This window comes from Chiloscyllium plagiosum, chromosome 20, assembly GCF_004010195.1.
Source record: "Chiloscyllium plagiosum isolate BGI_BamShark_2017 chromosome 20, ASM401019v2, whole genome shotgun sequence".
Classification (NCBI taxonomy): domain Eukaryota; kingdom Metazoa; phylum Chordata; class Chondrichthyes; order Orectolobiformes; family Hemiscylliidae; genus Chiloscyllium; species Chiloscyllium plagiosum.
Window position 1 is genome coordinate 12,968,615 of NC_057729.1, and position 72,089 is coordinate 13,040,703.

Genomic DNA, 72,089 nt, shown 5'->3' on the forward strand with positions numbered 1-72,089 from the left:
CAAACCTGAACATTGTCACCTGGACATGGACTGCTACAGTATCTGTGAACTTATGAATAGTGCTGAAACTTTTACCTCATTTTAAGCTTGAAATTTTAGAATACAGATCACATCTATGTTTATACTTTTTGCATGTTTGTTTCAGTAAGCTTTATTTGTAATAAACTACCTACTCTTTTTTGATTAAAGAAATCTGAGTGAATTATTTCTGACACAAAATCAGATATAATGTAAGATCTATGAATTTAGTCAAGTTATTATATTTGTTAAATTTATAATTTGTTATGATAAGTGGAAGAGATAAAATTTGATAATCTGACAGTGTTTGGATGGCTAGGTGGCTTCAATCTCAAACATAATAAATCCTTTGGGGTGGCATGTTGGCTTAGTGGTGAGCACTGCTGCTTCACAGCACTAGGATCCCAGGTTCAATCCCAGCCTTGGGTGAATGCCTGTGTGGAGTTTGCATGTCCTCCCTGTGTCTGCATGGGTTTCCTCCCACAGTCCAAAGATGTGTAGCTCAGGTGAATTGGCTATGCTAAATTGTCCATAGTGTTACGTGTATCAGTCAGAGGGAAATGGGCCTGGGTGGGTGACTCTTCAGAGGATTGGTGTGAACTTGTTGGGGCAAAGGGCCTGTTTCCACACTGTAGGGAATCTAATCTAATCTTAGCTATACCCAAAAGCAGATTTACTGCATAGATGATGTTGGTGACCAGCACTTCACTGAAGCAAAAACTATTCCATTTTTCTTAGAATTCAGTTTTTTACATTTTTATTGGAACTTCATTTCAAACTCTATTCACTGACTACATAATGCATTGCTCCAAAACAGTCAATTTCCTTACAAAGGAACCTCAATTATCCAAAAAAGATGGGTGGGCACTATTTCATTTGGTTAATTGATTACTCTGTTAATTGATTCAATGCCTTTCCTCTGGGGCTCGGAGTTTTCTGTTAAGTCCGCTCCCCTTTAAGGAGACGAGGCAGCAGCACACAGCGCACAAGCCCCGCCCCCCCCCCGCCCCACACCGTCCAAAGCTCTGCACCCCCCACCCCGGTGCACCACCACCTCTCTCTGGGGCAGCCAGACTGGACACCAACAACAGGACTGCTGCTGTTGCCTTTTGGGGGGGCGGGGTGAGTCTCCAAATAGCGCACACGCACGCACATAAATACAAACCTTTTTACTGCAACTTTTTGACAAGTTCCACCTTTGCCCTGTAACAAGACGATGTTGGAGAGATTATCTGGGTAAGGGGGGTTTAAGAGTACACGCCTGTGTAGAACTCCAGGGAATGTGTGAGGGGAGAGAGGGAGGGCGGGAAGTCAGTCATTTGGAGACAGTACCTGGACTCCCATCAGTCCAGGTCTGTTCTTGGCAGCATTTCAGTAAGCTGAGTTCACTTTTAATCACTGTAAACAAAAGACACGATCAGTGTTGGAAACACGTCTGTGATGTAATGTTTCTAACGAGACCCCGAGATCTCCTTCGGATAATCCGATATTCGGATAATTGGTATTCAGGTATAAAAAGGTTCCTCTGTATTTCAATTGAAACCAGTTGAATGTCAAAGGGCTGTCATAATGTGCCACCCAATGCAAATAAAAATTTTCTAAATTTTAATTAATTGTCATTTTGTTATCAATTATTGTACCTTAGTTAGAAAATATCCAGTAATTTCTTTATCTTCAACATACGTAACAGCTACTAAAGTTTTGCTCGGCCTTACTTTAACTTACCAGTTTGCATTGATATCAATAGCTCAATGTCCATTCCATTACCTCTCCTATTATGCTTCTGACAACTGTACTTAGAGTCTGCGACCTTCTTAAGCAAAGTTTAAAACATGCTATTGCAAGTTATAGAAGAAATATAGCTCTATGTCAAAAGTTGAAGAAAATTCCATTACACGCTCTCTACTTATTATTTCTCAACTTAATCACATTTATTTTTCATAAATACAAACACACTAAAGGCAAGATGTTCTGTAGTGCTCCTAGTACAAGCATCATTCTTCATTCTCTTTTGCAAACCATTTCATGAATATATGTAATTTAAAGATTAGGGTTTCTAAAATCACAATGTAGTTTACTAATTGTCAAATAATTGGAATAATTTCTTTCCACTTTTAGGCAAAGTCGTTAAAGGCAGATCGTAGGATTTCATCATAGCGAAATATATTTACATTGATAAATTCTCATGTGCATTTTTTTTTAATACAGTGTTCACTTCACCAAGTATTATTATTAACAATTTTTTGTCTTAATGCATATTTCAAATGAGGTGTATAATTAGTTAGAGCCCAATCTGGTTTTCATCTATATGGCTGAATTATTAGCACATACCCTACTTCTATAAAAACTGTTGTATTTCTGTTTGGTATTTTAAAAATGTAAATATTCCACATGTGCTTTATTTTATGAATAAAATGCTTGCCTTTCATATAGGGTTTCATACAATGCAAAATGAATGCTTGGGAGGAGCACAATTAATGGAAGACAAACGATATACTATTTTGGGATCACAACATTTGACACACAACTTTCCCCATTTAGGTGAGAAACAGAAATCAAGATTGTTTACAGATCTTAAACTGCCTGCAGTGGGAAATAGACTGAAGTTAATATTTCCACATGGGTGAGCCATTAATTGACATGGAGATGGGTATTCATTCCAATTAAGGGTAGCAACAGGCTCTCCATCACCATTTCTGCTTCAGAGACGATCCCTTTGGCAGTACACAATAAATAACTTAGAGTGACTCAACATATCGTGCACTCATTTATTTTTAGTAAAGTTTTTAAAAAGTGATGAAAAGAGCACAGCAGGTCAGGCAGCATCCAAGGAGCAGGAAAATCAACGTTTCAGGCAGGATCCCTTCAACAAGAACTTCGATTTTCCTGCTCCTCGGATGCTGCCTGACCTGCTGTGCATTTCCAGCACCACTCTAATCTTAACTCTAATCTCCAGCAGCCGCAGTCCTCACTTTCGCCTAATGAAAAGAGCAGCCGGCCTTCACTGGGACGGTGGCAACAAGCCTTCTAAAGGTTGGCCTTTCTCAGTCATCTCATGTTCAGATCATCTTCGCAGCAGTTCCTCAGTCTAGCGTCACAAGCTCAAATGTCTTCAGATTCTTCATCAATGACTTACACTTCAACATAAGATCAGAGGTGGAGACATTTGCTAATGATTAGCACCATTCATAACCTCCCTGACACTGAAGCAGTCCTTTCAAGTCTATGGACAATCAGATTAGAATAGTTAGGCATTTGTTCTTGAACATCGCAGATTTAATCTGCTAAAGAGCCTTTTTCTGTGCTGGAGCTCTCTCTCACATCATGTCCTAATGTAGGAAAACCTGGATGATATTCAGGCCTGGACTGACAAATAGCAAGTAACATACGCCACACAAGTGAGACACAATATACATCTCCAAATAGAGCATATCCAACCATCACCATTGTGTTATCATCACTATCTTCCACTTCAACATTCTGGAGGCCACCATTGATCTGAAACCAAACTGGACTAGTCATATAAATACTGTGGGTACCAAAACAGATCAGAACTAAGAATGTTTCAGTGAATAACTGACCTCCTGATTCCCCAAAGCCTGTCCACGCGGCACAAGTTAGGAGTGTGATGGAATACTCCTCACTTGCCAGGATAAGTGCAGTTCTGAAGAACACTCAAGACACTTGACACCATCCAGGACAAAGCACACTGATTGATTGACATCACAAACAATTGTGCCTTTCACCAGCAATGTTCAGTAGCAATATTGTGCATCATTCACAGAATGCACTGCAGACATTCCCCAAGACTCCTTAAACAGCACTTTCCAAACCTACGATCACTTCCATCTAGAAGGGCAAAGGCAGTGGTTACATGGGAACACCAACACGGTTAAGTTCCTTGACAAGCCAGTCCTTACTTGGAAATAGGTTGCTGCTTCTTCAGCGTCGTTAAGTCAAAATCCTAGAACTCAGTCCCTAAGAGAATTGTGTATTTACTTGCTACAAACTGCAGTGGTTCAAGAATGCAGCTATCACCAATATTCCCTCTAATAATTTTTTTTTCTGTTGAATCTGAGGTCTGTGCATGGCAATGCTTCCTACAAGAGGAAACCAGTATGTCAGCACACCAATCGACATCTGCAGAGGTTGCGTGGCCATGTGATCATTCAGTTTAAGGGGATATTGGCTACCATCCTCTCAAGGGCAACTCGGGACATGCAATAAATGTGCACCTATCAATGCCTACATCCCATGAATAAATTTTTTTAAAATCTTCATTGTTGGATTATGCTACCATCATGCTAAAAATTTAAAATAGGTGACACATGATTTGTTGTTAAAACTTAGCTTGATATAAGTAACTTTGAAAGTTGAATTCTGAAGGATTTGGTAAAAGAGCTAACTGCCAACAATCATCTGCCACATTCTTCAGACACTTATTTGATGTTGCGGCATGATATACTAAAATGAAACTTCAAATTATCTGCCGGTTGTTGACATTCCAGTCCACAACATAATAAGAAGATAGCTTGTTCTTCATGGGAGTGGTTGAGAGTTTATTCCCAGGTGAAGTAATTATCTACAAATATTTGCATAGCATACAGAAAGGCATCTTTACAAAGGAAAAGACATTCGGGTTACCAGTCTCGACAAGTCCCCGAGAGTTTGTATTCATTTTGTTCATTGTCACGCGAGATTGTGCAATGCAAAAGGCTTGTGTCTTGCATGACATATAAAAAAAAATTCCAGGTCTTCAGATCAAATCAGTAAAAATCTGCATTTGAAATATAGGGACTGAATCATACCATATTTGGGAAAAATATCATTTTTGTCCAGTTTCACAGAAGGTTTCGTTCTATGAGGCTAGCAAGTTTGCTCACGTTATCATGTCAAACTTGTATTATTAACTACTTACCTGGCTCCTATTGTACTCCATTGGTCTAATGGAGGGCGGCACGGTGGCTTGCACTGCAGCCTCACAGCACCAGGGACCTGGGTTCAATTCCCACCTTGGGCGACTGTCTGTGTGGAGTTTGCATATTCTCCCCGTGTCTGCGTGGGTTTCCTCTGGATGCTCCGGTTTCCTCCCATAATCCAAAGATATGCAGGTCAGGTGATTTGGCTATGCTAAATTGCCCAAAGTGTTAGGTGCATTCGTAAATTTAGGGTGGGGGAGTGGGTCTCAGTGGGTTGCTCTTCAGAGGGTCGGCGTGGACTTGTTGCGCCGAAGGGCCTGTTTCCATACTGTAGGGAATCTAATGCGAGCCCAGTTCTCCTACTCACTGTAACTTGTTGTGCTTGGCACCACTGGAATATCCCAGGATCTCTGGTGCTGGCAACATCTTTGAAAGGTTATTGTGCATACAGTCAAACACTGTCAGTCCAGAACTGTACTGCACATTTGCCCCAGATATGGAAGATAAGGGAAAACTAGTGGTTTGTTTTGCAGACAGGGACCTGGACCAGGCTGATGCAGAGAAGGCTTACTCATTCCCTTCCATAAGATAGGTGTAGGAGACCACAACACGTCCAGATCAGTACAGTCTACCTGTCAATCTTTAGAACTTCCAAAGATCCAGGTTGATTGACTTGGTGTAGCATTGCCTGATAAAGCTAAGAAAATTGAGATAATTGATAATACTAGCAAGGCACTTGGATTTAAAGAAGATATGAGAGGTCAGTAACTCTGGATGGTGAACCATTGGAATCAGATGTTATTCAGTTATGGTTAAAATAGCTAGAAGCATAAGAGAAAATGAAGGAACTAGAGATAGCAGAAAAAGACAAAGGAAATGCAGAGAAAGATAAGGAAAGGGAAATGGAATTAAGAAGACAAGAAATGGATTTGAAAAAGCAGGAAATAGAAATGAGAAACTAGAATTAAAATTGCCAAAAGAAGAGAAAGCCAGGGAAAACTAATACAGGCTTAAATTATGCTGATGAAACAGCAGACATCAGATGCTGGTGTTTGCTTTGGTGTGGAGAATATAAATCATAATGTGAAGTTCAGAAATGTTTAAGGCTGCACAGGACCTATCACAATTTGAGGAAAAGAATGTGGCAATCTTCATGTTTGCCAAGAAATGACAAATGGTGTTTAATGTAGATAAGTATGAGATGTTGCATTTTGAAAAGTCAAATCAAGGTACGAGTTTCATGGTGAATAGAAGGGCCTTAAGGAGTGTAGTGGAACAGCGGGACCTTGGAGTTCAGGTTTACGGTTCTCTGAAAGTGGAGTCACATGTAGACAGGGCAGTGAAGGCAGCTTTTGGCACACTGGCCTTCAGTCAGGGCATTGAGTATAGAAGTTGAGAAGTTATGTTGCAGTTATACAGGACATTGGTAAGGCCACACTTGGAGTATTGTGTTCAGTTTTGGTCACCTTGTTATAGGAAGGATGTTATTACACTGGAAAGAGTACAGAAAACATTTACAAGGATGTTGCCTGGAGGTCAATGGTCTGAGTTATAGCAAGGGATTGGACAAGCTAGGTAAGCATTGTGTTCAATTTTGGTCACCTGGCTTTCGGAAGGATGTTATTAAACATTAAAGAGTGCAGAAGAAATTTACAAGGATGCTGCCAGGACTCAATGGTCTGAGTTATAGGAAAAGATCGGACAAGCTAAGACTTTTTTCTTTACAGCGTAAAAGACTGAGGGGAGATCTTACAGAAGTGGATAAGATCATGCGAGGTTTGGATAAGGTGAATGCACTGAGTTGTTTTCCCAGGGTTGGGGAATCAAAGACAAGAGGGCATCAGTTTAAGGTTAGAGGGGCAAGAATAAAAGGGAACCTGAGGGGCAACTTTTTTTTTTTTTTACACAGAGGGTGGTATATATATGGAATGAGCTGCCACGGGAGTGGTTGAGGTAGGTACATTACCAATGTTTAAAAGGCATTTAAACAAATACATGGAATGGCAAGGTTTAGAAGGATATGGGCCAAGTGCAGGGAAATGGGGTTAGTGTGGATTAACATTTTGGTCAGCATGGACCAGTTTGGGCAAAAGGGCCTGTTTCCATGCTGTAGGACTCTATGACTCATGTCATTTGAAAAATTAGCAAGACAAAGGAATTGGGAAAAGATGACTGGACATTGCTCATGCAGAATAAGTTGACAAGTAAAGCACAGGAGTTCCATTCTTCACAGTCAGAAAAAGTTTCACAGGATTGTGACTCTGTAAAGACAAGTTAGTGGCTAAGGCATATAGGCAAAGCTTCCTGAATTTAAGAAAAAAGCTGGAGTAAATCTATATTAAATTCAAAGGGGTTAAGCAAAGTAATTTTAGCATTAGAAGCTGAAACCATGTATGGAGAACTTAGACAGGTTGCTCTCTGAGAAGAATTTACAAAATGCACTGCATTTCATAATAAGAACCTACATCAAGAACTAACTGGTTGCAACTAATGAACAGGCAGCAAGAATGACAATTAAAAGCTATTTCATAAAACTACCTTTTTCTGTTGATCAAATTCAAAAGGGATAGAAATTGGGCGAGTGAAAAGAAGTAAAGCAGCCAAAGTAAAGTATGGGTAGCTGGGAATTCCCTAACCCTTCCTCAGATCAGAAAGGTATGTTCGGAGGGTCGAGGAGAAAGTCAGAAGTTGAGGTGTTTCCATTTCAATAAGGTGGGACATGCTTGTTCAGTATACTGGAAGTTACAAGGAAAACTCTTCAGAGTTAGAGCTGATAAAAAAAATGCCCACAAAGTAAACTCAAAAGGAAAATGCATACCTAAGAGGTAAACACTGCTGAGTGCAGAGGAAATACATAGGATAGTTGAGAAATATGAAGTGTTTTTGACGAAAGGGAATACAACCCATATGTCTTCAAAGGAAGCATCCAAACCATAGGTATAATCAAGAGATACATCAGTACGCAAACTCTCTTACTGGAGACAGATTAGGTTTCCATTTACCAGCACTTTGGTTTTGACAATGAAAGCCAAAGTGCTGGAAAATGGGATAGATGGAAAGTACATCCTGATTCTATTATACAAAGTTGAGTGACTTTTAATTGGACTAATGCTAGAAAGGATAATTAAGATAGAGTTGATTTACTTCTGGTGAATGATATACCAATAGTCAACGTTATAGCTTCATCTATAATCACAAAGTCCAATTGAGGCTGAAAACATGCAACAGTTGCGCGTACGGGCTCCAGCTATTTTGCCATCATGTGCAGTAACCAGAGCAGCAAAATCCTTCATCACAGATTGCAATAATACAGCACTTCACCTGATGAAGGAGCAGCATTCGGAAAGCTTGCGATTTCAAATAAACCTAGTGTCGTGTGACCTCTGAATAATATAAAAGCAAATGTTAGGAGAGCTGAAACTCTGTTTACGAATGAGGATAGTTCAAACAAAAATGTTTGGCATAACTTTGGTAATTGAGACTCAGGAATCAGATTCAGAGTTAAGTAAATTAGCACAGAGAGTTCACACTGAAACTGAGTATTATTATATTAGAAACAGTTCTGATAAAGAAGTGGAGACATCCTCACAGACCTGTGAGTGAAGAATGGATAGTTGCTCATCAGATAATGGTGCTGCCTGGATATTGTGAGGAAATATTGCAAATAGCACAGGAAATTCCTATGGCAAGATATATACAAATAAGGAAAATGCAGGCATCAATAAACAAATATTTTACTTGGCCAGGACTTCATAAAGGTGTAAAGTGGTTCTGTAAAACGTGTCATATATGTCAGATCGTACAAAAAACATCAATTAAACCAACAACTTTGGTATTTTTAGCAACTTTGAAGAACCTTTCAGATAAGTGTTAGTGGATTGTGTAGGACATAATTGAAAACTGCAATGTCCTTACAATTATGAATATTCCAATCTTATTTTCAGAAGCCATTCCTTTAAGGACAACTAGAGTTAGGATATTGGCAGAAAGTTTAACTGTTTCTCTTTATTCATTATGGGCCATTAGTTGAGGTACAATCTGATCTGGGTTCAAACTTTAAGTCCAAAGTTTGAGGACATCATTAGCATTTTGGGCCTAAAACGATTACATTAACTTTATCAATCAGGAAATACAGGGAGCTGTGGACAGGTACCATAAGAATCTCAAAACCACGATTAAGAAATAGTCACAAATACACAAGAATTGGAAAAAGGAATAGTTTTTTTTGCTATATTCTACCAGAGTTTCTCCAAATACATCTACTAGGTTTAGCCCATTTGAATTCGATTATCAGATTGTAGAAAGTATCAGTTATGTCACATTAACATATTGAAAAGGTTTCATCATAGGGAAGAGAATAAGGAGACATAAGACTGTCAAGTGGTAAGAGCACTTGAAGACGACAGAGAAGAGTTAGTGGTCATGAGACTAGAGGTCCATTAAGATTTATTAAGGAGAAGTTCTTGAACCAAAAAGATGAATCCTCAATGTTGGACGACGTGCTCATGTTTCTAGAAAGACCCACAGGAGCACGTAGGGTAGCACTGGAACATTTGAAAATTCCACAGGACAGAATAAAAGAATAGGCAGATATGCATTCAGCAACTAGAATGTTTCAAGTGGGAGATGAACCACTAGTATTGTTGCCTTTGCAAGGTATTAGTCATTTCTTCTAGAACGCAATAGTTATATTCCTGTACGATGCCATGCGATACAAAAATCGCACAATACAAACACTTAAAGTATTGATGATGTAATTGCATTATAGCCAACACATGCTTTAAATGTTCGTGTTTTAGAAACAGCATTCCCTATTTACCCAATCACATTACAGCTCATTCGTGTTAATAAAAGGCACGTCATAGCAGAACTGACTGTACTGCTGAACTTTGCTTTCAGAAATCTACATAAAGCCGTTAAGAGGGTTTGTAATATAATTTATCTGGTAAATACACCAGATTGTAGGAAGAATCAGTTATGTCACGTTAACATGTTGAAAAGGTTTCATCGTAGAGGAGAGAAGAAGGAGACATAAGACTGTCAAGTGGTAAGCATACTTGAAGATGACAGAGATAAGCGTTGTGGTAGGACGACAATTAGGTAGTTCTCAAAACAAACCTCCTACATTTTGACTAGCTAACATATAAACATTGAGTCAATTAGACTCTATGTTCTCATATTTATGGAAAGAAAAATGGGAGGATCTTGTAAGACTGAGGTGGTAAAAGATGATAGAACATAGAGCACAGAACAGTACAGCACACAAACAGATGCTAAATGCAAACGTAAACTTTGCTGATATATCTACTCCTACCACTTCCCCTTACAGCACATTGCACCTGACCAACCTATGTGTAAAAAAGTTTCCTCATACATCTCCCTTAAACTTTTCCCTTCTCAAATTAAACCAATGCCTCTAACATGTCATTTCCAGCCTGTGAAAAAAAGACTTTAACTACGGGTGGGATTAATGACCTGATTCCAGTTGTTTTAAATTTCTTTGCTCAAGTACCTTATTCACACCTCATCGTGCCACTTGATCATGTCTTCAATTCATTGAAATGATTCATCTGCATAAGATCATAAAATCACAGAATGAAACAGGTCAGGAAACTAATTAGCTTAATTTGTGTCCGGCTCCATGAAAGATAGCCATTTAGTTTCACTCACTCATTCACCAGAGTCCTTGCAGAGAAATTATTTTAGGCCTCTGACAAATGACTATGAGAGTGGAATTAAATGGCTATCTTACTGTAGAGATACATGTGTGTTTATTAGCTAAACATGATGTAGATGTAGGCGAGTCAGGACCAATAAAACGGTATCCTTATTAATTGGGTCTTTTGGCTAAGGTCAGTTCAAGGTAACAATAGTACCACTCGGCAGCAGGTTTGATGAAAACCTTAGGGTGACACATGGGAGAACAGCGCAAGTTCCAAAGGAAATAAAATCAAGTGAACAGTGGGCACAAACGAGGGCCCTTAACCAGTCATTCCATTTCCTTCTTACTCCTTCCTCTCCCTTCAGTGTTGTTTCACTTCATTCTCATCTTCCACTTCACCAGCCTTTATATGCAACACATTATCCATCATCATCTCTCCTTTCAGTACTCTGGAGGGACCATTCCCTCACTGATATGGTAGTCGTCTCCTTAGTCACCCTCAACAGAGCCTCCTTTTCTGGCAGAACCTTTCCACAATTGCAGGAAGTTGCAACACCTGCTCTTTTATGACCTTCCTTCTCGTTATCCAAGGCTCCATTCTTCAGGCAAAGCAGCAAATTCCTTATACTTGTTTTACTTTAACTGTGGTGACTGGTCACATGCTGTCTTCTCTACATTAGCAGGATAAACACAGAATGAGTGATCACTCAAAGGCATTGCCATTCTGTTTATCAGTATGATTCCTAGCTTTTAGTTGCTTATCATTTTCATTCTTCACCTCACTCTCATTGGAACACGATAGTCCAAGGTCAGAAATGCAATGAAGCCCAATGTAGGTTGGGGGGGGGGGGGGGGAGCATTTTTTTTTCTCATTAGGTGCTGTACAGATGTCAGTTGTTCACAATTCTGCTATTCACACCTCTAAATATTTTGTTTCTTCTTCCAGTATCACTCCTCGAGCAATACATTATCCATTCTTTTGCCACTTATGCTCACCAGTCTTCCAAACATATCACAGTCCATTTTTCTTCTTACTCTTCTCCATTTCACCAGCTTAAAACCAAATACATTTCTAACTTTATCCAATTCTGATAAAATGGTAAAATGATCTGAACATCATTTCTCTCTCCAGGATGTTGTGTGACTAGTTAAATATTAAGCATTTGGCTTGACTTCCAGATTTCCAATATTTGCAGTACTTTTACTTTTGTAATGTCATTTATCTGATTTTGCTGACAATAATTAAGATAAGTCATTGCTGATATGCCTGGCTTGACTTTGTAAAGGTAAAATGGGATTCGACTAAGGGAATGAGTGTTCTCCAGATAGATTTATGATCTGTTTTACCATACTTTAACAGGGAAATCTTATGGCAATTTCTGGTCTGAATTACCTAGAGTTGGACTAGATTGGAGATGTTTAACATCATGCTCATAAAACAAATAGTTTTCTGTACAGATGAAAGTTACAACTCATTTCATCATAAGTAAAATTGCTACTGATTATAGCAGTAAGACAAAGGTTATAAAGTCATCAGATTCATTGGCCGGTTGTACAAATGGGAAAAGTGAGGCAACAGTTTACTGTTCAGTGAGGTCTACTAGAACAGGATTGGGAGGGTTTGGGAGCAAGGGGGAAGGAGAGGAGTGTGTTAGTACAGAGCAAAGGCTAGGGATCAAAGATGCCTGCCAGCAAAGCACAGAAATACAGGAGTGTCAACCAGCCTGTTAAAGCATACAAATGATGGGATGCTTCCAACGTGACACCTGAAAGAACAGCATTAGGGCCCAACTTCAAACTTACAATGACCTGATTGATCGATGAATTGCTCGTAACCAACCAAATAATAGACCTGAACCAGAATTCAAGGTTAAAGAAGCCAACTTGCACATATTTCATATCAGATGCCAGTTATTTTACGAAAGACACCAGAACAAATTATTAATAAAGAGCAGAATTACTTTATTAAATTCAAAACAAGCAAAAAAAATTGCCTTTGACACTAACATCATTTCACTTGAAGAACTTTTTAGGTATCTCAAATGCTGCCCTTCAGCCAGATGAAAGATTAAGTGCCATAATTTACTTCATATGCACAAAGAGTAATCAAAAATTAATACCAACTTGCACTCAATTATTCCTTATTCTTTGTAATAAATGTACATGTAATGAAAGCTGGGCTAAGAGTGTTAAACATATTTCATAAGCAACTTTTAGCTTAACAGGGAGACTTCTATTCCAATGGAAGGAAAACAATCATAGGCCACAACTCTTCCCAAAAAAAAAGCCATCCAATTTGATGGTGAAATGTTGCTGCAATTTACAAACAGGAGTGCTGAAATCCACACAAGTACATCAGTAAGTCAGGAGACCAGTCTCTTGAAGGAAAGGAATAGTGAACAGCTTTGATAATAAATGTTCACCCTAGAGAAATTGTAGGCTTATATATAGAAACACTCACTCATTTGCTAAAATGTTTACAACTATTTTTATTCAATGCTGTGTGCTTCTTAAATGTTCTATAGTCGATGATTTCGCCAAACAAAACAATAGAAAACTTATGTACTGCTTTGTGTTAAATTCTTGACTTTATCCATATTGTGCTCAATTGCTCCACTTAGAAATTGCAACCAGCTGTTCTCAGATTCAGGGCACATGTGACTAGATCTAAACAAAGAAAATAAAACAGCACTTGAAACAGCAGTATTATACAATGCAGACTGCTTATTTTGTCAGTTCCAAAAAACGACAATTAAAACAGTTTGATAATTACATTGTAGAAACACATTAATGATGAATATTTAACTTTTTCAAGTCAAAAGTAATTTGACTTATGGTGTTTTTATACTGAAGCTATTCATCCCAGATTAGTTCTTTCTTAGAAATCCAATTCTTCAGCTCTGAGTAGAGTTCTGCGTGCAAGTGGCTAAATGTGGATACGCAGAGCTTCTCACAGAATAACTTACAAGAGCACAAGACAGAATCTATGCTGTAACAACTTAAAATGAATTGCAGTTTGATTCATAGTCTACAGGATATTTATAAGTATCTTTCATTCCTGGCTTAACATTACATTCACTGTCAAGAACTGTATGAAGGGACACTTGGTTATGCAAATACATGAAGTAGGGCACACAATATAATTATTAAATAGTAATTTGACACTTTTTAAGGCTTCTTAGATTTAATAGTTGAGAATTATGTGTTCAGTACAATAGAAGCATAGACTACATCTTTTTTCCATAATAACTATGAAGATATGCTGTCTTGCATTTGAGATTCTTATCCAAATGAGGAAATCATTACCTCAGCGATTTCAAATTTTCCTGCTCCGAGCTGTTTTTCGTCGACATTTCAAAAACTGTTCTCTCTTTGCTGCCTGCCTTCCCCTCTTGCAGTCTCCACCTCCCCTTTCTGGCAGCCTGTCACCACTTTATCAGCCTCCTCTTAATCCCCTATTGTTTGCAGCCTCCCATTTCCCCCCTCCAATTTCCACACACACTCTTGTGGCCCTCCCCTTGCAGCTTTCTCACACTTTTCTGCAGGCTCCACTCCCCACTCACCTCACATACAGCCCCCGTCACCCAAGCATTCTACTTGCTACCTCTCTTACCTTCCAACACCCTTGCAGTTTTACCCTCCACCACCACTTGCAGCCTCTCCCTCTCTCATCTGCTGCAAGAGCATGAAGATATTCCCACTTCTCCCAAACTCCACTTAAATCCTTCCTCACCTCTTGCTCTTCCATCAATTTTTGTTTTAATTTCAAATTGCCAGCATCTGTCCTGCTTTGTTTTGTATTCATACTTTACCTAATCAGCCTTCTCTACTGCACCATATTGAAAACAAAGTAGGTGAAACGGCACAGCAGTGAGCTAAAACATGTGGGCTGTCAGTGCATACTTCCCCACATCTCCAACTCCCCCAAAGTAAAATAACATTCTTCTGACCTTATCAAAAATTTCAGTCATTAGGAACTACATAATTCAGGACAAAACAAGAGAGACCTCATAACCTTTCGTTGTTTGATATGGTGTGTTATCTCTACACACTTTTTTTTGTTTAATGCTTCTCATCATGTATGTGTTAAGCAGACTACAGGCTGAAGAGCCCAAATCGCAAGATAAATTTTCTGGTCCCTGAAATTCTTTCATCTTCACTTTGCCTTTTTCACCCACTCTGGCTCTACTACTACAACACTCTGGAACCCTAAACTATGCTACGTAGGAACAGAAGTAGGCTAATCAGCTCCTTGAGCTTCTTCCACGATTCAGAGATCATGGCTACTCTGTGGCCTCACCTGCCTTTAGCCCATACAAAAGGAAAACCTCAGATTTAAAATGATTTAACAACAGAATGTTTTGTCCTTAATAGGTGAATTTCACAAATGTTGTGTATTTCTAAGCTTATGTTATCTGGATTACCATTATTACAAGCAATTCATCTCCCCTCTTTCAAAAGATTCCCAATTCTTTGTACACATTTTTGCCTTTATCTCCCCAATTTGATGTCAAATACCATAGAAATTATTCAGAGATATTTCTTTACAATATAATGAGCTCTGTAGAGCGAGTATTGTGAATGCTCAAGATCTGCAGTGTTGGAAAGCATCCATACAAAGTCCTAGGGCAATCAGCACAGATTCCCCACAGCTTCTGACACACCTAATGGGTAGTCTCAGCATATTCTGTTCTAACTGTAGAAAGGTAACTTGTTGACCTGGAGGTTGTGAGATTACAAGCAAGACACTGGCAGACAGAAGAATTGGATCTTACCGTCAGAATTTAGGGATCTAGGATTTAGGTCAGAAAACAGCCAACTTTAAAGCTTTATAAATAAGGACATTAAGTACAAGACCAGGGACATTATTTTAAACTTGCATAAAACTCTGGTTCAGCTTCAACTGTAATATGGTTTCCAGGTCTAAGCACCAGGCTTTGGGAAGGATGTAAAGGTGTTGTTGTGACGACAGTAATGGCTGGGGTAAAGTGTAGTGGAGACATTTACAACAGCAGTTCCAGAGCTGAGGAACTTCAGTTGGATAGATAGATGGATAGATAGGACAATGTATGAAGGATGCTGAAAAAAATGTTTCAAAGGAGATTTACTAGAAACATTCAAAATTATGAGGTGTGGACAGTATAGCGAGCTGGCAGAAGGATCAAAAGTGATAAGGCACAGTTTTAAAGGAAACTGTAAAGGGTGTAGTGGCAAAACCTCTTTACGAAGAGTGGTTAAGATCTGGAACATATTGCCTTACAGTGTGGTGAAGATAGGTTCAACTGGGGAATTCAAAAAGGCAACTGGTTCAGCATTTGAAAAGGAACATGTGCAGCGTTGAGAGGGGGGCAGGGGAGTGGCACCAAGGAAATGCCTCCTGCACAGAATACAAGCACGATAGGCTAAACAGCTGCTTTCTGGGTATAGTCATTCTGGGGCAAAAATATTCCTAGCAATTTAGAATACAATTATCAGGTGAACACAAAGCAAACAGGATCTAATAAAGATGTGCACTGCATCTTTAAAATTCTGATTTTTTAAAAATTAAGAATGATAACAATTTAGCTCACAAATTTCTTGATTGTCATGTTCAAATACAGAAGACTTGAATGAACTGTTCACCTCAATACACCCCTTTTACATTTACAGGAACATCCTATTTATGATAATCTACACCCATGTGGGAATTCTCATAATATTTTCAAAATGCATGGGAGGGAATGGTGACAGGAACTCAAATTGTTAACCAGCCAACATTTCATTCTGGAATCAAGGCATTCCATTTCATAGCACACCGAGAAAGGGAGGGAGCTGTACAATTGGGACTGGCTGCCGTTGAAGGGTCCAAGGCCCAAGTGGAAAGTATAATTAGAGTGGTAAAAATGACAACAAATAAACACATGAACTAACATTGGTCACAAAGAGAATTTTTTAAACTGTCTCAAGATTTGAAAAATTACAATTAGATTTCAGATCACAGTGCTCAAGTGAAAACAAAAAGTTGTGTTATAACCCAAATGTCGGTATGCCTTCAAGAGACATGTTCATAATATAATTTCCACATCATATGGGTGGCACGGTGGCACAGTGGTTAGCACTGCTGCCTCACCGCACCAGAGACCCGGGTTCGATTCCCACCTCGGGCAACGGTCTGTGTGGAGTTTGCACATTCTCCCAGTGTCTGCGTGGGTTTCCTCCCACAGTCCAAAGATGTGCAGGCTAGGTGAATTGGCCATGCTAAAATTGCCCACAGTGTTAGGTGTAGGGAAATGGGTCTGGGTGGGTTGCTCTTCAGAGGGTCATGTGGACTTGTTGGGCCGAAGGGCCTGTTTCCACACTAAGTAATCTAATCTAATTATAGCATACAAACAGAAGACATAAATATCTCATATTCATTTTACCTCTGATCACTTAAAGCATGATACTCTATTGGAAGTGTGCTTCTGTTGTCGTTCATAGCTTAATATTAGCCATTGGCTATATTGACACTTGTGTGCCTAAAGAATGAGATGCTCGTACATAGCAGTTAGTTGTAATAAATGCCTGCTTGATTCTTCAATATCACGATGTCTATGCCAAATTTCTTATTTTAGCGGTGATAACATAAGCATCAGGTAAAATACCCTGCTGGAGACAAACTCATTCCACTAAAATAACAAAAGTTAATGATTAGATCATTTATTCTTGCAAACAGCCGGTGAGGACACAACAGGCCTAAAGTCCTCTGCTGTGCCTAATCATTTCTATGACAGAAAGACCCTAGCAATTTACGCCACTTACTAATTGTTACATGAACTGTACACAAAACAAAGTAAATGAGCATGTAGCATAGATTGAAATTAGTGGGTATAATACTGGGGGCATCACAGATGTGGCAGCAAGGAGATCAAGGCTGAGAACTAAATATCCAAAGAAATGCACCCTATTCAAAGGGCAGGCGGATGGGCAGAGAGGTCAGGGATGACTCGTTAATAAGAAATGAAATTAAATCAATAGCAACAAGTAATAGAAGGTCAGAAAGTGAAGGATCTGTGTGGGTAGAGTGGAGGATCTGCAAAAAGGACCCTGATCATAGTTACGTACAGGTCTCCTAGCAGTAGTCAGGATGTGGAGAAGAAAATAAATTAGGAGCTAGAAAAGGCACTATTACAATAATCATGGGGGGACTGGCAGACTGAGAAAATCAGGTTGGTAGCAGATTCCAAGAAAAGGAATTTGTGGAATGTCTACAAGACTTTCTTTGATGCAGCTTGGCATAGAGCCCAACAGAGAACATGCAATTCTACATTTGGTGACATGTAATGAAGCAGACCTGATTAGGGAGCTTAAGGTGAACGAACTGAAGGGAGCAGAGACCACAACGTGATAGTACTCACCCTGCAGTTTGAAAGGCAAGAGCTAGAATCGGATGTAACAGCTTTATATTTGAGTAGAGCTAACTACAAAGGCATGAGAGAGGAGCTGGTCAGAATTAAGTGAAAGGAAAGTTTAGCAGAGAAGATGGTGGAGCAACAATGGCAAGTGTTTCTATGGGTTATTCAGAGGCACAGCACAAATTCACACCAAGGAAAAAGAAATAAGAGAAGTCAGGAACAGCATAGAAATAAAAGGGCAAACAAACAATGTGGTGAAGATTAGTGGGAAGCTTTCAAAAACCATCAGAGGATAACTACAAAACGAATAAGAGGGGAGAAGATGAAATAATAAGTTAAGCTAGCTAGTCATACATATGAAGAATTCAAAAGTTTTTTTTGATTTATGAAAGGTAAGTGGAAGAACATTGGAACACTGGAAAATGTAGCTGGAGAAATAGTAATAGGAAGCAAAGAAATGGCAAAGGAATTGAATAGGTACTTTGCATCAGTCTTCATGGTGGAAGACACCAGTGGCATACCAGAACTTTAAGAGGATAGTGGTGAGTGTAGTGGCCATTACTAAGGAGGCAGTATTGGGGAAGTAAGGACAAGCCAGGAAACTATAGACCTGTGAGCCTGACGTTGGTGGTGGGCAAGTTGTTGGAGAGAAACCTAAGGGACAGAATGTACATGTAATTGGAAAGACAAGGACTGATTAGGGATAGTCAACACGGCTTTGTGCGTGGGAAATCATGTCTCACAAACTTGATTGAGTTTTTTTTGAAGAAGTAACAAAGAGGATTGATGAGGGCAGAGTGGTAGATGTGATCTATATGGATTTCAGTAAAGCGTTCGACAAGGTTCCCCATGGAAGACTGTATAGCAAGATTAGATCTCATGGAATACAGGGAGAACTTGTCATTTGGATACAGAACTGGCTCAGAGGTAGAAGACAGAGGGTGGTGGTGGAGGGGTTGTTTTTCAGACTGGAGACCGGTGACCAGTGGAGTGCCACAACGATCGGTGCTGGGTCCTCTATTTTTGGTCATTTATATAAATGATTTGGATGTATGCATAACAGGTATAGTTAGTAAGTTTGCAGATGACACCAAAATTGGAGGTGTAGTGTACAGCAAGCAAGGTTACCTCAGATTACAACAGGATCTTGATCAGATGGGCCAATGGGCCGAGAAGTAGCAGATGAAGTTTAATTCAGATAAATGCGAGGTGCTGCATTTTGGGAAATTAAAACTTAGCAGGACTTAGATACTTGATGGTAAGGTCCTAGGGAGTGTTGCTGAACAAAGAGACCTTGGAGTGCACATTCATAGCTCCTCGAAAGTGGAGTCGCAGGTAGATAGGATAGTGAAGGCAGTGTTTGGTGTGCTTTCCTTTATTGGTCAGAGTATTGAGTACAGGAGTTGGGACGTCATGTTGCGGCTGCACAGGACATTGGTTAGGCCACTGTGGGAATATTGCGTGCAATTCTGGTCTCCTTGTTGTGAAACTTGAAAAGGTTCAGAAAAGATTTACAAGGATCTTGCCAGGGTTGAAGGATTTGAGCTATAGGGAGAGGCTGAACAGGTTGTGGCTGTTTTCCCTGGAGCGTCAGAGGCTGAGGGGTGTCCTTACAGAAGTTAACAAAATTATGAGGGGCATGGATAGGATAAACAGACAAAGTCTTTTCCCTGGGGTGGGGATTCCAGGACTAGAGGGCATAGGTTTAGAGTGAGAGAAGAAAGATATAAAAGGGACCTCAGGGGCAACGTTTTCACGCAGAGGGTGGTACGTGTATGGAATGAGCTGCCAGAGGAAATAGTGGAGGCTGGTACAATTGCAACAGTTAAAAGGCACTGGGATGGGTATATGAATAGGAAGGATTTGGAGGGATATGGGCTGGGTGCTGACAAGTAGGACTAGATTGGGTTAGGATATCTGATCAGCATGGGCAGGTTGGACCGAAAGGTCTGTTTCCATGCTGTACATCTCTATGTCTATGTCTATGTCTGAAGATGGATAAATCCCCTGGACTGGATGGACTACATCTCAGAGTTCGGAAGGAAATAGTTGAGGAGATTTAGAGATGTTGGCGTTGATTCTTTCGGTAACACTGGCGTCTGGGAGGATCCCAAGAGGACTGGAAAATGGACAATGTTACACACCTGTTTAAAGGAGGGAGGCAGAAGATGGGAAATTATGGACCAGTTAGCTGGACCTCGGTCATTAGTAATATTTTAACATCCATTAACATAGATTTCCAGTGCGAGCAGCAGCGAAGGTAAGACCGTTTGGTTTTAAAAGTACTTACCGGTAGCGGGCAGCGGTGAGATTGCAAAGTACTTGGAACTGCACAGTAAAAATGGGCTGAGTTAGCACAGCTTTGTCAGAGATGTCATGTCTGATAAATCCAATAGAATTATTTGGAGTAACAAGCATGATAGGTAAAGGAGCCACTGGACATAACTTATTCAGATTTCCAGAAGACTTTGGCAAAGTGCCGTGCAGGAGGCCACTAAGTAAGCTAAGAGCCCATGATGTTAAGGGCAAGGTACTGGCAGAAAGTAGAGAGCGGAGATAAAGTGATCTTTTTCAGGATCGCAGCGGTGACTAGGAGTTCTGCAGGGAGCAGTGTTGGGACTGCAACTATTCATATTATACATTAAGGAACTAGATGAAGGAACTGAGGGCATGGTTGCTAAGTTTGCAAATGACACAAAGATAGGTGCAAGGACAGGAAGTGCTGAGGAGGCAGGGAAGCTGCAGAAGGACTTCAACAGACTAGGACAGAGGGTAACAAAGTGGCAGATGAAAAGCAATGTGGGAAAGTGTGAGGGTTATGCACTTTGGTAGGAAGAAGAGAGACAATGACTATTTTCTAAATGGGAAAAAGCTTTGGGAATCTGAAGCACAAAGGAACTTAGAAGTCCTAGCTCAGGATTCTCTCAAGATTAACATGCAGGTCCAGTTGGCAGTTAGGAAGGCAAATGCAATGTTGGCATTCAATTTGAGGGGGCTACAATCTAACTGCAGGGATGCTCTGCTGAAGCTTCACAAGGTTCTGATCAGACTGCATTTGGAATACTGCGAGCAATTTTGGACCCTGTATCTCAGGAAGGATATGCTGGCTTTGGAGGGGCCAGAGAAGGTTCAAAAGAAAAACAGGAAGAATTAAGTGCTTGTCATATGAGGAGCGATTGAGGGTTCTGGGTCTATACTCAATGGAGTTCAGAAGGATTGGGGCGGTGGTGGGGAATTCTCATTCAAACTTACAGAATACTGATGGGTCTGGATAAAGTGGACATGGAGAAGATGTTTCCAATAGTATGTGACTAGAATCGGAGGGCACAGCTCAGGGTCAAGGGATGATTCTTTAGAACGGTTATCAGGAGGGATTTCTTCAGCCAGAAGGTGGTGACTGTGGAACTCATTACCACAGAAGGCTGTGGAGGGCAAGTCATACAGTGTATTTAAGACAGAGACAGATGGGTTCTTGATTAGCATGGGGATCAAAGGTTACAGGGATAAGGCAGGAGAATGAGGTTGAGAAACATATCAGACATGGGCCAAATGGCTCGATTCTGCTCCTATATCTTACAGTCCAACACATAACAAACATGATCATAAAAATGATGCATACGGCCCCAATTTTAAAAAAAAGCTATGCTAAATGATATGAGGAAGTCATAAGGATAGGTTAGCTTCACTTGCCCAAATAAGAGAGTCTCTACACTCAAAGAAAATAAATAAATTCATTAATTTGGAAATTTAAATATAACTGAAGTGAGTAGGCATAACTGTGGAAATTATTTTGGACAAGAAAGGGATAATGGGTACGTTTTAAAAATCATGTAAAGAATAATGGAAGTTCAGAAAGATGTCATCACAGCGATCATTAAAACAAAACAAAGTAAAATTCTTTTTGGCATTTTGGCCTTTAAATCTAGGGCTAGAATATAAAGGAGAAATGTTTGCTACAACTGTATAAAGTCCTTACTGGATCACATTTGGAGCAGTGTGTAAAATTCTGCGCATCACATCGGAGAAAAATTATACTAGCTTTAGAAGAAGCCTAACAGAGATACACTAACATGTTACCATGGTTCCAAGATTAGATAAACTCAATTTGTACTCTGTGGAATATAGAGAATCAAATGGTGATTTGACTGGCTGGATAGAGACCAGCTTTTTTTCCTATTGACAGGGAGAATGTAGGTTACAAAAAGGCATAACTTTAAAATCAGGGCCAAAACCTTCAGGGAAGGGCTGGCAAACATAATTTTACTGACAGGTGGTTGAGATACAGATCTCACACCCACAGAAATAGTAAATTGTTGCTTAATCAGTAATTTGATCAAGCAAAAAAAAATCGAAACTCAGAACACCAAAAGTTATATGATTTGAGGTGACACTTTAATACTGGTGTTTAAGTTGTTAAAATATTGTCTGAAATTTCACAATATGCCAAAATAAATGGAGCTGGAATATAAATTAATGATCATTCATTTCAACAAATGGTGGAGAAAGCCTAAGGTACTAATCAGGCACATTTCCCTTTCAAATCAATAGGAGGGTGTTAGGCCAGGATTTAGACAAGTGACACTGTCGCCACCTAGTGACAGACAGTGCACAATTGAACAGAGGAATGCCTATTCCAGAACTCGAGGGGGACACTCTTAAACTAAGTTCTTACATTTAAAACAGAGAAGACAAGGTCTTGTTCTGCTCTGAGGGTCACAAGTCTTTGGAACTCTCTACTCCACAGACTGAAGGAGATGGGATCATTTGAATACTTTTAAGGCAGAGGTAGACAATTTCTTGACTAACGGATGAGGAGAATGTGGAGTTTAGACTACAGTCAATTCAGCAACAACCTTACTGAATAGCAGAGCAGGATAGAGGGAACAAATGGTTCACTTCTGCTCCTAATTCATATGTACATAGAAAGCATTTAATTTTATCTTTACACTTTGCATTAGATCTCTATCCCTTGCAAAGATGTAGAGTGGTGAGAGTATGGAGTGAACAGCCAAAGGAAGGGGTGGATGCAGATATAGTTACAACATTAAAAGACAACATTTCACTAAGTACATGAATAGGAAAGGCTTGGAGGTATATGGGCCAAATACAGGCAGGTGGGACTAGTTTAGTTTGGGAACATAGTCAGCATGAACTAGTTGGACCAACGGGTCTGTTTCCAATGCTGTGTGACTCTGTTTAGAGCATAGCTCATGTTTGAAGGCAAATGTGAAAGTGCAATAGATAGTCTTCAGATATTAAAAGAAAAATATACAGTATGTACACTGCAATGTGTTTTAGAAATAAAAATTAAAAACCAAGAAATGCAAAAAGAAAATATTTTAGGTTTTCTCAGCAGATCATTTAACTCACTTGGTTATTTCCAGAACTTTGTTCAAGACCATAGCAACATTTGCAGCCTGAAACACAATAATACTTTAATTATTTCAAAGTAATTCAGATAAGAACATTTTGACAATATTCAAATAGTAAATCTGTGACTTTCTACTGGTGAGCAGAAGTGATCAAATATATCACGCACGGTAATTGTGGCCAACACATGGCAGTTTGAAAGTTCTCTTAGGGGTCTACAGGCCAGAAGAAAATAGCAGAAACCAAAAAATTAGTTGATCACAACTTTTGCTTCAAGAAAAAACTGAAGGAATGAACCTGTCTGATTGAGTCAGTGGCCTTTGCACCGAACATTTTGTTTTAATGACGTTTGGATGTCTAACACATGGATAAAAAGTTGAGCTGGAAAAAGCAAAACAGGTCAAGCAGCATCAGAGGAGAAGGGGAGTCAATGATTCAGGTCAGAACCTTTCCTCAGGACCTTACACATGGCTATATATCAAGATATGCTACAACAAAATGCTGCTTAAATCAGTTCATCAGCATTCCTTCCTATCTATATAGTGCCATGCCTAAAATTTCCAGACTACACATCCAGGTCACCCCAGCAGTGATTTAATAGAGACAAACCGCTTTTTCAAAAAAGAGAAATACTGAAAAAAAAACAGATGGTGGGTGACAGAGGCCAACCTGTGCATTTGTTAGCAGGCACACAGCATATTGCTTCATTGTCTAGAAATGACCTAATTAAAGAAACAAGAAATAAACAGATTCCACCACAAATCTATTTTTACACCCAATGAGGTATGAGGGAATAAGTTGAGGACAAAAACATTCTAATTTTGTATTTCTGTACAAATCTACACTGAGCACTCCTGGAATCAAGTTCCATCATACCATTAAACAAAATACAAAAGAAACAAACAGTGCCATCTTGCCATTCCTACATTCTGCTTGAATCAAGACAAGCATAGTACAGTGCAACACTGCTGAATGCTTTTCAAGGCAAATACTCACATTTGTTCGCACAGTCAGGTAATCCATTGGAGGGTAAAGACTCAAGACCAATTCATCAACACTAGAAGAGGTAAGCAATACATTTACCAACAACGCCTATAAACCTATCATGGCTTGTAAGGTTAGTACAGTATTCAAGTCAGGCAAGATTAATACAATGAATCCCTTGTCTACAAACACATTATGTTTCTGTAAATATGCATAAAATTTATTAGGAATCCATTAAAAAGAACTTTTATTTTTGTAGTGTCCAAAGCAATTTATGGATGAAATAGTATTTTTGAACTGTAATAAATGTTATTCCAGCAAATGTCAGCTAATTTGCAAACCACATTGAACTAAATGATCGATAACCACTTTTAGCCTTGTTATTTTAGGAATGATGTTGGGCATGGCAACCCAAGAAATCTCCTTACACTTTCTCAAATAATGTCATGGGATCTTGTCCACTATCAGAGTCTCTGCTTTAACATCTCCCACCAAAGGTGGCAGCTCGGATAATGTAGATCCCTATTGCCTAATGATAGCTCAAGCTGGAATTGTTCACACGAGCTAATATTTGATTAAAAGGAAAATAAAACTCAAGTTCAAACCCAACCCAACCCAACCATATTTGCCTATCCCACAGATGTGGAAGATCTGTCGCAGACAGGTTTGCATTTTATAGTAATACCACAACTCACCTGGGGCTAATTTCACTGGTAATGTCGCCCAAATCATCCAACTGCGTTATGTGTTGTAAGTTGTCTACCTTCCCATGAGTTTTCATTGCTCCAGAGACCTTTTTCAAACAGGCTTTGGCTGCTTTTACTAGTCCCAAGCAAGGAGCTATGATTTGCTTGTCCACTTCTGACCAGTAAGTGTCCCGATTTTCTCGAGAATCGGCATCATCAAAAATGTCACTGAATGGATCGGGATTGTCTGCGTTCTGAGCCTGCCAAATACATGCAACTTATTATTACACAGCTTCGACAGAATTTATTTACCACTATCTTAAAACAGCTCAGTAGAGTCAGCTCTTACAAATATCAGGTCAGTCTTAGACAGTGCCTCTGTTCCAGCATTGAAAGCTTAAATTTAACTTCTTTAGAAGTCAATCACTGGACCTAAAACATTGACTCTGATTTCTTTCCACAGATACTGTCAAAGTTTGAGATTTTCCAGAAATGTATTTTTGTTTCAAACTTCCAGCATCCAGTTCATGGTTTTCAACGACATGCTTGGGTCAACCGTTTTTGATATGGAATATGTCCCTCAAGTTACCACTTCTGGTGACAGGCTAATCAGACACAAACAAGTTTTTTTGTCTGCCTCAGACATCACTAGGTGTGAGAAAAGAAGAGGAAAGTTGTTTTCCGAGCCTCTGGTCTTTGTACTTCTGGTTCAAGTCCTTATTGGCTGATTTTAGCTGAAAGTGAACATCATTTTAGATGCCACTTTTTCATTCAGTTAGTTTGTAAAGAGAAGAAAACACACTGACCAGCCTTTTAATTATTACCAAGTTTCCATTTTTCTACCTCTCTCTAATCTCAGATTATACAATAAGCAAAGGCTCAGTAAAGAATGTGCAGTGATGTGGCACAATTGGAAAAGTTTTCAAGACATCTGAATGTACACATGAAAAATAAAACTGAAGCATTGAGAGATTAAATAAGAACAGAAAATGCCAGAATATTCAGCTAATCGGGTACTATTTGCAACCACTACCTTTCATGAGAACAGTGATTTACATTTCCACCAAGTGGTCAAAATGGGAAGCACAGTGTTCAATTTTTCTTTGGTCAAACTATTTAAGAACATATTGATTTGCTTTCCACATTTTTTCATAAAAATGATAGCAGCTAATTTGCCCCACTTCAGATGCCACAGAACCACTCTGATCAATGTTAACACCTTGCCCAATGTCGTACATGTGACAAATAAAAACAGAAAATGCTGGAAGTACTCAGGCAACATGTGTGGCGAGAAAAATATTCAAATTTCAAATCAATGACCTTTCATCAGAAAGAAGAGAAGTTGAAAATAAGATAGACTTGAAACAAATGGAAATTAGGGAACCTGGGTAAAGAACAAATGGGAAAATGTGTGATAAGGTGATAGAATCAGATCACCAAACCATACTTAACTGTATTTTCACATTTGGATCGTCAAAGAAAATATTTAAAATGGAATCTCCATTTAAACAAGTTACTTTTTAAAAGCACTTTTATTAGTATTTTGGTATTTTTTGTTTAAAAAGGTGCACTGCGCTCTGTGCTACTTTGGATGAAATTTCCTACCCCACAATGTAAACTGTGAAGATGATTGCAACAAACTGGTAAATTAAGAAACCGTAGTCACATGCAATTTCACACAAATTAATGGAAAGAATGAGCAACAATAACATAACCAAAATCATGTAGTTTTAAAGGGAATGCAAAGACAAAGCTACTTGAACAGAGAGGATGAGTTGAGACAGTTACATAGCTTTTGACAGATTATGCAAGGAGAAACTGATTCAGTGGGCTGAAGGGTCAGTAATTAGAGGACACATTTTTGAAGGCAATTGGCAAAAAAGCCAGAGGTACAATGTGCAGACACTTCATTCCACAGCATGGTTTGATTTGAAGCGAAGTCCTAGCTTCAATAGTGACTTACAAAGGGAATTTGTTAATCATTAGAAGAGACGAGTACAGACCAAAGGAAAAGGGCAGGGATACAGGACTAATTGAGAGCTTTATTCAGAACAAATACAGGCAGATTAGCATCTAAATATATTTCCAAACTTGCAGATGGTACAAAACTAAGCAGCATTCTGTGTTGTGAAGAGGATGTAAAACAGCGTTAGGAAGATTTGGACACGCTTAATCAGTGGGCAAGAACATGGCAGATAGAAGATAATCTAGAAAAATGTAAGGTCATCCACATTCTTTTGGAGGAGCACATGCAACATATACCTTGAATGGCAAGAGGTTGGAAATTGCAGATGTTAAAAGAGACCAGAGTGTCTTTATGAATAAGAAAGTGAAGGCTAACATGCAGGTGCAGCAAGCTATTAGGAAAGCTAATGGAATGTTAGCCTTTAATACAAGAGGATTGGAGTACAGGAGCAGTGAAACCTTGCTTCAATTGCATAGGAGCTTGGTCAGATCGTAGCTGGAGTATTGTAGGCGACTCGGTCTCTATGTAAGAGAGGGTGTCACAGCCATAGAAAGAATACAAAGGAAATTCACCAGATTTTTTCCCAGGGTGGTGAGTGCTGTCCTATGAAGACAGATGAGGACAACTGAGCCTGTAGTCTCTGGAGTTTCCAAGAAGGAGAGGTGATCGCATTGAAACCTACCAAATATTTAACAAGATAGAAAGTGTAGGTGAGGTTTCCCCATGTGGGGTGTCAATAACTAGGAGCCACGAGTTAAACATAAGGCAGGTGTCATTCAGGAGCAGGTTGCGAGAGGGTTAGGAAGTTTTGGAATTCTCTGTCCCATAGGGCTGTGGAAACTTATTTCAGCATGGTTAAGTGAATAGTTCATTGATTTTTGATAACAAATGGTATAAAGTATTGTGTGGACAATGTGGATTAAAGACTTTGGCATATTCAATCCATGATGATCACATTAAATGGCAGAGCAGGTTTGAGGGGCTGAAAGATCTCATCTTCCATCCTAAAGGATTGTATGCTCTCTGCATTCTGTATTACTCAATGCAATTAAAATATTATAGAGACACTTTAAAGTTACAATATGGACACAGCTATTCAGCTCAACTGGTCCATGTCAGCAGTTACCTACATCTCCTCCTAACATTCTGTTTGGTTGTAATGAAAAACAACCATTTTTTCTAGGACTTAATTAGTTATTCATTCTTGACATGTTCAAATCAAATCAGCATTGCAACCATTGTACAATCTTTCTAATAGAACAGAATCCAATACTGCACAGATAAAGCTCCTAAAATTTCACAGACACACTAAGTCTTGGTTTGTATGTTCTATTTTTTGTACCTGTTCAATTTCTTCCAAAGCATCTTCCACAATAGCTGCATAAGAAGACATCAATGATAGAACAGCTGCCTGGTTATCTGTTGAGTACAAAGCAGGCAGACTGTCATTCATTATTATTGCTAAAAAAAATTAGAATAGGTAACTAGGTATGCTTGGCAAATTCAGAACACCTCTGTTACCTGAACATCAATTATCCGAACTTTGGATTATCTAAACAAGATCTCAAGGTCCCGTAGATGCTTCCCATGTTTACGATCAGATCAGAACAAAATACTCCCCACCTGTCCTGTTTGGATAATCAAAGTTGCTCTGTAAATATCAGAAATTGGCTAGCTGAAAGAAGACAGAGTGGTGGTTGATGGGAAATATTCATCCTCGAGTTCAGTTACTAGTGGTCTACCACAAGGATCTGTTTTGGGTCCATTTTTATAAATAACCTGGATGAGGGCATAGAAGGATGGGATAGTAAATTTGTGGATGACAATAAGGTCGGTAGAGTTGCAGATAGTGACAAAGGATGTTGTAGGTTACAGAGGGACATTGGTAAGCTGCAGAGCTGGGCTGAGAGGTGGCAAATGGAGTTTAATGCAGGTAAGTGTGAGGTGATTCACTTAGGAAAGAGTAACAGGAATAATAAATGAAAAAAAGAGTATTGGGCTAATAGTAAAATTCTTAGTAGCATAGATGAGCAGAGATATCTCGATGTCCAGATACACAGATCCTTGAAAGTTGCCACCCAGGTTGATCAGGTTGTTAAGAAGGCATACGGTGTGTTAGCTTTTATTGATAGAGGGATTGAGTTTCAGAACCATGAGGTCACACAGCAGCTGTACAAAACTCTGGTGCGGCCACACTAGGAGTTTTGCATACAGTTCTGGTCACCACATTAGAAGGATGTGGAAACTTTGGAAAAGTTTCAGAGGTGATTCACAAGGATGTTGCCTGGTATGGAGGTAAAGTCTTACAAGGAAAGGCTGGGGGATTTGAGGCTGTTTTCATTAGAGAGAAGGTTGATAGGTGACTTAATTGAGACAGATGAGATAATCAGAGGGTTAGACAGGGTGGATCATGACAGCCTGTTTCCTTGGATGGAGATGGCTAGCACGAGGGTACATAGTTTTAAATTGAGGGGTGACAGATATAGGTCAGGTGCCAGAGGTAGATTTTTTAGATTAGATTACCTATCTTCGGCCCAACAAGTCTACACCGACCCTCTGAAGAGTAATCCATCCAGAGCCAGTTCCCTCTGACTAATGCACCTAATACTATGGGCAATTTAGCATGGCCAATTCACCTAACCTGCACATCCTTGGATTGTTGGAGGAAACCTGAGCAACCAGAGGAAACTCATACAGACACAGGGAGAATGTCTGTGTGGAGTTTGCACAGTCATCGGAGGCTGGAATCGAACCTGGGTCCCTGGTGCTGTGAAGGAGCAGTGTTAACCACTGTGCCCTTTTCTTTACTCAGTAGTAGAGGCGTGGAATGCACTGCCTGCAACAGTAGTAGACTCACCAACTTTAAGGACATTTAAATGGTCATTGGATAGGCACATGGACAAGAATTGAATAATGTAGCTTGGATGGGCTTCAGATTGTCGCACCAAGCTGTGAAACCATCGAGGGCCAAAGGGCCTGTACTACATTGTAATGTTCTGTGTTCTATGTATTACACTCAAAAGAAAAAATATCACCTCGACATTTTGTTAATGACAAATCTCATGAGTAACTCTAACCCAATCATACATGGCTCTTAGCAAAAAAAGGTTCGAAGTGGTAGAGGCTCAGTAACCAATTCTTCAATTCCAAAGCACCTCCAAAACTTTATATGAGCCACAGTTAAATATTGATACGAAAAACATCAAAGTACGAATATTTATAGAGGAATCAACAGGTGGTCGAAAAAGAGAAATGGGAGTGAGGAATGTGAGAGGGGGAGAGAAAGCAGAATGGGAGAAACAGATGAGAGGTGAATGCGGGGAGAGCAAAATGGGGTTGAGGGGGACAGGGCGGATAAACAAGGATTTTTGGTGGGGTTAGTGAGAATTGGGAAGGGAGAAAGGAGTGAGGGGGAAAAGGAAGAGGAGAGGAAATTTATGACATATTTTGAAATCTACATTACCTTTTGGCAATTTAGAAAACTTGTCACAAGCTTCCCAAACTCCCCCTGTGGATGTCAGTTGGCCCTGTGATAAACTGAAGCCAAAAAAAAGTCACATACAAATCATGCAAATCTACAAGGGAAGAAAAGAGTACAATCGTAGCCAAAGCTTTAAGATCAAAATTATCTTATGAAGAATAATTCTTCAGCACATAAGCACGCAGGGCTAAAATGGTGCTAAAGTTTAAAAAGAAAAATCAAACAGACTTCAAGACAAACTGAATTTCATCAAGTGGGTTTCACTGTCAGTTCATGAGCACATGGCCACAATGATCAAATTCTGAATTGCCAATTACAAGTTTTTTTTAAAAGTTGCAGTCATCTTTTTACTAAGTTTGAATTTGCATTCATGCTAAAAGAAAATGAGACCATAATTTTAATTCTCTCTTTTCATCTTATCCTTTAACTTAAAATGGAACCTTGAGGTATTTCAAAAATCTGATTACACAGAAACATAGAGGATAGAAGCAGGAGGTGGCTATTTGGCCCTTTGAGCCTGCCCCACCATTTATCATGATCATGGCTGATCGTTCAACTCAATAGCCTATACCTGCTTTCTCCCCATAACCTTTGATTCCTTTTGTCGCAAGTTCTAAATCTACGCACCTCTTGTATACACTCAATGTTTTGGCATCAACTACTTTCTGTGGTAATGAATTCCACAGGCTCACCACTCTTTGGATGAAGAAATGTCTCCTCATATCTGTCCCAAATGGTCTATCCTGAACCCTCAGACTGTGACCCCTGGTTCTGATACATCTATCATCGGGAACATCTTCCCTGCATCTACGCGGTCTAGTCATAGAACATAGAACAGTACAGCACAGAGTAGGCCCTTTGGCTCTTGATGTTGTGCCAGCCTTTTATCTTCCTCTAAGATTAGATTAACCTATACACCCTTCATTGTACTAACTTCATGTGCCTATCTAAGAATCACTTAATGCCCCCAATGTGCAGGCAGTGCATTCCACGCACACACCGCTCTCTGAGTAAAGAACCTACCTCTGACATCTCCCTTGAATCTTCCTCTAATAACATTAAAATTATGCCCCCTCATGATAGATACTTCCACCATGGGAAAAAGTCTCTGCCTATCCACTCTATCTACGCCTTTCAACATCTTGTACATCTCTGTCAAGTCACCGCTCATCCTTCTTCACTCCAATGAGAAAAGCCCTAGCTCCCTCAAATCATCTTCACAGGACATGCCCTCCAGTCCAGGCAGCATCCTAATAAATCTCCTCTGCAGCTTCCACATCCTTCCAATAATTAGGCAACCAGAACTGAACACAATATTCCAAGTGTGGTCTAACCAGGACCCTACAGAGCTGTAGCATAATCGTGTGGCTCTCAAAACTCAATCCTCCTGCTAATGAAAGCTAATACACCACACATTTTCTTAACAACCCTATCAACCTGGGTAGCAACTTTGAGGGATCTATTAGAATAGTCCTGTGGGAATTTTATAAGTGTATGAGATATCCGAGATATCCTTCGCACCACCTTCTACCCCCCCCCCCTCCCCCAAACCCATCTGAACTCCAGGAAAAATAATCCTAACCGAGTCAGTCAATCTCTCCTCATATTAGTCCCTTCATCCCCAGAATCAGCCAGGTAAACCTTCACTGCATTCCCTTGAGAAAAGGAGACAGAAACTGCACACAATATTCTCGGCTGATCTCACCAACGCCCTGCAACAACACATCCCTGCTCCTGTACTCTAAACCTCTCACAATAAAGGCCAACATACCATTTGCCTTCTTTACCACCTGCTGCACCTGCATGCTTACCTTCAGCCATTGGTGCACAAGGATACCCAGGTCCTGCTGCTCACTCCCCTCTCCCAAAGTACAGCCATTCAGGTAGTTACTTGCCTTCTTGTTTTTGCTTCTAAAGTGAATAATCTCACACTTATCCAAATTATATTGCATCATTCCACTGATGTGCCCACTCGCTCAACCTGTCCAGATCATGCTGAAGGATCTCTGCATCCACGTCAGTTCAGCCTCCCTCCCACCCAACTTGGTATTATCTGCAAACTTTGAGATGTTCCATTTTGTTCTTTCATCCAAATCATTAATATCTATTGTGAAAGCTGGGACCCCAGCAATTCACAATAAATATTAATGATTTGTATAACCCCTGTGGCACCCCACTAGTTACAGGTACTGCTTACCAATTTGAAAAAGGACCCACTCATTCTTACTGCTTCCTCTCTGCCAGTTTTCTATTCATCTCAACACGAGTCCATCATAAATTTACCTTTCAGAAAACTTTTTTGTTTAAATTTTAGGGAAAACAGCAAAGCTGGCTGAGTGACAGAATGCAAAATCCAAAATCAGATTCACTTTAAACTATTTACTACATATTTTCCTCTTTTCCTTTTACCACCATATTCGCACCATGTAATGCACAAATTGTTTAATGTTAGACAAAAACAAAACACTAACATTATCCTGCTTGCTTAGATTAATGACTTTGAATGCAATGTGTGGAGGATCTACTGGAGGCATTCCAAACAGGAGTTCAGTGTATATGATAGGGTGTCTGCCACTTTAGCATTGACAATCCATTCTGTAACCAGACTCCTATAAATAATAGTTACAGTCGGTTCATGGAGAACTACATATCTGAATTAAACTCACAGTTGAAGATTAAACATGTAAAGAGAGGTACCAAAGTTCACCAGTTTTAAAAGAATATCTGAGCAAAACATTTCTTGTTCTCCTGAAGGTACTTTGTTAAGTACTGGATTTTAAATTACAATGTAAGTTTGCTTTATATCGTCAGATGAATTGCGTAACTGAAATTTTGCACCTTTGAAGGGGTGTGCTCAGTATCACATTTAAAAGCTGAATGACTCCTTCCACTATGTCCACTGTGGCATCTCGAACTAATCGTCGTAGAGTTACACCTGAAGTAGAAGAGACAATCATTAGCTTCTCTTGACCATCACAATCAATGATTTCTATCCATAATTTTTGTCGATACAAAATACATCACACTTAAACGCAATGTACTCAGATACTTTTTGAACAACTTATTCAAAATCAATTTTTAAAAGAATATTAGAATACAGAAAATGAAAACTTTCTATTATACATTCGTAACAGAAATGTTGAAAAAAATCCTAAGAAATTCATGGTTGCAAGAATGGTAAAGTATAATACTGACAGAAACTTCCCATTAAGTATACAAAATCATCTTTCCAAATGTACCATTGTCAAATTTCAGCATAACCACAGAAACATTCTTCCAAGCATTATATACTAGAAAAGTGATTACAATGGGTGCATTAGCAGCAATGCTGAATCCACAGATAACACCAGAATCTTTGAAAAGTTGTCACTTATTGGTGACAATTATTCTTCAGGATAAAATTGTGACAACTAATATTTTCCAAAACAGAACTTCAGCCCATCAGTTTTATGACTGTTGTTTAGGTATATCACATACTTATGTCTAATCCACAAGTTCCCTCCCAAATCACTTCTTATTCTGATTTGAAAATATTGCCTTTCTTTCAATGTCACTAGATCAAAAGCTTAGAACTTTCTCCTAATTCTTTGCCACAGAAAGCTGTGGATGCGGAGTCCTTGTATATATTTAAGGCCCAGACAGTTAGATTCTTGATCAATAGAGGAATTAAGGATTATGTGAAAGAACAGGATGTGAGGGGTGTTGAACCTTCCGAATAGCAGAACAGGCTTGATGAGCTGAACAGCCTACTCCCGTTCCTTTTTAGTCTGGTGCAATGGCATTGTGGGAATACTTAGACAAAATTTATTGCAGCAATTCAGGGTGACAGACTACCACTACTTTCTCAAGGACAACTAGATATGGGCAAAACATGCTGGCCAGGCAAGTGATGACAATATTCTATTAATGATTTTATTTTAAAAATGGGATCTATAAATTATCAGACACATTGTAATTTTCTTTCCCCTTCTGAAGTGACAGTGAGCCTGGCCAAGATGTTAAAGGAGCTTTCAGAGGCAGAGTGGGACATGGCTAGAAGGCTTTGGAGGTAAAAACAAAGATTTGAAATTAATACCAGAGAATGCGAGGAACCAACATACATGATTTTGCTGATGGGAAACGGGGTTGTGAAACATGTAAAATCGTTCAAATCGAACAGAATACAAGATTCCAAATTATGGGATGGGAACAAAAGGGCATGTAGGAAGGCTGGTGGAGTTAAGAGGAGAGGTATGAAAAACTGAGAAGATGCAGAAGAGTGACTTTGTTTTTATCTTCACTAGCCAGGAGCGCCATTTGATTGCTGCAAGGTTTAAGATGGTTAAATTACAGTCATAGCACTACATGCATTTCAAGGTGCCTTACATTTCACCAACATGGACTGAAAAGGTCCACAACTGCATTAAATTATGCAGTTTGACAGGAGGTACATGCAGATAATTGGAACTGACTACAGAGATCTCTTGGTAGGCTTATTTGGAAGGTCAAGTAAAGTTGTTTGCACTCAACTCAGTCACACAGAACAGGAAGGCAACTCAAACTTTCAAGTTGTAACATAAAACTGAACAATGTCTTTCAGAACTGAGTTATGGTTCAAATGCAGTTCATGAGGAATAGCAGTTTATAAAAGGTTAAAGCTGTGCAAGGTCAACATTCCAAGTCACTGACATACTTAATCTCACACAACAGAGAAATAACCATCCATCCAACATGTTTGCTAATTTTTCACAGCTATGGTATCTTTTTAACCTTTTTCATTCCAATGATAAATGTGTAGCGCTTCAGTAGCACTTGCCTTGACTCTTGGGTAACCAGAAGTACACAGTGGTTAAATTAAGGGTGCTCTTCTGAAAGTCTGCAGTGAGTTTCTGACAGTCCTAATATGGAAAAAAAAAATTTAAATACAGTATTGCTTCATCATGTGCAAGAATTGTAATCAGAAGTGCAGGTTACATACTTACTTGTACAGATGGTAAGGGTGGTTTTGAAAAGGCCAGACTTAGCTTTGTTGCTTCGTGTGAGATTGCTTTGAAACAGTCACCTAAAAGAAACATGTTCAGATAAGCTAGGCAATAGTTCAAACAAATAAAATAAAAGCTGGAAGTAGTTACAGTGACCACAACTGAAACCACAAAGTGTGGAATAAGCCAGGCCTAATACAAGCTTAAATCTAAAATTTATTATGGAGGCAGAGTTTAAATTGCTATTGCAAAATTTTCCCCGTTGTATTGTATTTGCTTTTAACGCTACAAGTTAACCTCATGGAAGTCATTAGTACAATCACATTAGCAAAAGTTTCGATGAATTCATCGAAATTTTGATTCTGTCAAATAGTAAAAATAATGCCAGATATTGGTTGGAATGAATATTGTCCTTTTCTTCAATCACAAGTTTTTGTAGAATTACAACAAAATAACGCTAAACACGCAACCTCCTATGTACCGTAAGTTTTACTTTCGAGAATAAACTTTTACTTTATTCAATAAGAACAGAGAATTTGGTAAAGGAGGAGGTGGTATGGCATTGTTAATCAAGGACATATTATGGCGGCAGAAAGGACATTTGAGGACTCATCTACTGAGGTTAGAAACAGGAAAGGAGTGGTCACCCTGTTGGAAGTTTTCTATAGGCCTCCGAATAGTTGCAGAGATGTAGAGGAAAGGACAGCAACGATAACTCTGGATAGCAGTGAGAGTAACAGGGTAGTTGCCATGGGGGCTTTAACTTTCCAAATATTGACTGGAAATGCTATAGTTCAAGTACTTTAGATGGGTCAGTTTTTGTCCAATGTGTGCAGGGTGGTTTCCTGACAGTATGTAGACAGGTCAACAAGGGCCGAGGCCACTGTGGATTTTGTACTCGGTAATGAACCTGGCAAGATGTTAGATTTGGAGGTAGATGAGCATTTTGGTGATAGCAACCACAGTTTGGTTATGTTTACTTTAACGATGGAAAGGGATACATATATACCACAGGCCAAGAGTTATAGCTGGAGGAAAGGCAATTAAGATACAAATAGGCAAGACTTAGGATGCATAGGATCGGGAAGGTAAGTGCAGGGGATGGGCACAATTGAAATGTGGAGCTTATTCAATGAACAGCTACTGTGTGTCCTTGATAAGTATGTATCTGTCAGACAGGGAGGAAGTGGTCAAGCAAGGGAGCCATGATTTACTAAAGAAGTTGAATCTCTTATTAAAAGGAAGAAGGCAACTTATGTTAGGGCGAGACGTGAAGGCTCAGTTAGGGCATTTGAGGATTACAAGTAACCTACAGACCTATAAAGACCTAAAAAGAGAGCTAAGAGTCAAGAGAGGACATGAGAAGTTGTTGGCAGGTAGGATCATGGAAAACCCTAAAGCTTTTTGTTGGTTGTATCAGGAATAAAAGAATGACTAGAGAAAGATTAGGTCCAATCAAGGATAATAGTGGGAAGTTGTGCGTGGAGTCAGAGGAGATAGGGGAAGCGCTAAATGAATATTTTTCATCAGTATTCACACTGGAAAAAGACAATGTTGCCGAGAAGAATACTGAGATACAGACAACTAGACTAATTGGGTTTGAGGTTCACAAAGAGATGTTAGCAATTCTGGAAAGAGAGAGATTGGGTAAGTCCACTGGGCCAGATGAAATTTATTTTAGTATTCTCTGGGAAGCCAGGGAGGAGATTGCCAAGCCTTTGGCTTTTATCTTTATGTCGTCATTGTCTACAGGAATAGTGCCAGAAGATAGGAGGTTAGCAAATGTTGCCCCCTTGTTCAGGAGGGGGAGTAGAGATCTTCCTGGTAATTACAGACAAGTGAGCCTTACTTTGGTTGTGGGTAAAGTGTTGGAAAAGGTTATAAGGTTAAAAGGTTATAATCATTTGGAAAGGAATAACTTAATCGGGGATAGTCAACACAGTTTTGTGAAGGGTAGATCTTGCCTCACAAACCTTATTGAGTTGTTTGAAATGGTGACCAAACAGGTGGATGAGGGTAAAGTGATTGATGTGATGTAAACGAATTTCAGTAAGGCATTTGATAAGGTTCCCCACAGTAGGGTATTGTACAAAATACAGAAGCATGGTTTTGAGGATGATTTAGTGGTTTGGATCAGAAATTGACTAGCTGAAAGATGGTGGTTGATAGGAAATGTTCATTCTGGAGTTCAGTTACGAGTAGTGTATCACAAGGATCTGTTTTGGGGCCACTACTGTTTGTCATTTTTATAAATGACCTATATGAGGGCATAGAAGGATGGGTTAGTAAATTTGTGGATGACACTGAAGGATGTTGCAGGTTATAGAGGGTACATGGATAAGTTGCAGAGCTGAGCTGAGAGGTGGCAAATGGAGTTTAATACGGAAAAGTATGAGGTGATTCACTTTGCAAGGAGCAACAGGAATAAAGAGCACTGGGCGAAGAGCAAAATTCTTGGTAGTGTAGATGAGCAGAGAGATCTCTGTGTCCATGTACATAGATCCCTGAAAGGTGTCACCCAGGTTGATACGCTTGCTAAGAAGGCATATGGTGTGTTAGCTTTTATTGGTAGAAGGATTGAGATTCAGAGCCACGAGGTCAGCTACAGTTGTACAAAACTCTGGTGCGACTGCTCTTGGAGTATAGCGTACAGTTCTGGTCACCGCATTATAGGAAGGATGTGGAAGCTTTGGAATGAGTTCAGAGATTTACTAGGATGTTGCCTGGTACGGAGGGAAGGTCCAATGAGAAAAGGCTGAGAGACTTGAGGCTGTTTTCGTTAGAGAGAAGGTTGAGAGGTGACTTCATTGAGACATCTGAGATAATCAGAGGGTTAGATAGGGTGGATGGTGAGAGCCCTTTTTCTGGGATGGAGATGGCTAGCAGAAGGGGATATAGCTTTAAATTGAAGGGTGATAGATATAGGACAGGTGTCAGAGGTAGTTTCTTTACTCGGTAGTAGGGATAACAGTAGCGGACTTGCCAACTTTAAGGGCATTTAAATGGTCATTAGATAAACATATGGATGAAAATGGAAAAGTGTAGGATAGGCAGACTTCGGATTGGTTCCACAGGTCAGGGCAGCATTGAGGGCCAAAGGGCCTGTGCTGCACTTAAATGTTCTATGTTCTATCAAGATTGGTATGAGTGGGTTTACCAATATGCTAGTCAGTCACATGGCATGTGACATTGCCACAAATGTTGGGATAGGAAAGGTACAAATAATGTTCTAAAATGATAATGAAAATGTAAACAGTTTTGCTACTTTCCTCTATATTTTTTCAACCGCAATCTTCTGACAGTTGGCTCTTGATCCTGTGCATGCACAGATAGCAAATTTACCGTATTGCAACATGCATAGTAACATCCTTCTTCCCCAACACAAGCATTTCCTCAAATGACAAATACTTATATACAGAAGCTAAAAATTCAAATAAGTAAAATGATCCTAAATTAATGTCAATATTTGAGTAGAAATCTTAAATTGTATATTTTCTAGTTCCTGGCCTTAGCTCCTTTACGTATCCAAAGATGACTTTAAAAATCATCCCCATCTACGTTTAATGTATTTTAGTCTATCTGATAAGCATTACAGAACACTTAGGCAAAAATCAACTAGGAGAAAGTGAGGACTGCAGATGCTGGAGATCAGAGCTGAAAAATGTGTTGCTGGAAAAGCGCAGCAGGCCAGGCAGCATCAAAGGAGCAGGAGAATCGAAGGGCTTATGCCCGAACATCGATTCTCCTGCTACTTTGATGCTGCCTGACCTGCTGCGCTTTTCCAGCAACACATTTGTCAGCTTACTTAGGCAGTCAACACTCAGTAATGTCTTCTCACATCTTTATAGATCAAGTACCAAACCTAGAGTTTTCCAGAAGTGCTGCAAGTCAAAATTTTCTGATTTCCACAACGATTCTCCCTCTGTTAAAAAGAGAAATATTTCCATGAATACATTGCTTTATTGCGCAGATTATTAAGAGAACAAGTGCATCTCATTAAAAGCCATTTTTGCTGAGTTATCAAATTTCAACTGGAATAGTTCAGCACAAGTTGAACTCTCTATATTCGAACTGAGAAAGTGAGGCGAGAAGGTAGGCCTCAGGGCTCTCACTCCTGCAACCATTGCAGAGAATACATATATGACTAAAAGAAAAAAAATCTATAAAACCCTGACAATAGTACAGCACAGGAAGTAGACATTTGACAAATTGGAGTTTATGCCAGCACATTCAGACAGCATCCAGTTGACTCCACTCTCCATATTTCCACACAGCTCTTTTCCTTCAAGTCTTTATTCAATTTCATATTGAAGGCTTGCAATGGATGAAACAGATTTTTTTTAAAATGTAGGATTTCAGTAAAATCCTGATGCAACAGCTAACTGTTAGACTCCGGAGATCAGTGTTAATGGAACAACAGAAAGGAAAGAAACAAAAGGTACTCGTAATTAAAATTCTGACCACTAACATTTTCTTGGTTTTACCACTGTACCTTTGGCCAATTATTTTAGACCTGTGACCTCTGATCTTCAACACAGTAATCATTGGAAAGAGTCTATTTACTTAAGTAAAGCTAAATCTTCAGGATTTAAAAAAAAAATCAAATATCCTCAGAATTCTACAAAATTAAAGCTACAATATAAATACAGGTCATAGGTGTAGATACTTTATTTGCAGTGTGGCTGCAAAACAAGATTTTAGTCAACACACCAATAAACATTGCATGGTATCTTTACAGATTTTGAAAAGAAAAATCTAATTCTAAGCATTTCAAAGGAACTTAAGATGCAGAAGGGCAGGCTCATATTTATTCAAAAGTTTTTAAAATGGTAAAACTTTTAACATATCAAATAAAGCAGAATATTATTTAAAACAGAAAAACAACTGCAGAGTTCCAAGGTGAAGCAGCAGCTAGCTGTTTTAGTGGGTCATAAAAAGCTTGTAAACAGGTACAGCAAGTAATTATGATTAGTGCAATGCAATCCTTTATTATCTGAAGAATTGAACATAAAAGCAAAGATGATAAACTTCAGTTACACAGTGCATTGGTGAGACCACATCTTAAATACCATATGACCGTTTTCTCCTTATTTAACAATGCAAATGCAATGGAACTGGCTCAGAGTTCTACTCAACTGAAACGTGGACTTAGCAGGTTGTCTTATGAGGAGAGGTTGGACAAACCGAGCTTGTTTTCACGGGAGGTTAGAAGAGAGAAAGGTGAATTGACTGAAGTCTGCAAGATCTTCTAAATGGCTCTGACAAGTCAGATGTGGAAAAAAAAGCTTCCTCTTTGGTGTGAATCTAGTGCCACAGGGTACTGTTTAAAATTAGGACTAGCCCTTTCAAGACAGAGAATTGTTTTTCTTTTAGCACTGAGAAGATGACAGAGGAAGGGGTTGTTGAAGTTTTTTTTAAAGCAAACGCCGATACAGTTTTTAGACATTAGACAAAAATCATCAGGGGTTAAAGGGGACGGTTTTGAGTTAAAAACACAAACAATTCAGGTGGGATTCTATTGAATGGCAGAGTAGGCTTGGAGAATCAAATAGCCTGCTTCAGCACTCATTTTGTACATTTACAGAGACACTCATTCCTCACTACAATAATAAGCCTGGCAGATTAACAATAAAACAAAACCATTCGATTAATTCTCAAACCAACCATTACCCAGGTTTACATAAAACCACTAGAGGGTTTCTTATGCTTCAAACTCCACTATGCTCCAATTTCATCATAGTTTCCTATGCAGAGGTGTCCCCTCACATTACAGTGAACTACACTCAACCACACAAACACAAGCACAAATAGAGTCTCATTTCACACACAAGTTGAGACAAAATTTCATGGACTACCTAAAAGGGAATGAAAATTGTCGTGGATCCAAATTCCACTTTCCAATTGAATAAATATACAATTTCCAAGCTTTATCTTAACAGTTCCAAGCTTCAACATTGACAACCATTGGAGCTATGTCTCTCTCAGCTAAGAAAAGCTAACTGGGAACATTGGAATCGAATGTAGATCACATGCAAAAGAGCACACATAACATGAACTCTCATTTAGATAGAAACTTCAACACAGCAAAGCATCCCAACACATTCAGAGAAGTGCAATCAGACAAAATTTGATATTAAGTCATTAAGATAATATTGGGACAAATAATCAAAATACATGACAAAATAATTCAACATCAGCAGACTAAAGAAGTGACTGAGGGTTGACCTTATGGAAGTTCATAAAACGATGAGGGGCATGAATAGGGTAAATAGACAAGGTCTTTACCCTGGGATGCGGGAGTCTAGATCTCGAAGGCATAGGTTTCCGGCGAGAAGGGAAAAGATTTAAAAAGGGCAACTTTTTCATACAAAGAGTGATGCATGTATGGAATGAGCTGCCGGAGGAAGTGGTGGAGGCTGGTACAATTATAACATTTGAGAACCATGATGTGCTGGAGCTGAAGAAGGACTGAGGTGGTCAAAGTTAAAAATCACACAACACAAGCTTATAGTCCAACAGGTTGATTTGGAAGCACGAGTTTTTGCAGTGCTGCTCCTTCATTAGGTAGCTGTCTACCTGGTGAAGGAGCAGCGCTCTGAAAGCTAACATTTCCAAATAAATTGGTTGAACTATAACCTTGTGTTATGTGAGTTTTAACATTTGAAAGGCAACTGGATGGGTATATGAATAGGAAGTGTTTAGAGGGATACGGGCCAAGTGTGGGCAAATGGGACTAGATTAATTTAGGATATCTGGTCGGCATGGATGACTTGGACCGAAAGGTCTGTCTCCATGCTATACATCTCTATCTCTAAATGGGAAAGAGGCACATAGTATTGGAGGGAATTCCAGATTTTCTTTTGTAATTCACTCCAGGAATGTGAGCATTGCTAGCAAGGCTAAGCATTTATTGCCCATCCCTAAATGTGCACAAGGTGATAAGCTGTCTTTTTAAACCATTGTAGTCCATGTATTGTGGATGCAATCACAACACTGTTAGGTCCAGATTTTCAACCTAACCAACTTAAGGTAAACCCATCAATGGTCTGTAAAAATGCACATGATGCAAAAGTTAGAAAAGCACATAATTATGATTGAAAGGCTTGAGAAGGTGACAGGTACAGAGGCATTTAGCCAGGAAGCGACTTAGGCACAAAAAATAGAATGTTCATTTAAAACCAAATCAAGGCACATACCAGCAGCCGATGCTAATGAAGAGTACAGGGAAGGAGGCAGCAATTAGAACTTCGTGCAAAATTAGCCAAAATACTGACAAACACAGCAGGTTGGCAGCAACAGTGGGGAAGGAAATAGTTAACATTTCAGGTCTGTAGTTTTTCATAATAATTCTAGACCTGACATAATAACTCTGATTCTCTCACCAAGGCTGTACCATTGAGTATTTTCTGTTTTTATATTTCAGAATTTGATTCTGTTTTTGGATTTACTTCTAAGGGATGCTGGAGTGTCAGAGGTAAGGGGTCGAACTTATAGAGGTATAAGTTCGATAGGGTAAATAGACAAGGTCTTTTCCCTGGGGTGGGGGAGTCCAGAACTAGAGGGCATAGGTTTTGGGTGAGAGGGGAAATATATAAAACAGACCAATGGGGCAACTTTTTCACAGAGAGTGGTACGTGTACACGGAATGAGCTGCCAGAGGAAGTGGTGGACGCTGGTACAAATACAGAATTTAAAAGGCATCTGGATGGGTATATGAATAGGAAGGTTTGGAGGGATATGGGCCAGGTGCTGGCAGGTGGGATTAGATTGGGTTGGGATATCTGGTCGGCATGGATGGGTTGGACCGAAGGGTCTATTTCCATGCTGCACATCTCTATGACTCTACGAACTGCGTATATGATGAACTCAGATTTTTTTTTGGGGGGGGGGGGGGGGGGGAAGAGATAGGTACAGAAAGGAGATAGGAGGTCTGCTGAAACAGCCTGAAGGAAGCATAGGGATGGATTAATATACTGAGGTTGGATCAGTGAGACAACTGAAGAGCCTCTCTACGGTACTGGAATCCAGCCTGGAGGCATCAATCAGGTGTCTACATCTGAATGGGCTCTTACAGCCGGCTTTCGCCCCCTTTTACAGCTCCCTTCACTGTCACTGGGGTAGTACCCTGGACGTGTCCGGATAGAGTGGAGGGACCCTCGACTCCAGGGCCTGCCCGGGCTCCGCAGCCCTCTCCCCTTATTGCGGGATCTGTCCTATCGGAGGATCCTGAGTCCTGCTCTCGCAGAGCCACCCGAACTCACCTCGCAGCTGTGACACCACCTCCCTCAGGCCGTTCACAAGGTTCCGCAACGGCAGCCGCACGTCGTCGCTCGCTTCCGAGTCTATGCTCTCAGCCGCAGCCGAAAGCAGGCCCTCCATCTTGTCGTCAGGGCGGAGCGTGCAGTGAAAACAAGCGGTGGGCGGGGCTAGGGCGAAGGGGACGGGATTGTGGGAAGGGGGCAAGACAAATGTATGGGGCGGGGCCTCAGCGCAGGGAGCAGAACCGAGGGGTGGGGCAAGGAGATGGGGGCGGTGCCATAGTGGAGAGTGCAGGACCGCGGGGCGGGGCAAGGAGATGGAGGCGGAGCCAACATGGAGGGTGCAGGACCGCGGGGCGGGGCAAGGAGATGGAGGCGGAGCCAGCGTGGAGGGTGCAGGATCGTAGGGCGGGGCAAGGAAATAGGGGCGGTGACAGAGGAGGGCGCAGGACCGCGGGGCAGAGCAAGGCGTGCAGGGCGGGGCCTAGTGTTTGTTCAGGTGCAGGGCGGGGCCTGAGTGGAGAGTACAGGATGAGAATAGAATATCCTTTATTGTCACTTGTACTCCATTACAGGAGGGCAGTGAAAAGTTTTTACAATGGCTACTTTTTAATGGTGCCATCTTCGGTACAAGTACCTAGGTATAAAGCTTACAGAATAGAAAAATATTGTGATGTTATGCAAAGGAGAATTAAAAGGAAAGCGGTAGCATTACTTCTGAGAATGAGGTATAGATATGAGGTAGTTTAAACAGTGATGTAGTGGGTTTAAAATTGCAGTTTGGTTAAAACAAAAACCCTGCAAACAGCAGCAGCTCAGCACTTGGCGCCAGGCCCCAAGTCTAACAACTTTCCACACACAGCTCCAGCCCACTCCTAACCGGCACTCTTGCGCCGTGCTGGGGTTAGCTTCACCTCATGCGGGAGCAGGAATTCTCCTGCTGCCATCGCTCTGGGACATGGCTCGCGCTCACTCTGCTGCTGCTGCCGCTCACGGCGCACGCGCTCAGCTCCCGCCCAATCTCCGGGTGCGACTCGTGTCCCTTGACTCCTTTCTCCAGGTAGGGGACGTTAAAAGGTGGGCTGGTTGGGTGAGGGTGAGGGTGGAGAGAAAAACTGCACAGTGGGGATTAAAAAATAGAAAGGAATAGGTACTGGCGAGTGGAGGAGCTCCAAGTGGAGCATCGTATCCCGCCGCCATCTTGAGAGGGACTAGGGGTCGGGCAAGGTGATGAGGATGGGGCCAGTGCTATGTTCAGGGTGTGGGGTGTAGCCAAGAATTTATTGAAAAGTGGATGCAGAACATTCAAATAGTGTTCGGGGGGAGAGAGAGAGAAACAAAGAAAGAGAGTTTTGGGAATGATTCTGCTTATGCCCATTTACACCCCACTAACCAAAAGGATATCAGAGAAAAATGGCTGCAGAATGCTTAGAGAAATGATGAATGATTCCCAAAACAGACTGGGTAAATACAACCGGGAAATCTTGCACCAAAAATCTCTACTCACGCATGAAACAGACCATGAATGGACAGACACAGTAAAGCAAGCCGCAGATATTATCCAGTGACAAACACAGAAAATGAAAAAACTAGACCTATAGAAAAAAAAACAGACAAACTTACACAAAGTAACAACACTGACAACACAGAAGCATGGATAAAAAAAAACTTATCTGACCGACCCCTAACAGACACTGAAAAGCCGTCTTACTAAGAGGATTAAATTACAACTGCCAGGATGTGGACAAGAAAGATTTCTTAGCAGCATTACAAACAACACTAAAAGAAAACCAAGTCACAGAATAAACCCAGCAAACGATCAGACAGGCAGTGGAACCAGCATTAAGCAGAAAAAAGGAAGGAAACACATTCAGTCCACAAGAAAGGAAAGTACTGGAAAGACTAAAAACAAAACCATTGTTATCCTACCTGCAGATAAAGTATGTTTGACAGTCATTCTAAATCAGAGACCATATTGAAAAAGCGAACGTACTACTTACAGATACCAACACGTACCAACAAGTGGTGATAGACCCGACCCCACAACTAGAGAACCAAATCACAGCCCTACTGTCCCGCTACCTGGAACACCAACTTACAGATTGGCCAGCTACACCAAAGATGAAAACACTTAGTAGAACACTCAGGCCACTCCATTCACTCCACCCAAGAATTCCTGAAGACCATCAAAGACAGTAAGATAGAAGAGGATGAAATAATGGTCTCCTTTGATGTAACAGCCCTATTTACATCAATCAACATTAACCTGACCACAAACCCACCAACACATTAAAACAGCAGCTAATGAACTTGAAAGATTCGATACAGACAACAAACAAAACTAATATTATTTACAAAATACCGTGCAAGGACTGTAACAAACACTACATTGGACAAACAGGCAGAAAATTAGCTACAGGATACATGAACATCAACTAGCCACAAAACAGCATGACCATCTCTCACTAGCATCCTTACATACCGAGGAGGAAGGACACCACTTCAACTGGGAAAACATATCTTGACTTTACCTCCCCCCTCACTGGCTTCAGCATTCAACAGAGCTCTCTCCACCATATTCTCCATCGGTGAGGACAACGGAACGAGGACATGCCGCAACCCAAAGGACTAGCCACACTACCATACATCAGGAGCATTTCAGAACTGACAGCTAGACTACTGCGACCACTATAACAGCACACAAACCAACAGCCATCCTCAGACAACAACTCACAAGAATGAAGGACCTGATACCCAGCATGAGCAGAACTAATGTAGTGTACAAAATCCCATGCAAGGACTGCACAAAACACTATATAGGACAAACAGGAAGACAGCTAACGATCCGCATCCATGAACATCAACTAGCCACGAAACGCCACAACCAGCTATCCCTAGTAGCCACACACGCAGACGACAAGAAACATGAATTCGACTGGGGCAACACTACCATTATAGGGCAAGCCAAACAAAGAACAGCCAGGGAATTCCTAGAAGCATAGCACTCATCCACAAACTCCATCAACAAACACATAGACCTGGACCAAATATAACAGCCACTACAGCGGACAGCTGAAACTAACAACTGGAAGCGGCAGAGACAGGCCACTATAAATGCCGGAGGAAACACCACAGAAGCGCTTCACAGGAGGCTCCCAAGCACTGAGGATGTCACCTCGACAGGGAACGAAACGTTTGCAAGAAAAATTTCCAGCTCGGCGAACAGAACCACAACAACGAGCACCCGAGCTACAAATCTTCACCCAAACTTTGATCTCCATCTCTGGCATTTTAACTTCAAACTTATTTTCCCCATAACACTTAAACGCTCCTCTTTTCCAAGTCTCAACTGAATCAAGTACATTGCATTGCAGAGTATTTCAGATCATAAGCATCTGCTACATTAAAACAAAACTCTCATCACAATAGTGTTTTGCTTTTCATCTTAAAGATTTTCCACCTCTGTTCGGTTCATACAATTTATGATTTTGAAAACTTCTGTTGAATCCTCTTCATCTCTTCTCCAAGGAGTACAGACCCAGCTTCTCCATTTTATCCACATAGCTAAAATTCTACATCCCTGGAATCATTCTGCACCAAATCAAATGTCTTACATCCTTTATAAAGTGTGGTGCATAGGATGGAATACAATATTCCACTTGAGGCTGAACCAGAGTTTCGTACAGATTGATGATAACTTCCTTTTTTACTTAACCTATTTAAATATTCTCGTATTCCTCATACTTAATGAATCACTCTTTAAACATGATCTATAATGTTCAAGGATTTGTACAAATATATCCCAGGATCCCTCTACTTCTGCGGTCCCATCAGAATTGTCCCTTTTATATCCCTTTTATTTTACCATACATTTCTTCAATTTTCCTACATATTTGAATGGCTTTACACTTCTACACATTAAATCCACATGTTCCACCAACCTACTTAAATCGTCTTAATGTTTATTATTATAGAACAAAGAAAGAACAAAGAAAATTTACAGCCCAGGAACAGGCCCTTCGGCTCTCCAAGCCTGAGCCAATCCAAATGCATTGTCTAAACCTGCCGGTCAATTCCTAAGCATCTGTATCCCTCTGCTCCCCACCTACTCATGCATCTGTCCAGACACATTTTAAATGAATCTACTGTGCCTGCCTCTACCCACCACCTCTGCTGGCACCCACCACCCTCTGTGTGAAGTACTTACCGCGTGTACCCCCTTAAACTTTCCATGTCTCACTTTGAAAGCATGACCTTTTGTTATTGAATCCTTCACCCTGGGTAAAAGCTTGTCTCTATCCACCCTGTCTTTACCCTTCAGGATTTTGTAAACCTCAATCAGGTCCCCCCTCAATCTCCTTTTTTCTAGTGAAAATAAACCTAACCTACTCAACCTCTCTTCACAGCTAGCACCTTCCATACCAGACAACATCTTCATAAACCTTTTCTGCACCCTCTCCAAGGCATCCACATCCTTTTGGTAATGTGGCGCCCAGAACTGTACACAGTATTCTAAATGCAGCCAAACCAATGTCTTGTACAATTTTAGCATGACTTGCCAGCTCTTATACTCAATACCCCGTCCGATGAAGACAAGCATACTATATGCCTTCTTGACCACTCTATCCACCTGTGCAGCAACCTTCAGGGTACAATGGACCTGCACTCCCAGATCTCTCTGCCCATCAACTTTTTCCAAGGCTCTTCCGTTCATTGTATAATTTGCTCTCGAATTAGACTTGCCTAAATGCATCACCTCACATTTGTCTGGATTGAAAGCCATCTGCCACTTTTCTGCCCAACTCTCCAGTCTATCTATATCCTCCTGTATTCTCTGACAGTCCCTTCTGCTTTCTGCCACTCCACCAATCTTTGTGTCATCTGTAAGCTTGCTGATCATACCAACAGTGCTCTCTTCTAGATCATTTATGTATATTATAAACAACAGTGACCCCATTATTGACCCCTGTGGAACACCACTGGTCACCTTTCTCCATTTCGAGAAACTCCCTTCAACTATTACTCTCTGTCTCCTGTTGATCAACCATTTCTTTATCCACCTAGCTAGAACACCCTGCACACCATGTGACTTCACTTTCTCCACTGGTCTACAATGGGGAACCTTATCAAAGGCCTTATTAAAATCCATGTATATGACATCAACAGTTTGGTCACTTCCTCGAAGGACTCTATCAAGTTGGTAAGGCACGATCTCCCCTGCACAAAAACATGTTGCCCATCACTGAAAAGCTCATTCCTTTCCAAATATAAATAGATCCTATCCCTCAGTACCCTCTCCAGCAACTTCCCCACCACCGACATCAGGCTCACTGGTCTGTAGTTACCCGGAATATCCCTACTACCCTTCTTGTACAGGGGGACAACATGAGCAACCTTCCAGTCCTCCAGCACCTCACTTGTATTTAAGGATGCCACAAAGATATGTCAGGGCCCCAGCTATTTCCTCTCTCATCTCCCTCAGCAACCTGGGATAGATCCCATCTGGTCCTGGGGATTTGTCCACCTTAATAACCTCTAGCATACCCAACACATCTTCCCTACTTATGCCAATGTGATCCAGTCTAATTAAACTTCTATCTCTAATCTCAAGATTCATCATGTTCCTCTCCACAGTGAACACTGATGCAAAGCAATCATTCAGAATCTCACCCATTCTCTCAGGTTCGGCACACAGCCTTCCTTCATTATCTTTTAGTGGACCAATCCTTTCTCTAGTTACTCGCTTGCTTCTTATATAAGAATAAAATGCTTTGGGATTTTCCTTAATTCTGCTTGCTAAAGCTATTTCATGACCCCCTTTAGCCCGCTTGATTCCTTGTTTAAGATTTGTCCTACTCTTCCGATATTCCTCCAGGGCCTGTTCTGTTCTCAGCTGCCTAGACCTTATGTACGCTTCCCCTTTTCCTCTTGGCTAGTCGTACAATTTCTCCTGTCATCCACGGTTCACAAATCTTGCCCTTCCTATCCTTTTCCTTCAACGAGACATGCCTATCCTGCACTGTTGTTTATCTATCTTCGAAAGCCTCCCACATCTCAAATGTGGATTTCCCTTCAAATAGCTGTGTCCAATCCACATTTCCCAGCTCCTACCTAATTTTGATATAATTGGCCTTGGCCCAGTTTAGAACTCTTCCCTTAGGACCACTCTCTTCTTTATCTACAAGTATTGTAAAACTCACAGAATTGTGGTCACTATTCCCAAAGAAATCCCCCATTATCCTCCCAACTATCCAACCTTTTGCCCAATGTGGGAATACTCATCAATTGCAACTGAACTATTTCCTTGATGCAAGCAGACAAGCTCATTGTTCCTTTAGGACTCTGCTGATCATCTATTATTTCAATTTTTCTTGGTTAGATCTATTCCAACCCATTAAAGTTGACGAACCATCCAAATTATTATTTTTAGTTTGGATTGCTGATTGACCTTTTTCATGAATGATCTACACCTTATAATCCAACGATCAATCTCTCCTAAATGTTCCTCCATTGACACTTGATCCACTTGCCATAGAATTTCCCAGAACAAAATCCAGTCATGTGTTTTACCTAATTTGCACCAGATAAGAACTGGTTTAGAAAATTCTCCTGATCACATGCCATAAACACTTTCCCCCACTTCCATTTACACTACTACTGACCTAGCATATATTAGTATAAATAATACTTTCCATTATAACTACTTTGCAGTTGTTGCATTTCTTTGTAATTCCCATGCAAGTTTGTTTCTCTATTAATCCCATGACAAGCAGAATAAACAAAGTAATTTAGTGGCTCCTTTATTGTTTCTTAGCTATAATCAACTAGATTCTATGATCCTCAAAGACATCCTCTTCTATAGCACTATAATATTATCCTTAATTCGCACTACTAACCAAGCTCGTTTCTTTCCTTCCCTACCTTTCCTAAACACCTTATCCAGAAATATTGAACACACATTTCTACTCTTCCTCAAGCCAGGTATTGCTGCAACATCTATATTCTGTTGTGACCACCAGACATTATAAGTCAGTAATTGTCTCATTTAATTCAAGACAAATTAAGTATTTTAGGATTGAAGGACTATGTTCGAGGCAAGCCTATATAACTTAATATGAGTTCTGATGGACAGATACCGGACTCAACACTTTAATTCTGCTTTCTCCACACAAATGCTGCCAGACCTGCTGAGTTTTGCCAATGATTTCTGTTGTTGACTTAATACAAAGTCTGTTTGGAGACAAGCCATGTGACCTGACTGTCATGGGGCCAGAGGCCCAGAATAAAACTTACTGAAAATACACTGCAGGTTAGGATATCTTATCATTCTTGATGTTTGAAGACTTCAGAAGTACTTAGACTAAGAGTTTTTGGGAAGAAGAACATGTGTTGCTCTAATAGCAAGGAGAATATGACTCCTTTTCAACCAATATTTGGAGAAACAAGATTGTGAAGAGTCAATGATCGTATAACTACCTTGCAATGGGAAGTTTATTTGATAATGTTCAAAGACTGGGAATGAAGAATATTTTGTTTAAAAAGATACTGGAAGACTCACTCTGGTGAACTAAACAGTCAAAACTCTTGAAGTAAATTCAAGAGGAGTTTTATTCTTCAAGCTCAAGACTACATGTCTATAGAGAATACAGTGTAATGTATAAATGCAAAGTGGTAATTTTGGTTGTTTTAAGAAATTGCTCATGAACATTTTTTCCTGCAGGAACATTGTTTTCTGTGTATGAGATGCTTTAAGTAATGTTTAATCTAAGCTGATGTTAATATTTTATTACTGTCAAATTCTTAAAAAGTGAAATCTTGTTAGCTGATCCCATGAATTAGTCATTGAGAAATTCATATTTCTTTTTAACAATGATCAATCTCTACAAGGATTGTGACAGTTTCCATTTGGCTATCAGTACCTGCTGCTCACCAACCTTATTTCCCACACTCCTCACATTCACACGATTGCACAACAAACTTAATTTAGACCTTATTTTATTCCTTTCTCTGACTCCATCTAAAGCCCCAGAGTTACCCACTCCAGCTCTGTTTATATTGCACAGTTCTCAATACACTTTTTTTCCTCACTAATAATTCTAGGTTTCCATACTTCTCCCCTCAACCACTGTGGGAGGAAGCCAGAGCACCCAGAGTAAACCCACGCATACACGGGGACAATGTGCAAACTCCACTCAGTTGCCCGAGGCTGGAATCGAACTTGGGACCCTGGTGCTGTGAGGCGACAGTGCTAAATACCGAGCCACCGTGCTGCAGATAATATAAAGCTAAGCAGGAATATGTGTTGTGAGGCAGATGTAAAGTTGTTTCAGAAGGATATAGACAGGTTTAGTGAGTGAGCACAAACATGGAAGATGGAATATACTGTGGAAAAATGCAAGATTTTCCCCTTTGATAGGAGATACAAATGTGCAGAGATTTTTTTTCCCAAATGGTGAGAATTTGGAAAGTTTAGATGAACAAAGAAACTTCGGTGTTCTTGTCATTAAGTCACTGCCGGCTAACATGATGGTAGTGCAAGCTTTCAAAAGCCTAACTAGATGTTAGTCTTTCTTGCAAGAGGATTTGAATACAAGTGTGGTGAAATATTGCTTCAATTGCATAGACCTTGTTTAGATCACATCTGGAGGAGTGTGCAGTTTTGGTGTTCTTACTTCAGGAAGGATATTATTGCCAGATAGGGAGTGAAACAAAGGTTCCTGGACTTGTTTTAGAGATGGTGGGACTATTCTATGAAGAGAGATTGGGCAAATTCTAAATCTTGTATTTGCAAAGAATGCAAATTGATCTCATTGAAACCTACAAAATACTTAAAAGGATGGACAGAGTAGGTGTAGGTGAGAAGTTTCCCATGGTGGAAAGTTCAGAACCACGTGCACTACTGAAAAATAAAGGTTGCCACTTAGGACTGAGATGTTTTACTTTTACTTAGAGCTGTGGAGATTTGTTTAACCCACAGTTTTGTGATTCTTTGGAATTCTCTACCACAGAGAACTAAAGAAGCTCAGTTAGTGAGTAAGTTTAGAAATTGATGGATTTCTGATTATCAATGGCATACAGTGTACCGTTGAAAAGAAACTAATTTATTCTGTAATTTGTTATCTCCACAGAGCAGTAGAGAACCATTTGTGTACTACCTATCTACAGTATCTTGATAACATTGCCAAGCCTGGGCTAAGTGAGTGGTTTCCTACAAAGAGTCAAACTGGGGCCATTTTGGACAAGTTCCAGTTCTTGAAAAGTGAAGATAAGGAAGCCATCCAGAATGTTAGAGAAATTAAAGTAGATTTTCAAACTGCTACCTAGACATAGAAGTGAAATTCTTGAATGGGTATTATGATGCAGAAATGGCATGTCAGACCATATCAGATTCATTAACATGGATTGTAACACAGTGAAATTAAAACACTCAGTGACCCTCAAAATTGCTCAATGTTCCTAACCAGACTTTACAAACAACTGATCTTGGACATCAAATTTATAATTAAACAAAAATTAACAATTTTTAATGAAAAAATGTAACTTTAGCAAAACACAGTTGAACTATGAACTAACTCCAATCTTTTTTAATCACCAACCTCCACTCACATACCACCAGTCACAGTTACAAGATTTTTCTTTAAAACAAAAGATTCATAAGTTCTGTCTGATAACCATTTTAAATGATGAATACCAAGCCTCCCTGAAATCCAATGGTTGTAGTAAAGGCATGTAGGATTTTGCTTGAATTCTGAAGTCACTAGTCAATGTAAACAATGAGAATTTTATTGATTTCTTATAGACTGGACTTGTTTTCTTAGGACTTTTAATAAGTCAGTAACTAGAGAGAACAAAATAAAAAAAACAGTTTCTAAGTCATCACTGCCTCCTGCCCCAAAACCCGTCAGAGCCAGTTCTCTCCTTGTTTTCTCTTTTTCAACATTCTCTGTGGTTAGCTGGTCAGCATTGGTCCTCCCTTGATTGACCAGTTCAACATTTAACCAGCTGTCAGTTGCTGAGCATAACATCTCAGTGCCAAAATGTATAGTGTCTTCAGTAATTAATTAACTTTCTTTCTTAGTCAGTTCCTAAAAGCAAACATCAACCTTTTGTTCTCTTCCTTTCTTTAGGAAAAAAAAAGCTACTTTTCAAAATAGAAGAAAAACAGTCATGGTCTCAACAATAGGCTGTCCATAATGTTGATTTCAACAGATAAAAATTATATAATGGATATGGTCTAATCCAACATGCTAGGCTTGACAGAAGGTTGAAAGTCTTTGCCATTGAGGCTAAACATCAAAAAGGTGGATGTCAGCATTTTGGCCACAATGTTTTAAAGTGAGTGAAGTGACCAATATGTAGCTATGTGTTCAGGGATTACAAGCATCATATAGTAGTAGTTTGGTTCAATTCCAGCTTCAATCCCAAGATTGCCCACAGCTCTGATTAAGGAGCCAGAGAAGAGAAGAAAATCAATAATAAAGTAGTAGAATTTTTGGTAGGAACTGAAAGCAATGTTTTTTTATTTCCAGATGTTAAAGTAGAGGAATTTCTCATTTACCTAAAATTAGACAGACAATTTGACACCACAGAAGTAGGTGTAACAGTGAGGGAAATGATAACATTGGGAGTTGCTTACTAATATGCAGTAATTTGTTAAGGACTGATAATATATTTTTTAAATTCATTTGTGGGATATAGGTGTTGCTGATAAATTCAGCATTTATTACCCATTCATAATTGTCCTTGATGAGGAGAGGGTAAGCCAACTTCTTCAACTGCTAAATCCCAAATGGTATTGGTACAACTAATCCTTTTAAGGAAGAAATTTTAGGATTTGAACCAATGATGACATATTTCAGAGTTAGGATTATGGGTTATATGGAGGAGAGATTCCACGCACTTGCTGACCTGTCTTTCTGGAATCATGTGTTTGGGAAATGTTTTGAAGAATTATCAATGTACTTTGCAGCTACTATATACTGTGGCTGAAGTGTGGGTGGGGGGACATACAAGTTGGCTCTTTTATTATTCCTGGGTGGCATCAAGGAGCTGCACTCAACCAGTCAAGCAGAGAGTAGTCCATCACACATGTAGATGAACAGGCTTTCAGATGAATCAGGTGGTGTATTACTTGTGCAGAATTCATAGCCTCTGATATGCCTTGTATCCACAGTATGGCTGGTCTAGGTAAGCTTTAGTCAATGGCGACATTCAGAATTTGGATGTAGGTTTGCTCGCTGAGCTGGAAGGTTCATTTCCAGACATTTCGTTACCCTACTAGGTAACATCTTCAGTGGGTCTCAGGCGAAGCACTGTACATGATTCCTGCTTTCTATTTATATGTTTTTTCCCCCTCAAAACTCGCTAAGACATTCAGAATATTGTAGGTACAGAATTTAGGGCTGATAATGTTATTGAATATCACGAGGTGGTGTAACACTTTCTACATAGAAGTAATCAGTGCCTGGCAACTGAGGCATGATTGTTATGTTTTAATAATCAATCTACACCTGAAAATTGTACAAGTCTTTTTGCATTTGGTATTCAAGGAGTCGTGAATAGTATTGGACATTTTATGGTCTTCAGTGGACATTACCACTTTTCAACTTATGACAAAAGGTTAGTATCTCATTGATGAAACAGTTAAGTCTTTGGACTGTAATGAAACATATCTAACAACCAGTCATTTTCCTTTGCACTAGTTATGGATCCAACCAGTGGAGAGTTCCCACCCCACCTCCATTCCCATTGACTTCAGTTTTACTAGGGCTCCTTGATATCACATTCTGTCAAAGAGCTGTCTGTATATCAAGGTCAGCCATCTTTCTTCATCTCTGAAATTCAATACTTTGGCCATGTTTGGAGAAGAGCTGTAATTGGGTGACAAGCTCAGTGTCACTTGGAGAACCTAATCTCAGCATCAGTGAGCAGGTTATTGCTGAGTAAGGACCATCTGTTTATGGCCCCTTCCAACACTTTTGGGGGTGATCAAGAGTAGACTGATTGGACATTCACAGGACAGGTTGGATTTGTCCTGCTTTTTGTACATAGGGCATACCTGGGAAATTTTCTGTTTTGCCAGGTAGATGCCAATATCCTGTCTAGGGGCATGGCAAGTTCTAGAGCACAATATTCTAGCAATAGTACTGAAGACTTGTCAGGAACAATAGTCCTTGCAATATCCAGGAAGTGAGTTAGTCAAATTGGATTATGATTGGCATCTGTAATGCTGGGGAATTCAGGAGGAGGCCTAGATGGATCATTCATTTGGTGACTCTAGTTTATGATGGTTGCAAATCCTTCAGCTTAACGTTTGCACTTAACAAATAAAAGTAGTAACAATCTTGGATTTCACTTGGATCAATGGCTGAACTGGAATTAAATTGAAACACGAAGGAAAAGAAATCTTATTTCAACCCAAAGGGAATCAAGCCAGAGGGTGAAGTTCACTGCAGTGGTTTTCATGTTCCCACACTTATAACATATACAATATTCGCTAAAATATGTAACAAAGTCAACGTTTTGTTAGTTTATCCAGACTGTTTTATTAAATACATTTTGCCTATTAATTGGTTACATTTCATCCTTTGTCTTTAAGAACATGTAGTCTGTTAAAATGCATTGAATTTATGTTACAGACAGAACTCTAAGATTCATGGATTAATATGTACCAAAGAAACAGATATTTGATTCCTAAAATCTGTAACAAAACTAAAACTGGCAAAATTCAACAACTGATTCTATTAAAGCCACAAAAGAACTGTAATTCACAAACACAGTATAAGAAATGCAGAGAACCAAATCCCCTTTTGTTCTGGAAACAAGACTAATTTGACAGAAGATCATTATTTTTCTATACTTTTGCTTTTCTAAAATTTAATCCATACCATTTATCATGGCAACCTGGCTGCTACCTAACTGGATTACTCAGCCTGACAACAACCAACACCTTTAAAGGGATACCCATTCACTGGGTGAGTCCACACTATGATGCTAAGACCCTGACAATTCGATTCATGCAGTTCAAAACTCTTTTCTCATTTTGTACTCGTTTTTCTTATTCACTACCTGATGCCATTCTGTGTCTGAAGATCTGCATAAGGTTCTTCTAATGTTATTGACCTTATCTGATAGCTCCTAAGTAACACCTTGAAGACTCAAAAGTATCTGCCGCTCAAGATATTTCTAATTTATTAGTTGATTTCAATTTAATTGGCCTGAAAATCCTGGGTCAAGTGTCAGGATGCATTTCATGGGAACTGCATCCAATGAGGTTCTGGGTCCAAATGGTGCTCTTTGATTGGCCTAATGTTGGCAGATAGCTGCGTTACAATGGGCATATTTCAGGCATGAGGGTGTGGAAGCAAAAAGCATTGTTTGCTGACTGCTAGTCAGACCACAGAAGATATGGATCAGCCAAGGTCCTGTAGTGCCAGTCTTAATTTACAAGTCCAGATGAGACACTCCCAGTGACAATGGTGTGTCTATGTCCTTGTTGAATTATCAGCAATCTGAGTAGAAGAAATGCTGCACCTGAACTCCTCAACCTCCTCCTCATGACATGTAAAGACATGAGGGTGTGCTTGGAACAGACGGATAGTGTGACTCCCCCACTCCAAAAAAAATTCACAGATCCTCAGAGTCAAGGCTGGTACTGATGTATTGGAACCAGAGGATATTTCACTATCTAGATTAAGATAGTGCCTAAAAAGCCTGAAGAAATTTGGGTTCTTATTGCCCATAATGCCAAAACAGTTTGAAATTTTAGCTCGACCCACCATCTTTTATTTTTAAAGAAAGCTATATTTCATTAATAAATTTATAAATGAAATCCTCTGTCAGAAGCAATTTGTTGTCGAACGAGATCTAGAGTGTGACAATCTAGAGTCCTCACTATTGCACCATCTCCTGCCAGGAATCTATATTAACCACAGCAGACTTTGAAGTGGAGACATTTCCTGATGTGGACTGTTTCCTCCTCAAAAGGAATCCAGTGCTGGATGTTGTTGCAGGAATACCCATCTATCAGAGATGAAAGAAGCCTGCCTGTGTGAAGGTCATTTTAACATTTATGAAAAAACTGCCTGGCATTTGACTGTTCAGGCATGATCACAACCTTTCAACACCAGCCTATTGCCTATTGGATCAACTTCAACCAATTTGGACTGACCAAGATTATCTCAAATTATCATGCTGTGGTTCCAACTGAAAGGTTGGAAGACTGTTCAACAAAAGACTATATTGCCAAGACTACTCTTGACAATGGGATCTCTTACTTCCCCTCCTGCCCTTCTTTAAGATGATGGCTACATTTGATTGGACAGGGCTCAGTGTTTCCTGGTCGAACAGTTCTTAGTTGACTCATTGAAGTTTTAGTGGAAGAATATCTGAATGACTGCAGAGTTTCCATGATTAATCCATTGCTTCATTTCAACCAATGACTATTCATTTGTGATGAAGGGTGGTAAGAAGTAAATTCAAAAATACAGTTTGGTTTCTTAGCCAACTCAATAGAAGGTGCTTTAATTTTTTAACAGTAAAACTACTGAGTTTTAAGTTGCAAAGGAAAAAGAAAGGCCCATTTTCATTACAAGAAAAAGTTGTTGAAGAATTGTATGGATGCTGAACTAATAATGGAGGTCCAAACATTTCCTAATTTGGTTTGAGATTTGCAAGTATAAGATTGACTGCAATGCACACAAGCGTTGAAAGCAGTGTAGGGTTAAAAATATGTTTGTGCATGATTGGTCATCCACCAGTGCTTAGTAGAATTGTTTAAGATGCGTTATATATGAATTTAAACCAAAAAGGTGCCACACTACAATTGAACCATAATCATTTCTTTTTGTATTAGTAAGGACAAAACAAAAAATGCAGCCACTCAGAAATTAAGTCTGCTGTCCAAATGATGCAACATGATTTTCAGTATTCAGCTAGAGCTACCAAAATATCAATGTAAACAATACAAGATCTTTTTCTCACCAATGATTCACTGCATAGGAGTCAATTATAAAAATCTTCTAAGCTCTTCAAAATTCAACATGTTGTTTGCAACATCTGACCAGGCAGAATGGTGAGCACCATCCATTTCTGAAGCCACTTGGTTGCTACTCTCCAAAGTATGGTTTCTGCCCCCTATTGCTGCATCACAATCTGGACATTTTGCACTTTCCATTGCACCTCCACATTCTGTGATAACATAGACGTGTCCATTTGGGCACTTAAACCAGTGACCTTGACGAAGGCCCATTGCCTTCACTATCATCACTCTCTCCTTCTCAGATATAGCAAGACCAGTGTCAGGTAAAATAGACTTCAGTCGTTCCATTTCCTTTTTAACAAATGTCTCATTATCTTCTGTGAACCTTTTTGTGCTTTCAAGAATCATTTGCACAGATGCAATATCACCTTGCGTTGAAGAATCTAGCTTCTTATCTGATGCCATAGTACACCGAATATAAAGGTCAGAAAGATATGTTAGCCTCTGAATTTCATTTTGCAGATCAGTAAGCTCTTGTTCCGTGAATCTTCCTCTGGGTCTATCTACCCATTTCAGACATTCAAGCAACTTCGTTTTGAATTTCATTTTCATCTGAAAATTTAGTCTTTCCTCTTGATGTTTAAGTTCAGCAAGTCTAGAGAGAAACGCAATTTTATTTTCTACTATACTCAGACCCTGTAATGGCAAAGGGTTCTGTAGTGCATGCGCTAAGTCTTTATTTTGTTTTGGAAGCTGTTCAGCTATTATAGAGTGCCTCTTGAGTTCTAATTCTAACTGTTTTCTAATTTGGTTATTTTTCTCTGCATCTCCTTGGACAAGCTTCTTCACTTTTTCAATTTCACGGAGACTGTTCTTTATTATCGCCCCATAGCGAAGATTCTTCCTGATGGGCATTCGACACTTCGGACATTCCTTTAGCTTTATGGCTGTCTTAGTATCTTCTTGCTCCTGTTTCATATAATGGTCAAAAGCAGTCACCTCGAAAATATGGCTGCAGTCTTCCAGCTGAACGAATCTCGCATCAGGCTCATCTTCATTCCCAAAGATAATTTCAGTGAGCTCAGCATAGTGGCATACACGACACAACTTGGGGCAAGGCTCACCACAGAGCCCAACACATGGGTGCTTACATTTAAGGAATTTTTTGCAAGGCTTGTTACAAGGTGGCCTGTCACATGGTTCTGAACAGAGCTTATGACACTTATAGTGCTGACAGACCCACTCACAAGGCTCCACACAAGGAATACACAGCTCCCCACACTTCTTGCTACATTTACTGTGCTTGCATACATTTTCACAGCGTCGCTGGCATGGAGGGCATTCTTTTGTGCAAGGTTCCAAACACTCATGTGAACATATTAGTAACCGTCTGCAAGGCTGCTTGCAACTTTCATGAAAGCGGCCTTCATAGCAATGATGACAAGATCCTGGACACTGGTGGCCACAGTCCAGAAGCATTTTGCATTTTTCTTTGCAAGGAACGCATGTTCCAATCTTTGTAGCCTCTTTGATGCAACAGTCAATTTCCTGGACATGATTACATTTCAGGGTTATTGACACTTTTCTGGTGCACATTGCGCATTCTTCGCCACAAGCTGCAGCACATTTATGGCCACAGTGCAGGATTTTGGAACATGGTTCTTTACAGACGAAGTCTCCTGGCTTCATAGAACAAGGCACCTTTTGCAAGTGTCCACACTGTGGAATCACTTTATCCACCCTTACTTGGCACTTGCCACATTTCTCGTAGCAGGACTTTGCACACCTATGTCCATCCTCACAAAGTACTTTCTGGCATGGTTTTAAACAATTAAATTGCTTGTGTTCCATATCATACGGATGACATGCTCTAGTACAAACGTGACCACAGTCTAATCTGTATGCACAAGGTAGGCTGCAGCCTCCCTCAGGTACTTTGTTGAAATCTTCTGCTTTGGACACAAGCGTCATAGTTTTAGGGTGATTCTGACAGGTCAACATCAGTGAGGGACCAATATTGGCCTTTTCATGCAGGGTGTGCATGATCTTGCTCCAAAGAGGAACATTTGCCAGAATGCTCATGTTTCCTATGCAGTAAAGACCTTTCTTGGCCCGAGAGAGAGCAACACAAACCCTGTTTGCTATTTGCAAGAATCCAACTTTGCCTGACTTATTACTTCTCACAAGTGAAAGCAAAATAATGTCATTCTCCTCCCCCTGGTATTTGTCGACCACATGGACTTTCACACCAGCAAATTTCTTGGATGGCATCATCTTGCGCAAAGTGAAGAGCTGTCCTGTATATGTGGTAAGGATAGTAATCTGAGAGGGTGCGTAATCCTGACAGATCAGATAGTGACACAAGGCTACAACAAAGGCAGCTTCGTGCAGATTCTGATGACTCTTCCCATCCTGGATTTCCTCTTCAGGGTAATTGTGTTCCACAAAAAACAGGTTTGAAGACACTCCCTGTTGATGAATTATGGGAATGAAGAGAGTTAAATAAAAATGCAAAGAAAATGTCAATGCAACAAATTCCACAGCTGACTAAAATTGCCTTATGCAGAACACATAATAAATTGATATAGATGGACTGGATGTATCTATGTTGCTGAGAAATTACAGAAATCTTCTTTGAAATTCCCCATTTAAAATGGAACTGGCACAGAAGCCTGGTATTCCTTTGTAAGAGGCTTGTAGCCTTTAATTTTGAAACCCTTCAGATTATTACAGATACAATGACCATTTCCAGAAGTGTCATTGTACACATTACATCTCAGATATATATTAGTAACATTAAGCACTTCAATTCAGTCGTGTACTAGTGGTAAGGGGAAAAGCTGATTTGTTCCAGCTTGAATGCATTTGAAATTATGTCCAGATCAGCTTCAGTCCGAGATTTTATCATCTGAGCTATCGGCATCCTATGTTATTCAGGCTGTTTCTTTAAACAGAGTTAGCAGGATCAATTCAGGCATATTCATTACAAAGTTGGAGATTTTAAGCTATGTTTGTTATTTTAGTGTTTTGTTATTTTAGTGTCTCAGGTGGGAAGCCTCTATACTCACAACCTTTATTTCTTTATCCTAATGCACTCTGGCCATTTCACAGATACAAATTTCACAACCTTGATGCCATCCACATCTTTGCTGCTCATCTAACTTTTATCAGTTTGGTCCACCTCTCACACATGTTTGCTAACCAACATTGGCCTCTGGTTAAGCTAAGCTTTTATTTTTAAAATTCTTATCCTTGTTGTCAAATCTCTACAAGGCCTCAACAGTCCCTCGCTCTGTAACCTCCTCCATTGTGTCTGTCTGTGCTCCTCTAATTCTGTCCTCTTGAGCAGCCTTAATTTATGGCTATATTTTAAGTTGCACAGGCTCTAAGCGAGCGTGTTCCAAAACGTGGATCAGAAATCCGAAAGGGGTCCAGAGCGTTGACTTTGGGATTCTGAGTTCTGAAGCCACAATGGTTGAAGCGGATCTCTATCCTTCTCCCCCCACTACTTTCAAAGGTCTTCTCCTCCCACCCCCTGCCTGTTTGTCATAGTTCACAACACTCAAACCTCAAAGTGGGGTCACAATGGGAAAGCACAGGAACATAAGAAAATAGGCACAGGAGTAGGCAATTCAATCCATTGAGCCTTCTCTGTTATTCAATATCATCATAGTCGATCTAACAAGACAATGTCTGTTACTCATTCTAATCCATATGTCACTGGTAATCAGAAATATATCAATCTTACCTTAAAAATACTCAAACACTGAGCTTCCAAGTGCTCTGTGACAGAGATTACTAAAGGATCACAACCCACTGAGTAAAAAGAAAACCTTCTTACCTTGGATCTAAATGGGAACCCATTTATTTTTAACTTGTGTTTCCTGGTTCTCGACTTCCCAACCTATGGGAACATCTTACCCATATCTACCCTATCTCCTCCTTTCAGTATTTTGGATGTTTTAATGAGATCACCTCTTATTCTTCGAAATATTATCGAGTGAATCCTGTGAGTATAAAGGCAGTAGGTGTATACTTAAGAGGGAAATCAGGAAAGCCAGCAGAATCCAAAGGGATTTTATAAATACATTAAGGACAAAAGGATAATTCGGGAAAGAATAGGGCCCCTCAAAAGATCAGCAAAGGCAGCCTATTTGTGGAACCCCAGGAGATGGGGGGGGGGATACAAAACAAGTATTTTGCATCAGTGTTTACTGTTGGGAAGGGCGTGGAAGATATAGAATGTGGGGAAATAGATGGTGACATCTTGAAAAATGGACATTTTACATAGGAGGTGGTGCTGGATATCTTAAAATGCATAAAAGTGGATAAATCTCCAGGACCTGATCAGGTGTACCCTAGAACTCCTTAGGAAGCTAGGAAAGTGATTGCTAGGCCCCTTGCTGAGGTATTTGTATCATCAATAGTCACAGGTCAGGTGCTGTAACACTAGAGGTTGGCTAACGTCATGCCACTATTTCAGAAAGATGGTAAGGAAAAGCCAGCGAACTATAGACTGGTGAGCCTGACATCGGTGGTGGGCAAGTTGTTGGACAGAAACCTGAGGGACAGGATTTACATCTATTTGGAAAGGCAAAGACTGATTAGGGATAGTCAACATGGCTTCGTACATAGGAAATCATGTCTCAAGAACTTAATAGAGTTTTTGGCAGAAGTAATGAAGAGGACTGATGAGGGCAGAGCGTTAAAAGTGATTTATATGGACTTCAGTAAGGCATTCAAAAAGATTCCTCATGGTAGACTGTTTAGCAAGGTTAGATCTCATGGAATACAGGGAGAACTAACCATTTGGATACAGAACTGGCTTGAAAGAAGAAGAGGGTAGTGGTGGAGGGTTGCCTTTCAGACTGGAGGCCTGTGACCAGTGGTGTGCCACAAGGATCGGTGCTGGGTCCACTGCTTTTCGTCATTTATATATATGATTCGGATGTGAACTTGGGAGGTATAGTTACTAAGTTTGCAGATGACACCAAAATGGGAGGTGTAGAGAACAGTGAAGATGATTAACTCGGAGTACACCGGGATCTGATCAGATTGGCTAATGGTCTAAGGAGTGGCAGATGGAATTTAATTTAAATAAATGTGAGGTGCTGCACTTTGGAATGTTTGAAATGGCAAATGGCAAATTGTTGCTGAACAAAGAGACCTTGGAGTACAGGTTCATAGTTCCTTGAAAGTGGAATCATGGGTAGATAGGATAGTGAAGGTGGCATTGGTATACTTTCCTTTATTGGACAGAGCATTAAATATAGGAGTTGGTGGTCATGTTGCGGCTTGACAGGTCATTGGTTTGGCCACTTTTGGAATATTGTGTGTAATTCTGGTCTCCCACCTATTGAAAGGATGTTGTGAAACTTGAAATGGTTCAGAAAGATTTACAAGGATGTTTCCAGGGTTGGAGGATTTGAGCTATTGGGAGAAGCTGAACAGGCTAGGGCTGTTTTCCTTGGAGTGTTGGAGGTTGAGGGGTGACCTTAGAGAGGTTTAAAAATTCATGAGGGGATAGAATAAATAGACAAAGTCTTTTCCCTGGGGTGGGGAGTCCAGAACTAGAGGACATAGGTTTAGGGTGAGAGGGGAAAGATATAAAGGGACCTAAGAGGCAACTTTTTCATGCAGAGGGTGGTGCATGTCTGGAATGAGGTGCCAGAGGAAGTGGTGGAGGCTGGTACAATTACAACATTTAAAAGACATCTGGATGGGTATATGAATTGGAAGGGCTTGGAGGGATGTGGGCCAAGTGCTGGCAATTTGGACTAGATTAGTTTAGAATATCTGGTTGGCGTGAATGGGTTGGACTGAAGGGTCTGTTTCCATATTGTACATCTCTATGACTCTATGATTCTAATACAGGTTGAGCTTGCCCAATCTTCCTCTTAGAACAGTTCCATCATCCCAGGAGCAAGTTGTGTTAACCTTCCACTGCATTCTCTCCGCAACAATAATATTCTTCCTGAGATAAAGAGACCAGAATTGCCCACAGTGCTCCAGGTGCAGTATAACCAAGCTGCTAGACGACTGAAGCAAGACTTCACTACTTCTGGATCCAAGTTTTTTTTTGCACGCAAGGCTAGCATTCTATTAGTCTTCCTGATAGTTTGCTGTACGTGCATGTTCGCCTTCAGTGACTTAACAACTAGGATACAAGGATGTACTTTTGTATATCTGAAATTTCTAACAGCATACCATTTAAGAAATACTCTGCACATCTGATTTGCCTACCAAAGTGAATAACCTCTTATTTTTTCCACATTATATTCCATCTTCTATATTCTTCCCATTTACTAAGCCTGTTAAAATTTTCCTAGAGTCCCATTACATCTTCCTTCCAAAATACCTTTGCTCTTAGCTTTGTATCATATGCAAATTTGGAGATATTACATTTGGTCCCCACCTCCAAATTATTGATATATAATGTGAACAGCTGGGGCCCAAGTATTGATCCTTGCGGTACCCCACTCGTCACAACCTGTAAACGTGAGATTGACCTATTCATTACTACTTTCATTACTACATTCTTTATTAATCAATCATTAATTCATATCAGTACATTACATCTGATTCCATGTACTTAAATATTTCTAACTAGTCTCCCGTGGGGTACTTTATCAAATTCTTCTGAAAATCAAGTGGACTATGACTATTGGCTCTCCTTAATCAATATTGCTGATAAAATCTTCAAAAAAACTCAGTCAAACACAATTTCCTATGTTTGGAACCATTGTCCTAAAACATGGAATTCCCTCCTTAAATCTGTCTGCCTCTATCTCTCATTCCTCCTTGAAGATAATAGTTAAAATCTGCTTTGTTAATCAAGTGTATGGCCATCTGCCCAAATACCATTTTACACGAATTAAGTGTCAAAATGGTTTTACGTTGATTTAGTTTCAAATTAGCTTTATAATACTCCTTTGAAGGAGCATTTAATTACATTAAAGGCACCATATGAATGGAAGTGTGGACCAAAAGCTTTTATCATCCTAAGTGCTTCAGTGACTTCTCTAAATTACTTCAATGATCAGAGTAAAACTGCATTCAATATTATCCAATTTAGACTTGTTCCATTGCTGTCAAAATGGTTGATTCACAAATGTAGAAATGCAGACCAAACCTTGATATTTTCATAATTCATCACAGATGGGTGATTCTCTAGCTGTTCATAGATATGAGGACTCAATAATGCAGCTATTTCAGGCCTCATGCGATGCTGGAACAAAAAAAAATCATGACAGAATTAACATTTTCTCCCAAATGTTAACCTCCCCCATACAATCACACTCACTATTCTGTAGATATTAAACTCATGGGGAAATGTAATGATTTGTAGTCTATTGTGAGTATCTTCTTAGCTCTAATAGAGTCGGTTACTCCCATGTGCAAAACTTGGCTTGTATTCCTATAATCTCCTTGTATGTCAGCATCACGTTGTAGCCTGAGAAAGATAGACATGTCTTAAGAATGTTTTAAGAATGTCACTAACTTTAAAAAAAAACGTTCATGGGCAGGGCCAGCATTCAATGCCCATCCCCAATTGCCCTGGAGAAGGTAGTGAGCTACATTTTTGAACCACTGTAGTCCACAAGGTTTGTGTACAGAGGTCAGTGCTAGCCAAACATAAGGCCACAAATCAGCATAATCTGTGCACAGCTTGTATGGTTTGCAAATGAGCAGACATCAAGAAACATATTAAACATAATGATAACTCTACAGAGTCAACACAAACGCAATCCTCAGAATGAAGGAACAGAAGGATCAAAATCACAGCTTTATGTGGTAGTTCCCAGGTCCGGTCTAGTCAGTTGGCAGCAAGTCCCCTTCAGAGACTATGAAATGGCTCATTCAGTATTCTGAATTCTCCATGTTAATATTTGACAACTTTAACATTACTCTTGTTCATATGGATTACTTGTTCACGTACTCAATCATGTTAGACATTTATTTTCTTCAAGGAAAGGGAATGTTGTGATAGTATGCTTGCTAATACATAAAGTAGGTTTATTTAAAGAAATGATTATACAACTAGTTAGATCATAACAGGGAGAGAGACAATGTCACATCTTAATCAATTTGTATAATAAGCAGTACATGAAACAGCCTCCAAAAAAGTTCAGTATTCAATCTCTATGTTTACCTTCAGCTTTAATTGCTTAAGCTAGAGAGAGAGATAATATAATAACTATAACTAGGGACATAGGGTGCTAGTGGCGCTATTGTGATGCTCCACCCCAAACCTTAAGCACAACACATGAAGAGCTTACAACTGACATTCTCATTAAGATCAACATCACCTGTGTAGCTGCATTCTTCCACTGGAAAATTTGTTGCTGATTTTAAATTCATTGGATTTCACTTCAATCTTACAATGGCTTTCCAAAGCTTTGCTGCATTCTTCTGGTCATCCTCAAAGAGACTGGAAGTATGACTCCTGTGAGACCTTCAATTCTGACAGTAACCTTAACTTTGATACCTTGCTTCTCTGGATCAATAACATTTTGGTCTTAGAGGCATAGTTCAAGCACCTACTTTAAACAGTCTGTATTCTAGATGCTTTCTAGCACATCTCTGGACATCTTGCTGTGACTGTATCATTTTATTTTTATCCCCTCAGGAGGGACTGCGGCTTTAAAAGCTGTCATGAACTGTAATGGCAGCAGAGCTGAGAACAAGCTGCCCCCTGAGTGGTATTCGCAGCATGGGCTTTTAGCCTGCAGGCAAGGGAGGGACCTGGCATCATGATTAATTAATAGTGGCCAAATATACTGATAGTAGAAAAGGACTGGATGTCAAAGAAACAAGACTGCAGTGAACTCTGCACCTGAAATTGCCATTGCTTTTCTTCACTGGTTCAGATAAAACAGAGAATACAGTCAGTTACACTACTGACACAATCACTCTCGGAGATAAAGCTGGTGATCTATTTGCACCTTTTCACAAGGAGATTCCAATTTAAATAATTATTGTCAGTGAGTACTCAATGTTATTGCCTCAATACAGCTTCTGCTATGTTGTATTATCCATTATCAGGTAATGTACACAAAACTGAAACAGACATACCGATTGAACACAGATTTTTAATGAGGCTTCTTCTTATTGCTGTTATTGTGCTGATCACTGCACAAATTAAGGTGGCTACTGGCTCACATGACATTGCTTCATTTCTTATGATGAAATAACTATTTACGTCATGATATATATTAACTTAGTATTGTTCACAACAAGATCAATCCAGGTTATTGTATTGAACCAAGTTGGAACAGCAACAACAGCAGGACCACTAGTGCCTCTAAATATGCTGGGCCCACACTGTCACAAGCATGAGCTACACCCAGAATGCTGCTGGGATTTCTCAGATCTGTAGCAGAGATTTGACAGCTGACCCTGTTGCTGTCGCATTGCACTGACGTGTGCATGATAAATGTGGAAACCATAGGAACATAATTGCTGGGAGTGTTTGAACAAAGCAACCTCAATTACCATGCAACAAGAATTTAGGAAGCAGCACTTCAGCTGGCTCTCATTCCTGCTCTTTACACCTGTTCACAGAAGGAAGGAATTTGTATCTAGGGAGGTTTTGCTCATCACAAATTCCCATGCGAACATTTACTTTAGATTAGTACAATAGCAGGAGGGAATTTTTCAGCTCCAGCAAGAAACAGTTTATTATTTGTGTGGCTGTACTAGCTACTGGAGTAGCGGTTCTTGAGAAATTAGTAACAGGAGCTGTGAAATTTTATCCTCCCTGAAAGCCAAATATTGACTATCAATTTTTGTAATATCATAGTTAGAAAATGACAACCTTTAATTTGCTCCAATTTAAATTATAGCTATGTTCCAACAGCATTGAGGCAAGGTAGCTGAAATATTTTTGCATTCATCCATTCTCACCTGATAATCTAGTCGTACATAAGGAACGTTCACTTTTACAAGACGTTCAAACAAAGACACTTCCAGATAGAAGTTTCTGGCCAGATCATATACTGTAGCACTAGGTCGAAGCTGTTAAGAAAGAATTAAATATTAATGACAAGTTAAAAGACACAGAAAACACACAAAATTCACATAATTGGCCCATAACAGATGATCAGACAGGCACATTAAAAACTCTTCAAAAGCATTATTAGAATGTTAAGATGACATTTCATAGTGGTCACTGGATAATCACCAAGAAAACCACACAGGCTGCAGATTAGCTTATTATGAGAGAAACATCAAGTGTAAGGTCATAAGGAAGACATTTGTTAAACCATAATGTATTGAAATTAAAGCACATTCTTTTGGACGTTCAGCCTAGTCTGGCATAGGTTTGTGTAAAATAGCACTTTCATTGAAGTAGTTCCCAGTTTAGGTGGTTACAGCTGCTGAATTACAGTACAGGCTGTTGGTTACAGCAATCTTGTCTTGTTTAAAACCTAGACATTTCAGTGGACTATCTGAGATTTTGTAGAGCAATCCTGTTACATCATTTAAAAAAAACATGCATTGCTAATATTTAAATAATTGATAAACAGATTATGATGTCAAAAAAAGTTGTGGCAAGGACAAAATGATTGACATTGAATTTATGCACAGGACCCCTGGGCAAAATTGTGTTCATCTTTACAATCTATGAGCATCAAAACAAATTTGTTTTTTTTTGGTTCTATTTTGAGGTTGATGACAAAAACTCACTTTAGGGACAACTGGAGAAAAAAGGTGACAAACCAAGTTGAAAAATAGTTAAACAAAAAGTTATTTGTGTTTGCTTGTACATCTGCTCTTCAGATAGGACAGCACACCACAAGAAGTGGAATGTGGAAAGAAGCAAGGGGGTGGTGGTGATGGGTTGTTTTTCAGACTGGAGGCCTGTGACCAGTGGTGTTCCACAGGGATCGATACTGGATTCACTTTTGTTTGCCATTTTTATAAATGATATGGATGAGAATATAGGAGGTATGGTAACTAAGTCTGCAGATGGCACCAAAATTGGTGGACAAGTTTTCTAAGGTTAAAAAGTGAAATTGACCATTTGGATCTGAAGAGTGGCAGATGGAGTTTCATTTGGATAAATGTGAGGTTTTGCATTTTAGTAAAACAAAGGCAAGACTTACGCAAGTAATAGTAGAGCCCTGGGCAGGGTTGTAAAACAGAGGGGTCATGTACATTATTCTTTGAAATTTGCACCACAGACAGACAAGGTGGTTAAGCAGGTATTTAGCACACTTGTCTTCATTGCTCAGTACAGGAGTTGGGATGTCATGCTGAGGTTGTACAAAATGTTGATGAGGCCTCTTCTGGAGTACTGGATCACCCTGCTCTAGGAATGATGTTATTAAATTGGAGAGGGCTCAGAAAAGATTAACCAGGATGTTGCTGGGAATGGAGGGTTTAAGTTATAAGGAGAGGCTGGGACTTTCTTCACTGGAGCATAGGAGGTTGAGGTGTGACCTTATAGAGGTTTGTAAAATCATTAGGGACATGGATAAGGTCAGTGGCAAGGCTCTTTTCCCTGGGGTGCGGGAGTTCAAAACTAGGGAAGAAAGTTTTAAAAAGGACATGAGGGGCAACCTTTTTTATTTACACAGTGAGTGGTTCATGTGTGGAATGAACTACCAGAGGAAATGGTGGATGCAGGTACAGTTGCAATATTTAAAAGACATTTTGATAAGCTCAGGAATAGGAAAGGTTTGGAGGGATATGGGCTAAATGCAGGCAAGCGGGACCAGTTTAGTTTCGAAACTTGGTCAGCGTGGACTAGTTGGACCAAAAGGTCCATTTCCATGCTGTACGACACTAAGGTCATTTTTGTACTTGTCATTTCGAAGATAAATGTTTAGAAAACACATCGAGTATTGTGACTTCATGACTACAAGCATCGCCATGAATTTTCCATTGCAACTGGTGAAGCTAAATACAGGAAACTATTCCTATATGTGCACACTATTACCTTAGTTTGGCTCATTGACAGTTCATATGCACAAACTCTGCAGCATATCTTGCTGGAAGCATATGTTGCTATTAGTGTTGGTCATTCCATTCATATATCCTAAACTTATCTTTAATTTGCCATCTATTGCAAGATGCAAGTAAGTTTCATCACATGAAATGAACCAAATGAGGGTCTTAACCATGAATAGTCTTTACCAATAAAAGACTCTTGAACATTTTATTGGCACAAGCATCAGTTTTCATCTTTCCCTCCTGGGCCCTTTCCCTTTCCAGAAATGAACACTCCTTTGGGGAAGAACTCAGCTCATTACATAAAAAAATTCAATAACACATGCACCAAATTAACAAGCTGTTCAATTAATCAAATTAAATAAATGCTCACCAGGGGTAGGGAGAAAAATGGAGAAACAAGGGAAGGAACTAAATCAGAATTGTTGGAAGGGGAGATAAAGCACTCCAGCCCAAAGGTCCCACCACTCTTAAAGCGATGAGGCTTCTGGTGGACTAAAGGACACAGTTTTTTTTAAATTTCATATGCTGTACATCTCTCTATACTGTAGTGATTGTAATGAGGTCAGTCAACTGGACATTCCATAATATGAGTTCCTTCAGTGGTCCCGCCGGTCCAAACAAGGGAATATGGCTCACATAAAAGGGTAAATTTCAGGATATTGAGGCTGGAGTGCCTGATTCAGTGAGAGGCAGTACTGTTGTCAAAGGCTATGCATTTGTATATAAAGGGTTATTGGTGATGGGATACTAGCATCTGAAGAGTTATTTGACATTCATTATTTCGTAATGTATTAATAATATTATGGACTAGACAAAACCTTCTTCAAAAATATCAAAAAGATACCCTAGACCCGAGCTTTTATATTATTTAAAGTGTGAGTTGATGTGTTCCAGATGTAATTCGATTGGTTACACTCCTCGGCTTTAAGCAAAACACACTTTACTCTTATCCTACAGGTAAAGTAAAAACAAAAGAAAGAAGAATTGATATAACTTCGACTCTATTGGAAAACTTAACAGAAAACCAGATTATATAACTGCAAAATAGTAATTGTTCCAATAGTAAAACCCATAAATACACTCTTGACAGAGGCAAGTTCAGTAAAATGGGTTGTTTCTCCAGTTCAGGAGGAAAGAACACCAAGAGAAAGTTCTGTTCGAGAGCAGGGTATGGCAGCTTCTAAAACCAATTTCAAACCCAAACAATGACTGAAAGCTAAACTAAAAGCCTCATTCTACGGGAGCTTGACTCCACCCATTCATGCTGCTTAGATTGTTCCAACTTTAAAAGGAAAACCCAAGACCTCACAAAGTGTTTACTTTATTGGCTTGGAAAAGATAACTCAGTTCAAAACCTCTTTAAAAAGAAAGGACAAAATACACCTCTGAAAGTCATAGTATCGTCACAGTAAACATAACTCATGATAACATCAAAATAAATGACTTCAAAAGAAAACTGTAACATAACCCTAG

At 39.7% G+C, this 72,089-nt stretch overlaps 2 protein-coding genes across 6 annotated transcripts in view; both read right to left on the minus strand.

Moving 5' to 3' along the window:
- Positions 1-12,544: 12,544 nt before the first annotated feature.
- ccndbp1 (cyclin D-type binding-protein 1) lies at positions 12,545-43,842 on the minus strand. Its single transcript, XM_043710205.1, has 11 exons — positions 43,682-43,842; positions 39,283-39,342; positions 35,421-35,500; positions 35,255-35,336; positions 33,298-33,394; positions 30,442-30,515; positions 28,321-28,397; positions 25,022-25,272; positions 24,339-24,399; positions 23,343-23,389; positions 12,545-13,266 (listed from the first exon to the last, which is right to left on the minus strand). The coding sequence occupies exons 1-11, from the start codon at positions 43,797-43,799 to the stop codon at positions 13,158-13,160; spliced, it is 1,056 nt and encodes a 351-aa protein (XP_043566140.1). The 5' UTR covers positions 43,800-43,842; the 3' UTR covers positions 12,545-13,157.
- Positions 43,843-56,203: 12,361 nt separating this feature from the next.
- The window catches only part of znfx1 (zinc finger, NFX1-type containing 1), a 69,267-nt gene continuing 53,381 nt past the window's right edge, over positions 56,204-72,089 (minus strand). For all 5 annotated transcript variants that reach the window (XM_043710198.1, XM_043710199.1, XM_043710197.1 and 2 more), the window contains exons 12-14: positions 68,565-68,675; positions 65,791-65,886; positions 56,204-61,127 (exon numbers count right to left, since the gene is read on the minus strand). In XM_043710198.1, the coding sequence (XP_043566133.1) occupies positions 58,686-61,127; positions 65,791-65,886; positions 68,565-68,675 (2,649 nt within the window). In that variant the 3' untranslated portion in view covers positions 56,204-58,685. The remainder of the gene's footprint in view (positions 61,128-65,790; positions 65,887-68,564; positions 68,676-72,089) is intronic.

Coding starts and splice junctions, on each gene's coding strand:
- ccndbp1 (XM_043710205.1), bottom strand. CDS start 43,799: ATGGAGGGCCTGCTTTCGGCTGCGGCTGAGAGCATAGACTCGGAAGCG. Junction 39,343..43,681: donor GGTGGTGTCACAGCTGCGAG/GTGAGTTCGGGT, acceptor TCTTTTTAACAG/AGGGAGAATCGTTGTGGAAA. Junction 23,390..24,338: donor ACCTGACTGTGCGAACAAAT/GTGAGTATTTGC, acceptor ATTGTGTTTCAG/GCTGCAAATGTTGCTATGGT.